The sequence below is a fragment of the Sylvia atricapilla genome, chromosome 4 (assembly GCF_009819655.1).
Source record: "Sylvia atricapilla isolate bSylAtr1 chromosome 4, bSylAtr1.pri, whole genome shotgun sequence".
NCBI classification, from domain to species: domain Eukaryota; kingdom Metazoa; phylum Chordata; class Aves; order Passeriformes; family Sylviidae; genus Sylvia; species Sylvia atricapilla.
Window position 1 is genome coordinate 72,546,670 of NC_089143.1, and position 71,401 is coordinate 72,618,070.

General features: G+C 42.2%; 2 protein-coding genes across 2 annotated transcripts; one reads left to right on the plus strand and one right to left on the minus strand.

Annotated features, from left to right (window-relative positions):
• The first annotated feature begins 18,457 nt into the window (after positions 1-18,457).
• RPL7L1 (ribosomal protein L7 like 1) lies at positions 18,458-22,407 on the plus strand. The gene is made up of 7 exons (XM_066318415.1): positions 18,458-18,519; positions 18,651-18,759; positions 20,296-20,459; positions 20,627-20,764; positions 21,006-21,115; positions 21,304-21,516; positions 21,771-22,407. Exons 1-6 carry the CDS (start codon positions 18,503-18,505, stop codon positions 21,510-21,512), a joined length of 747 nt encoding a protein of 248 aa, XP_066174512.1. The 5' UTR covers positions 18,458-18,502; the 3' UTR covers positions 21,513-21,516; positions 21,771-22,407.
• A 414-nt stretch (positions 22,408-22,821) lies between these two features.
• On the minus strand, positions 22,822-25,200 carry MAD2L1 (mitotic arrest deficient 2 like 1). The gene is made up of 5 exons (XM_066318429.1): positions 25,095-25,200; positions 24,757-24,903; positions 24,554-24,674; positions 24,155-24,258; positions 22,822-23,672 (listed from the first exon to the last, which is right to left on the minus strand). Exons 1-5 carry the CDS (start codon positions 25,174-25,176, stop codon positions 23,500-23,502), a joined length of 627 nt encoding a protein of 208 aa, XP_066174526.1. The 5' UTR covers positions 25,177-25,200; the 3' UTR covers positions 22,822-23,499.
• Positions 25,201-71,401: the final 46,201 nt, after the last annotated feature.

The following is a 71,401-nucleotide window of genomic DNA, read 5'->3' on the forward strand; positions in this document are numbered from 1 at the left end:
CTAAATGCCATGTAAAAACCTGAATGACCACATTAAATTTCCACATATAAGCAGAGTGTGCAAGGATTAATTATTATTTTTGTTAGGAAACCAGAGTAAACTGATATTCACTTTTGTAGATGCCCTTCTAATAATTTCAGTGCACCAGTAACCTAATGCTCGCAAGAAAATACTACCTCAGCAGTACCTCCATAATTAAGATTTCAGCTCCCCGAGTCAGGCTGCCTTCATGGAGTGTGCTGTCATGGTGCTGGACACGGCCTGGTGATACCTGATATTGTTGTTTCAACGCAAAAGGCAACTTCACATTCAGCTGGAGCACTGCAAAAGATAATATTATGGCCTGACAATGTTATTCTTTTAATGGATGGCTTGTACCTCTAACAAGGAAAGTTTTATGAAATTTGTATTGGCTTGATTTACAGAAAGCATACCCATTTAGTGGTTCACTTTGACATAACTTTTCTGGGGTTTTATTACTGCTTGGTACATAGGAACAGAATGGTTTAAAATTTTTTTTTCTTTATTTTTCTTGCTTTTGTCTTTAAAATGCTCCAAAGGATCTCTGTGTACAATGTGGCCTTAAACAGAAAAATATTTTAATTTTGAACAGGCATTTTGTTTTAGTAAGTATCCCTTTCAGGATTCTTGTGTCTTTATTGGTATGAATGGCACAGCTTCAAAGGATAAAAATAAATACTTCATTCTTAGCATTGAAAACAACCTACTGTCAGCAGAAAAGCCTTTTGAACTGGTTGGAGCCTTGATCTGAGAAGTTATTAATTTCTGACATCTCTTTTCAGCTTCCTTTCCAGCCAAAACAAATGGCCCCGTCCTGTCCTGAGCGGGGCTTTGTGCAGGGGTGCCCTGGCAAGTGGATGCAGGTCAGTGCCAGGGCCCAGCCTGGTGCAGTCACCTGGGGCACCCTGAGCTGCAGCCTGCCTCTCCCTGGGGTCACTGCCTCCTGCCAATTCCTGACATCTGCCTTCTCATTTATCAGCCTAGGCACTCAGGGCTGGAAATTTTCACCTGGCCTTTTTCAATGGTAGGAGGGCAGACGAGAGAGAAACAACGGCCTTTTGTTCTGAGCAGTCTTTTTTCTGTGAGAGTGAGAAATCGGGTAGAAATTTGACCAGTAGAGATGCCACCTATTCCATTAAAAATGCTTTTTATGTTGTTGTTTTCTTAAAGCCTTCCCATTTTACTCAGCTTAGGCGAGGATGCCAAAATCAATCTCTGATCTATCTGCCTATCACACTCTCTCCTGAGAAAGAAGATTTTGCCAGGAGTATTGTGGGAAACAGGCAAGAGATTTAAGCTCGGGGCAGTCATTCAGTCCCAACAGGTACACTGTAGGAAGAAAGCAATGGATCTGGGTGAGTGACTGCTGTGCCCCTGTGGGGAAGGGACTCTTCCCAGTGCTTCTCTGATTCTAAGGCAAAGCCCAGACTCCTTTTTCCACTTGGGTCATCTCACTGCAAGTCCAACAAGGGCGTTGTGAGTCCAGCACAACCAGCAGTAAAACCACTTTCTGCAAAGACTTCAGCAACGGGCTTGTGCTCCTGAATTCTCCAGCAGCCCAAAACCACAGATCATCTCTTAGGGATGGTGGCCTGTGCTGTTTGCTGCTGTGACCCTTCCCAGCTGAAGCACTAGGAATGGTGTGTGTTTGGAGGTAAAATTACGAGGTGTTTGTGTGGTGTCAGTTGGCCATGGAGTGGAAGGGAAGAAGCAAGCCTGGCATTTGATTTTCCTGCTGGCTTCCTCCCTCTTTTCCACTGTCTCCATTCTTCTGCATAAGGGCAAGGAGAAAGTGCCCAGCATTGCGTGAGCTCAGCTTGGATGTGACGTGTCAACAAAAGCCATACGGATGGGTGTTTGGAAATAGGCTACAAAAATAATATTTACATATTGAGAAAGCTTTTAAACATTTCCTTTCTGCCCAGCTCAAAATCCAACTCCTTGAGCAGGTTCCATAAAAGACCATTCTTGAAATCAAGTTCCTGCATGACATTTGACATCAAGAAGACACAATGACAGTTTGTCCAAATTAATGGACTCAAAATCTGTTCTCCTCTGGGAAATGTTTAATATTATTCCTTATGTTCAAATGACTTGACAGATCACAGATGTGGGTAATGCTTTCTCTAAAGTTATGTTCACCACTTCTGAGGAAATAGCAAAGACAAAATGTTCACTGTGTTTATCCTTAGAATCCCTACTGGACTCTAAAGACTTCCACAGATGAGGAGATAAGGAAAACAGCCATGGAAATTTAAAGTTCAGGCTCCTCAATAAGAAAAAGCAAGAGTCTTCAGTTTGCTACTTTGCAGATTCTTAATCCTCAGCAATAAGTTTTTTTTTTAATATTTCAAAATTATTTCCATCATAATGTAGCAGCTTTCTATTTGGGAAGCTTACATATCTGAAAGATAATATATTTTTTTTATTTTCCTTGAACTGAAACAGTGATAAAAATACGTAGGTTCATATTGCTGGTTTTAACCAGTGAATGCCCAAACAGACTCCTTGAAAAAAGGTTTTTACCAAGCTAAATTACTTCTATAGGTGAAATGTAAGTGAAAAAAAAATAATTAGCATGAAACGTATTTTTGTACCCCCACTGAACCTCCATTTTCCATATTTTTGGTGTTGGCTGGAACCCCAATACCATCTATTCCTTTCCTATGTGGAATGTTTTCAGCAGCTCAGAAGACATGTTCAGATCTCACCCCAAAAACTGTATTTCCTGCAAAGTTTGTTCTTTCTCTCTCAGCCCAGCTTTTCTCTGAATCTGAAATAATTTTCAGTTTCATTGCTAAGAATTAAAGTAAGCCTTGTGAAACTAAGCTTGGAGCATGTTTCAGGTTTCCTCTCTTTCTTGAATAAAGAAATAAGAGCTTGTGAAGTATCCTTTAATCACGCATCAGCCAAATTATTTTTTAATTAACAATTTAATAAATGACATATTTTTTTGCATTTTTCATTATTGAGGGAGGGTAAGTTAGTTTATTTGTAGGCAAATGCATAGTGGAGACAAAGAGAATTTTCAATTACTTACTGTATGTATCATATCTGAGCAGTTACCTGAGGAAAACATCAGTTAAAACAGCCATAGTCTTTCACAACTAATCACTTAATTGGAAGGATCTAGGACAGAGTCCTTGGTCATTTCCAAACTAAGAGAGTAATAAAAAAATTATCTTCAGCTAGAAAACAGATGTTTCAACACAATTGTGTGACATAGAAATGTTTGAAAGAGTTTGTTTTAATTCCTTGTGGAAACAAAAGCAGATTTTGAAGCCTTGAGTGCAATCACAAGAGGGATTTGTCCTTGGCTGGCTCTGCACTTCAGGCAGGCAATTACTGCTGCCCCCAGCTCAGCTTGCCCTGCCTGACCTGTTGGACTGGGCTGTTACTGGGAACCAGTGCTCCCCACAGCCTGGGGGCGAGAGACAAGCCGGTGCTTCCAGGAGATACTGGGGAGGTGCTCTCCTTTCACCTCTAAAGCTGAGTTTTCCAGGCTGTGAAAGAGGGAGGGAAAGGGGAAAGGGGACAGGGAAGGGGAGAGGAGAGGAGAGGAGAGGAGAGGAGAGGAGAGGAGAGAGGAGAGGAGAGGAGAGGAGAGGAGAGGAGAGGAGGAGGAGAGGAGAGGAGAGGAGAGGAGAGGAGGAGGAGAAGGGAGCAGAGGAGAGGAGAGGAGAGGAGAGGAGAGGAGAGGAGAGGAGAGGAGAGGAGAGGAGAGGACGAGGAAGAGGAGAGGAGAGGAGAGGAGAGGAGAGGAGAGGAGAGGAGAGGAGAGGAGAGGAGAGGGAGGAGAGGAGAGGAGAGGAGAGGAGAGGAGAGGAGAGGAGAGGAGAGGGAGAGGGAGAGGGAGAGGGGAGGGAAAGGGAAAGAATCCACTGAAGAAATGGAGAGATGAGTCCCATGAAAAACAGGAAAGGCAGAGTAGATTGTGAGCAGCAGTGCAAATTAGCAGTTGTGCTATCTGTGAAAGGGTAGGACTTTGCACAGTGGAAATAACCTGTAAAACACAGGTGCAGATGGCTGTGTGTCCCCTCCTGGCTGAGGCCCTGCCCTGGCCCTGACACGTTCTCCCTCATGGAGCTCCTTGTATGGAGACCCTGACATGTGTGGGCAGCAAAACCTAACATAAGGCTTGGGTGGGTGAAAATGACCTCAGGCAGGCCTTTGAGTTGACCAGATAAAGACTTGCTCCTCCAAGCAGCCCTGCAGGGCCCCAGACATGGTCACTTCCAAAGTCTTTGATCCACTCCACTTCCAAAGTCTTTGATCTTTTTCTCCTTTCCTATTCCTTTTTCTTTCCTCCTATTTATTCTCTTTTAATCTGTCCACCTACTCTAACCCCCTTTTCTTGTTTTTACATCCATGTTTTCAAACTCTTTCTCCTCCTGTGTTTTGCATATGCTTTCTTTCCTACTCCATTTTCCCCCCTGCATTCTTCCCTCTAAGCCATGACAGCTTTTAGTTACCATGAGAAATGACATATTGTGAAGGTGCTCTATTTTCCAACCTCTTCCCATACTCACTACGAGCTGGGAGCAAAATGTTCCTGGTGTGCTGCCAGCTGAAGCTCTCTCAGTGCTACAAAGCTGGCTCCCTCCCATGCATGTACTCCAGGGATGCAGTCCCACACGGGCTTTTTGTCAGCTACTTCCTACGTGGCTGGCCCTCTCTTCCTTTCCAGCACAGGACCCAGCACCTCTAAATCAAATGATTTACACAAACTGTCCTTAAAGCCCAGAGGTAGAAATTCTACTTATCAAAACACGCCTCTTTCTGGAGAAAACGGCAAAACTCTTTGTTGCACCAAAACATATGTGTTATTGTCTTCTATTTATCATGGAAGTTGGATGTGTTTGAGACAGCAGCATCATTGCTGTGTTCACTCTTTTGGATGGGCTGGGATGAGGTTTCCTTGTATTTGCATTTTCTTTCAACTTGAGGATTATATGGGGATCTAGTATCATCACCTCATGTTAACCAGCCAAAGCCAGACTGTCTTCCTCACAACATATTAAGAAAATACTTTTTTCCACTGCAACTTTTGGCCTCTTTTTGGTTAGCAGCTGCTCGCATCTTTGAGGATTGTAGGCTTGCTACTTGACATTTATTTGCAAAGAAAAGCAGATACCATCTATTACCTGAACCATCATAAAAATTACTTAAGCCTTTTAGTGTGATTCTCCAATTAACACATTTGAAAAATACATTTTTTTCTCTCTTAAGTGCATTCTGAAATCGTGGAACTACTCCTGCTGCCAGCATTAGTCTACAAACAGAAAAGAAAAAGCATAATACTCTTTGGGGGGGAAGGTGGGATAGAAACAGGAAATAGAACACAATGCAAACTCTTTGATCATATGAATGCTCATTTACAGCTTTAAATCATAAAGTACTGGCCCAGTTTCTGTTCTTAAAATTAGATTCCCTTTAATATAAAGAGGCAGAGAGATGAAACGTTTCCTGGTGTTTATCAGTGCAGGGGAAGGCACAAAGCTCGAGGAGAAGTGTTATATAACATGTCCTATAAACACTTCTGTATTTATAGTACTTTATTAGTATGTCTTCCTTCTTTTGCTGAGACTGCAGGCCTGGAGATTTTTGCCTTTATATAGTGGGTAAGCAGTGCTTTACCTCTGCTGCACAGTCAGGGCTTAGGCTCTCCCAGTGTCCAGTCCTTGCCTATGGGCTCAGAAAAGAGAATTCTGTATGCAGAAGACTTGAGCCCACATCCTCACTGAACTGAACTTGCTGTCACAAAAGCAGCTTTGTCTTTGGTGTTCAGATACTTTGGGAAGAGTTTAACCATTTATCTCTGAGTAAAAGGACATACTAACAGTAAACACCTCACCTCTGGCTTTTTTTAATTGAGTTTAGTTCAAGTGTGTTGTTTCTAGATATATGGTAAGTAAAAAGAACATGCAAGCCAGTGGGAAGGAGCATTAATCTTCTTTTCAAGGCCAGGCTGTGAACAGCTCTGGTGTGTCTGGGCAGGACCTGGAAGAAGAGTCCTTTCCCATGAGGATCTGCCCTAACAAGACCATCTTTTCAGCTCACATGGGATCCTAAAAGCTGAGCTGGCAAGGGCTCCTGGCAGTGCTGCCCTACAGATAAACAGTCCATCACTCCCTGTCACAGCATCAGAGCAAGATACATGTCTTCATTGTCAATGTGCCCGTTAGAAGCCCTTGTTTTAGCACAAAGCCCAAAAAAGTGGAGTGTTGTAGCTTAAAAACTGCACTGCAGGCAGTGGTGGCTGAGGAACAATCCCTGATTCGTCCCCAGCCACTCACAGCTGGATTTGCAGAAATATCTTGCACAGATGCAGCAAAATCCTCTAGGACTCATCTCTCCAGATCCTTCATGGAGTGATGCCCATGTCCTAGATATAGATAGCTGCTCTTTCCTTAAGGATTTATTCTTTTGCTTCCTAGAATTGTTGGCACCTGTGGCCCTTCCTGGCCTGGCTGCATGCTCTGTGCTGCCTGTGGCCACATTTGAATTGTGAGCCTTGTGAACTGAAAGGACTAAACAGGAACTCTCTGTTTAGTCCTTTCAGTTACTCTTTCCCAAGCTTCTGGCTGCCACCTCACAGCCATGTGTCGGCTCTCACATGGCTACTGGCAGTTCCTAAGGAATTCTGTGCAGCTTTAATTGTCCATTTTCTCTCAGGAAATTCAGACCACGGGACACAAATATAGAAAGCGAGAGGATTTAAATTTGCTCACGTTTCCAATGTGCCTGTAATTAATTTGCTCTCAAACAGAGACAACAGTCCACAGGAGTGTGCTCAGACTTGAAATTTGGTTGCTGGGAAGAGATGGAGGAAGAAGCTGGATCTGGGGCTTACTCTTATGGCCTTTAACTCCTGCGTGAAAAACAGAGGAGGTGAAGCAGGTCTCTGCACCAGCCCCAAGGGATTTGGATTCTATCACAGTGGATGAATGATCATGGGTGTCTTGTCTGTCAGGCTCAGTCTTCCCAGCTTTTGCCGTGGGTCACATCACTGTCAGCACCATCCTGCCCTACCAAGAGGCACAGCTTCAAGCTGGAGCAGTAACTTTGAGGCCCTCATCACAAGACACAAAAAACCCTTGGGCAACTGGAAGCAATTCCACTTCTGTTCTGTAAGCTCCTTGGTCCAAAGACCCTGCAGAAATGTCAGTTATTGTTTGGTATTACTCCTGGGAGGATGTGTGGGCAAAATCCTTTCAAACAGGAAGTTCTTCCATAGCTATGTTCAGAGCAACTGTAATCACATCACATTTTCTGTCTCTTCAAAGATCCCAGATGCCTCTCACTTCATGTTTAATGTGTTTGTTACGTTGATGGTAATTCACCTGCAGAGCATAATTATGGGAAATTCCTAGAGCTGGTGATAAAATGCATAGAACTGGTCACCACAGGAGGTTTTTCCTCAGTTGCAAGGGAACCCTTGAGTCATTCAGAGAAGTGGAGACCTTTTCTAGAGAAACAGAGCTCTTCTGACAGTGCTTATTTTGTTTCAAAGGTTTCTTAAGTTGGTGCAGTACCCTTTGGTAAGTGAAGATGCATTTCTAGGGCAGTTTCTTCGACCCTTCCTTGGTCCTTTTTTGAATTTTCAGTCCCACTGTGGAAGCCAAGGATCATTTTCATGCTTGCCAGGCTTCTGTGGTCGTCAATTCCTTCTCTTGTTCTGCCCTCACAAGAACTGAGGGTCGTTTTCATCTATGTCAGTGTGAAAGTGTTTCAAAACCTCAAGTAACAGTCTTGCCGTGCTGCTGCGCAGGCAGAGTGCAGACAATAAAGCAATATTAAGCCATAATCCAGTTTTAATGAGGCTGGGGGAAAAATAATAGAGGAGCAACTATGAGACTTGGTATAACAAATATTTACCTACTGTGTGCAATAAATTTGTTCACTACAGGCTGGGGTTTCACTGCCCACTTGTGGAGATGGGATCTTTGTGTGCAACTGGTGTGTTGATCATGGCATCACCTGTGTTGCCTACACTTAATTTAACACAAACCACAGCACCTATTGCCTTGACAATCCTCTCCCAAGAAACTGCTTAGTTCAGATTTTAGTGAAATCACGAGACTGAGTTTCTCAAAAGTAGCATGTTAAAAAACACCAAAATGAAAAAAAGGAAAGATCACAAAGAATTGTGTCTATCCTGATAGGTAATGGCTTTTTAAGAGTGAGTAATTTCCTAGGCAAGTAATTTTTTTTGTCAGTTCTAATGAAAATGCTACTAATAAGTAAGTGTAACTTTAAAAGTTCGTTTTTACAGAATTAGCATGGACCTCCTGTTATGTTAGAAAGAACACGAGTTCAGCTGAAATTAAGTTTTGGGCTAAAGGGCACGTTTCTATATTTGCTGTGCTTTAATTGCTTCTTATTAAATTAATGTTATATAAACTAAGCTTTAGCATAGTTCTATTTTTTTATCCTGTTTTACAGTCAGCATAATAAAGATCCAGCACTTGATGACAGAAAGTAATGAAATACACACTGTCAGAACATGTGGCCAAAGCTGCTACTTCAGCTGAAAATGCACTTCTGGAAGGAAGGGGAGCTCTAGAGGAGCGCTGGAATTTCTGATCCAGTCTCTCCAGTCAATGCAGTGTGAAATCTCTATCAAGTTCACACCACAAAAATAAAAATATAAGAAGCTCCTGGTATTTTTTAGGTACAAAAGCATGCTGGCTTGCAATAGACTGATATTCTCATGCTTGATGAATACACCTTCTGCTACACACACCATGTTTAATTTCTGCCCAACACTGGCATTAGAACTGGAGACATAAAATGAATTGCTAACAAAGCAAAACTGTTATATTTACAACACTGGTAATTGTTTTTCTTAATATATTCTGGGCATGTGTCTTCCAAAGGGTATGCTAAAGCAAGGAAAGAGATTTAGGAGATGGATGATAAATTTTAGAAACCAAATAAGCATCTAAAACTTATTAAAATAGGTTAAGCTCAGGGGAACAGTAACTTAAGCACTAGATAGATTTTAATAGAATTTGGAAGGGATGAAAGAGAATATTTCACACCTTACAAGCAGCAGCCACAGAACCTACCAAGCATACAAACTACTAAAGAGATATTTTTACTCAAAATCGAGTTCAAAAAGGAACGTGAAGAATGTTTCCTGTTGTATGTATTTATGTGGAATACTTTTAGTGGCCACTTAGGGAATAACATGAAGAAAAGTTTTACTGCCAGACAGTGCAGCTTCCCAAAGGACTGTGAGGTGTGACAGGGGTTACTAATGCCACTGCTGCAGTAAGGCTGTGATCTGTTTGGAGAAGTCTGTTAAAGATGCACATTGTGTAATAATGTATAATAAAACTTGTGTCATTAAAAGAGGGGCTGCAAGAAAGTGCTGAGGAACAACGGTTGAGCTGAAGAGACTATGCCTAAGGTGAAAACAGACAATAGACAAGCATCTCAAAGTTAGAAGTAGAGTGAAATGGAGAAACAAGTTAATAACAGCAACAAGTGAGGCTAAAGCATGGCTGTTGTGACATATGGTACGAAATAATTCGTGTTTAATGTGGTATATATGATATAAAGTCATCATATGGTATAAGTATATGGTATAAAGTCATTCACACTTAAGAATTAGAAGTGTCTAGGGGTTGTGCCACCCCTGCCAGTACCGGGGTGTTGTGGTTTGAAAGTAAAACAAGTGAGGCTCCAAGTCAGAAATACAATTTAATGAGAAAAAAAGGGAAAAAATAAAATAAAATAAATGCAATAATACAAAAAAACCCACTGTCAGAGTCAGAATAAAACCTGATAAGAGTGATGGAAGCAGTCCAGGTGAGGTGCTCTTCCTGAAGCAGTGATCCCACAGAAAGGTCTGGTAGCTCTGGTCCTCTGGGAATCCAGTGGGTGAGGACTGCTTCTACTGTCCCAAATCTCAGCTTATATCCAGGTGAGAATGCTTGGCTCCTCCCCCTTGGGCAGGGCATCTCCCAGTGGGATGCTGAGTCAAATAAGAGGTCCCTGATGGCCCATTAAAGAGAGAGAACTCCCAGAGGAGTTATCTGTGAGTCATGGCAAGGCATTGATGGGCCATTAACTGAAGGCACCCCAGAGGGAGGGGCAGGGGAAACGATGGTGATAGAATACATCCTATACTGCAACCCAGTACCAGGGGAAGAGGCCTATCTGCAATAGAAAGAAGGGTGGCACCGACAGGAGATGAGACTTCTGAAGATAAGCCTGGCATGACCCAGTGATCAGCACCTGATATGGATCTAATCTACATTGTCAAGGGTGTGCATCCCAATACGGGGTCTCATAAATTGAATCAAGCTCTCATCCCTTCCTGGAAAACTTTTCAACAGACCGGCAGGCAGCAAGGAAAAGAGGCTACATGAATATGCAAGAAGAGCAAGAGAAACAAAAAGAATGAGGCAACCCCCGTCCAGCTGAAAAACTGTATAAAACTGGACCCTGCGAAGGCAGAAATTGTGAATGTTGGGAGGTTCGGTGTGATAGAGGCCGGATCTGAGGTTCACCCAGTACCGACCCCGGGCTCGGTGCTGACCTTTGTTTGTGGCTTTCTTGGACTTTTATATTTCAATTTTTCAATAAATTCCTTTATTGATAAAATTGGCTAATCATGCATTACAGCTATCCCTGTAGCATGCTTGCTGTAACCCATCTGGGCTCCTCTCAGGAACAGTCCGTGATCACACGGAGCATATGTGCAGCAGCACCTCGCCTCAGCGAGCTGCTGGTTTGAACTACTCATCTCCTTACAGTCACTGGGGTTAGTTCGAGCCAAAGTGATATTAATTTTAATTAGAGTGAATGAAGAAAAAAATATTTCCATTTGTTCCACTAAATCCCCCAAATTTCCCTTTTAGCTCCATATGGAAAACCTTACATTCATTTTCCAGTGGATTTCTGTTTGTAGACAGAGAAAGCAGTGGAAGTGGCCCATGTGTGCTGGCAGAAGTGACCACAACTCAAAGGTAGATGTGATTATTCAGGAAGAAAGAGTTTGTAGATGTGGTGTCTTGTAAACTGCAGAAGAGGATCAGCAACAAAATACCACATGCCCAAGGCAGCACTTTCACAATGCAAATTCAGAAAAGCAAACCTTTAAAGTGATGTCAGGAATTCATGCGCTATTCATCATCTGAAGTATTTTTATTGAAACCATCTGGTGGTTGATCCATAGTAATAATAATAAAACACCACTAAATCCAGGTGTCTTCAGATCATTACAGACAGATAACAGGGTTGAATTCCAGCAGTGCCTTCCAGGTTTTGAAGTACCCATGAACAAGTGACCTCTTTGAAATAAATCCCTATATGGATCAAAATGCAATCCTGGGGCTACAGCACTTCCTGGGCTATACAGGTCTGTGTTCCAATGTAGTCTGCAGTCCTTGGTCCTCACTAGGATGTGGCAGGAATGTTTCCTGGCTTTTCCCTGCCCTGCTTGTCCACTTTTTTCCACAGAGAAGTCAGGGTACAAGGGGAAGGAGAGGAGGGTGCCAGGGCTTGCCCTGCCATGAGCTGGAAACAGCTCTGGTAAATCCCTGGAGCTGAGCTCCAGCCCCAGCCTAGGAATGGGCACCTCTTCGTTCCTGCCCCACATTCCTCCTGACACCAGAAGTAGGATCCCATTGCAGCAGTGCATTTTGTTAATCCATTATGCTGCACATTGTTATCTGTACGCTGCATCCTGCAGATAACGTGCTTTCATTCAAGCTTATCTCCCAGAAAGGGAGCCAGTCTGGAGCTGAAGAGGACGAGAGATGGAGAAGCCATCATTTTCTAGTCTTTCTTCATATTAAAGTGTTTCAAAATAGAGATTTCAAGATTTGGGAATGTAGTGAGTTTGAAGGTATTCATTTCCATCTCTTGTCTAAAAGGCTGTGAGTAATGATTTCTCTTTGACAGGGAGATACTGAAACCTGAGTTAAAGCAACTGAATGAAGCACTACGAAAATACACAAAGCCTTCCTACATTGGCTTTATGGGGAATTTAGGAAGCCTGTGAAAACACCTGATATGAAAGCACCAGGATATAAACAAAGTAGGTCAGGTTCTTCCCTCTGGCGCAGATTTAAGAGCCTTCTCTTCTTTGATAAAACCTACCTGACTAATCAGCTCTGCCTCATCACATAGCACCAACTCTTACATTAGGCAGTGCCTTGACAAAATTGATTAGAGAAAAAAATAGCATGTGTTGTCCGCATGTTTCAGCTACAACTGCAGTGTGTACAGGTGTGTACATCTGCTACAAGTGCAGATGCCGAGGTGGGACACGCTGTTTTGAGAATTAACATTTTGACAATTATTTGATAATTTTGATAATTAACGTTTGTTTGAAGTACACCTGCACCCGAGTGATTTCTTTCACTATTGGGTTTGTGTACTGACAAGAAGCAGCTTATTTTTACTATTAAAAAATAGGGAAAAAAGATGATGAATCTTTAACTTTTTCTATCCAATATGTCAAAAATAATTTGCACGAGCAAGACAGGCTTGTTAACCTGCTGACTGGTTTAGAAACAGGACCTGTTTTTTCCTTTAGGCACTCTTCCTAAGGAAGTCTCTTGAGTAAGAAACTCTCAGATGTGAGAGCACAGCATCTGATATAGAAAGGCCTTGATCCTGCCAGGAGTTATGGAAAACTCTCAGGGAAGAATCAAGTCTTGCTGAGCACAGCATAGAAGCGCAGCACAGTTGAATTGTGGTTTATTGAATTTCTGTGATTTACTCCTGTTGAGGCATTCCTCTCATCTCACGCCCCTGTTTTCCAGGTGATGTCATCTGACTGATTACTGTTATAACTTGGACAAGGATGCTCCAAGCTGCTGGAACCAAGCACCTGGGCTTTTCTTGTTGTAGGTGCTTTCCACAGCTGTGATCCAGGCAGTGCTACCTGGAGCTACACAGCTCCTTGATTCCCTTCTCACTTCTTCCACCTCTCCTCAGGTTTTTGGCAAATTTGCCTCATCCTTCCAGCTTTTAGACAGTGCTGATAACAGATCACTGCAGGAACAGGATTCATTTATCCAAAGCTCTTTAAAGACTGGAAAGGATGGACTTCAAAGGCAGGAAAATAGGACACAGTGCAGGTGACCAGGGGAGAAAGGCGTGCATTCAGATTAAATGAGCCCTTCCATATGCAGGCAAAGAAACTGGTTTCTGTCTGCCTTTTCTGATGTTGAGCTATAATAGCAAGGACAAATATAAAATGGGATAGATTTCAGTTGAATGGGAAGTTTAGAGCTGTGCTAGCAGAAAGGCCAGATCCACTGGGGAGGGGGGGGAGCTGGGTGGGGATGCACGGCTGGAATGTGTAACTCCTCCAGTGGCAAAGAGGTCTGGGTCTTCAATAAAAGTTCATGTGCTGAAAAAAACCCCACATGTGCTGTGAGCCTGCCTTCTGCTACCATCATCTGAGGTTCCTTTCCTCTTGTACTGAAAAAAAGAGGGAGCAATTATCCCAGCATTTATCATTTTACCGACTAATATGTCTTCCCTCAGACATCCTTCTCCCACCTGGCAGGTCCAGTCTATATAACTGCTCCCCAGATGGAAACTATTCCCTGTGTTTGATCTTCTTTCTCTGAACCTTTTCCAAGTCTGTCTGGGGGGAAGGTGGCTGGAGGTACGGGATGGACAGATGGAAGAAAGATGACTGACCAAAACCAGAGCATCCAAAATGTGGGTGTGAGAGGCTACACTGTGGAATCAGTATCTGCTTTGTTCTTCTCCCCTTCTCTAATAATTTTCAACTCCTGTTCTGTTGCCGTAAGCATTAAGCGGATATTTTTATCTATCTCTAATAATTCCAAAATCCTACTCCCAAGCTTATTATTTCACCTTGAGCCCATCATTTCATGTAAAAATTTGTGAATCTTTGCTGCACTTTTATTCACTGATTTTTATCTGCTCTCTCACTGCCTTAGCACTAAGCCTTATAACATCTCCTGCTGTGCCATGAGGAGAATCCTGCAACTACCCCCTCCATTCCTTTGTTTCTGCTGTGTGAATGCACACAGCCCTTTTCTTGAGTTAAACTACAGGTGACCACTTACATCCCTTGAGCTTTGTGTTTCTGTCCTGGGTTGTCCTGGGTTGAACTGATGAATCCAATTGTTGGAGCAGTGTTTACCCAGACCCCCTTCTTATGGGGTGCCCTCTGTTCATGGCCCATCAATGGCTTGTGCAGGACTCACAGATAACTCCTCCGGGTGTTCTCTCTCTTTAACGGGCCATCAGGGACCCTCTGGATGACTCAGCATCCCACTGGGAGATGCCCTGCCCAAGGGGGGGAAGCCAAGCATTCTCACCTGGATATACGCTGGGATTTGGGACAGTAGAAGCAGCCCTCACCCACTGGATTAGCAGAGGACCAGAGCTACCAGACCTTTCTGTGGGATCACTGCTTCAGGAAGAGCACCTCACCTGGACTGCTTCCATCACCCTGATCAAGTCGTATTCAGACTCTGACAGTGGTCTTTTTTACTATTGCATTCATTTTATTTTATCTTTTCCCATTTTCTTCTCATTGAATTGTATTTCTGACTTGGAGCCTCTCACTTATTTTACTTTCAAACCACAAGAGTTTCCCTGCCTGGTATTTCCTGGCCAAATACCAGTGCTCTGTAGCTTTATCTTGACTGGCCAGTTGTCATTAATAATTGCAGGCAAAATCAAATATTCCAATCAGAACTTTCCCTGCATAAATTAACAGGGAAAAAAAGTGAGAGAACCTTTTGCCCTATTGCATTGTCACAGCACTCAGGGCTCAACCTTGCTACAAACCAGTGAAACTGCTCTGCTGTGATTTTATGTTAACTACTACAGGTCACTTCTCACTTACGATGTTTTTATCCTTTTCTGGTTCCTGTTTCTGCTGAAACAACTGCTGCCTGTTGTCTCCCTGGTTTCCCAAACCGAACCTGCAAAAGGGTTTTATGTAGTTGTGTCAGTAACCAAAGCCATAAAATAAAAATAATTAAATGCTTTATTTTTTAAAAAAAGAAGAGTAAAAGTTATCCACCACCCACCACCACTGTATCAGAATCACTGAGGTTTAAGACAGAGAGCATTATCTGTCTATACAAAGCATCTCCTGTTAAGTTGTCTACTCTGACATGATAAACTTCCTAATGAGGTTATTCCATTCCATCTCTTTTTTATGGCTCCCAGGTCTGTAGTATTTTTATGAATAGTTTATGCTGTGGTGTATATTAATACGCTTCCACAACCTAAATGGCATAATTATCTCGAAGGTTCAATTAAAAAGTAATCTAGTAGGAGGTAGGATTCCCAATTACTGAGTGTGGGAAAGACTCCTATTCTGTTCACACTGTCTTTCATCTCAGACATAATTGAATCAGTCATTCTCCCAAATAAAATGAAGCTTTTCATCCCTGTGGAAGAAGGAGAGAGGTCACGGAGACCTGTGGAGACCACATACAAAGATGTCTATTTTTACCTCCATGTTTTTCTTTAAAGATACAATTAAATTTGTTGTACACTCAAATTGCAGCCAGTATGTGCACTCTCTTAGAGACAAGACAGAAGAATAAATTATTTTCACTGCTGTTCATTGTAATTGAAAAACAGTTTTTCTATTTCAGGTTCATTAGCCAGGCATTTACAAGTGCATTAAGAGGTAAAACAAAATCAATTTACATTTTGATTCTTACAAATGTTTCACTTTGGAAACCTGTAAATAGGTACCACTGCTCTTTTAGAAGATGTCAGAACATTCTGACAGATACAAATCTGTAATTTAATATTCCTAACTTAAAACTCCAGATATAATTTCCAGGGACAATAATTGCGAACAGTGCCAGGGCTTTATTCGTAGTCTGCTTCTTTTCCAGGGAATTACAGTAGTTATTGTAAAATCAAGCTCTCAAAACTGGAATATTTTCCATTAATGCTGGTAAATTAGTGGCACTGAAGAGTGAATTGGTTTGCCCCACTCAGGTTTTTTATTTTTCCAGGGAGACACAAAGACAAGTTTTATGTTTTAGCCTTTTCAATTTAACATATTAGGTGCCACTAACTGAGGGTGCATACCTGTGTTAGTCTCATCTATGTGTCTTCATTACACCCAGATTGCTCCTTTTGCAGGGAATGTGCAGGATTTCTGACCAAAATGTCCATCTTAAGGAAGTTTATTTTGCAAGGAATAAACCCATGCATCTATCCATGGCGTTTTTCAAAAATATTTTAATGAAATATTAGTCTATCTCTGTATGATTGCTATTTTAATGAAAGAAAGTCTTGGATCACCCAGCTTTTCTCTCTAATAAGTACTGGTTTAGGAGTGTTTATGCAGTAGTTCCTGGGCATCTTTCCAAATCATATAAACTTTTTCCTTAAAAGATCGGAAAACAGGCATAATTTAAGATCACAAGATACTTTCCTGATTAAAATACTCCCAAGATTAGATCACTGGTGAAATAAACAAATTTAATTTCTTTGGCTCTTTTTATACGGAATTTATCACACACAGGTTTCAGACTGGGGCACAGTTGGATGATGAGAGTGATGGACTTCAAGCCCTTTTGCTGTTTTGAGACTGCACACAGCGTCAATAAAGATTTGGTGGGATTTGAAATTAATTTAATGGGGCTTTATACCCATGGAATGAGAAAACAAGTCAAGAACTTTCATGGACTTCTGACATCACACCTCATCTCCTGACTTGGCTTTTGATATGGGAGCCCTAAAATTTGGCATGCAGCAGTTCAGAGTGCTGTCTAGGAAAGTGGGAACACTTTTCTTGGGTATCCCTGCAAACATTTCAATATCCATTCGTTAAAACATTATAACTGCTGGTTAAAGTTTAACGAGTCAGCCTAGGAATTTGCTGTGCTGGGAGACATTTCATAGCAACAGCACTTCAAATATTTACTTATTTATTGTTTCCTTCCAGCTATATAATGGAATCCCCCAAAGCCTGTTTGCATTTCCCTCCTGTTAAACAAAGCACGTTTATTTGTAGATTTAAGTGGCCCACGATCTCTATTGAGAGCTACCAGGGATTCCAGTTATTTTTCTAAGTCAGGAAGAAATCTCTGTAGGTATGAAAAAAGTTTCAGCTTATTTATTTCATAAACTTGTTGCTTTGTGTCTCATATCCAAAAAAAAAATAAAAATGGGGAGTTGGGTTTGCTCACCGAGGGCTGCTTTCTTCCTAGAGTTTGGGATCGAGTTCCTCAACACGGATTTTCACGTTTTAGGTTTCGAAACAGCAGCGGGCTCATTTAGAGCGTTGTGAAAGTTTGCAGCGCCACCGAAACGAGCAGCGAACGCCCGGCACCGCTGCCCCTTGCAGCAAGGCTTCCCGCCGGTGAGAGAACACTGCGGCCAGCGTAACGAGCTGATCTCAGCGTGTGCAGACACACACACACACACACACACACACAGAGCCCTCCCCTGCCCCGCACGGCGAAACCACGGGAGCCCTGCGAGAGACACGGGTACCGCCACCCAGCCGGGCGGCAGGCCGTGCCTCCACCTGCGGGCGACCCGCCTGAGGGCGACCCGCCTGAGGGCGACCCTCCTGAGGGCGACCCACCTGAGGGTGACCCTCCACCTGAGGGTGACCCACCTGCGGGCGACCCGCCTGAGGGCGACCCTCCTGAGGGCGACCCTCCACCTGAGGGTGACCCACCTGCGGGCGACCCGCCTGAGGGCGACCCGCCTGAGGGCGACCCTCCACCTGAGGGTGACCCATCACCTGCGGGCGACCCGCCTGAGGGCGACCCTCCTGAGGGGCGACTCTACCACCTGAGGGTGACCCTCCTGAGGGAGACCCACCTGAGGGTGACCCTCCTGAGGGGCGACTCTACCACCTGAGGGCGACCCACCTGCGGGCGAACCACCATCTGCGGGTGACCCACCACCTGAGGGCGACCCTCCACCTGAGGGCGACCCTCCTGAGGGCGACCCTCCACCTGAGGGTGACCCACCTGCGGGCGACCCACCACCTGAGGGGAGACCCACCTGAGGGAAGACCCACCTGCGGGCGACCCACCTGAGGGCGACCCTCCTGAGGGTGACCCGCCATCTGCGGGTGACCCACCTGAGGGCGACCCACCTGAGGGTGACCCTCCTGAGGGGCGACTCTACCACCTGAGGGCGACCCACCGGCGGGCGACCCACCACCTAAGGGCGACCCTCCTGAGGGCGACCCACCACCTGCGGGTGACCCACCACCTGAGGGTGACCCACACCTGAGGGCGACCCACCACCTGCGGGTGACCCACCGCTGTTCCGTGTGTGTCCGTCTCCCGGGCGGCGGGTCCCTGACCCCGGACCGGGCCCCGCCATCGGCGGGCGGGCGGGCGGCCCCTGAGGGGAGCGGCCATGGCCCCGCCCCAGCCCGGCGCTGGCCCCGCCCCAGCCCGGCGCTGGCCCCGCCCCAGCCCGGCGCTGGCCCCGCCCCAGCCCCGCGCCTGCGCAGTGGCGGCGGCGGCGCGGCAAGATGGCGGAGCTGGAGGAGTGAGTGCGGCGGGGCGGCAGCGATGTGGGGAGTGCGGGATCCGCCGCCATCCTCTGCCTGCGGGCTGCTCGGGGGGTTCGGGATGGGAGCGGGGTGTCACCGGGGTGTGACCGGCTTGTCCCGCTCGCAGGCCGAGGCGGCGGATCCCGCTGGTGCCGGAGAATTTGCTGAAGAAGAGGAAGGCGTACCTGGCCATCAAGGCCACCCAGGCCAAGCAGGCGCTGCTCAACAAGCGCAAGGTACGGCAGAGCCCGGCCCTGCGGCCCCAGCTCGCTCTCCGGAGCAGGGAATCGCAATGCCTTGAAATTCGTAGGAAATGATCCGAGGGTCGGGCCCCTCAGTGAGGGGGTGTCCGAGCACGGCGGGTGGGCAGGGATCATCTTAGGCTTCCGAGCGGAGCTTGAATCCCTCAGCATCATCTCCGTGTGTCTCTGAGCCTTGTAAAGAGGACAGAATTTTACAGGTTGTTACACCGAAACAGGAGTACGTGGAAGACTGTGTTGTTCCTGTTGGATGAGTGGCGGTCAGGTGTTTGCGGCCTCGTGGGAAGCTGCAGCGCTGGCCGCGGACTTCACTGCCTGAAAGCACCTTTGTGCTTAGCCCTGCACCGAAACCGTGCTTTTCTGAGGGTGCATTCTGAGTTATTTATCTGTTACAGCAGTCCAGGTCTTGCTGAAGCCTCTTTCTAGGTGTGGGGTGGCACATGACCTAGTGCAGACACGCCTTGTGCACAGTGTGCCATTTCCAGACCGGCGAGAGCACAGCAAACATTTCTGATTTCAAATCTGCTGTACCCCAGCTAATACAGGTGTCTGCCTTAAAGGTTTTCCAGTGATTTTTGTGGGAGTATTGTGCAGAACTCCTGCCATTTTTGTTTGATACCGTGTTTACATTTTTAAGGGCATGAGTGGCTTGCTGTATTTCCAAGGTGGAAGCATAAGCAATGACATTAAATAGCCACTCCTTAAGGTTCTCATTAGAAAAAAGACCTTAGTGATGAGACTTTGATTAGGTCTGCCTGGTTTGAAAATGCAGACCAATTTCATGGGTGATTTGCAAGGTGAAATAGAACAGGAGACACACAACATTAGATTCTTTATTTTAAAATGGGCTGCTAATTTAACCAGTAAATAGGAGTGTGTAAGGCTTTGCATTTTCAAGTCCTATTCGTATAAGAGAACACTATGACTTAGATGGATATACTTATTTCTCAGCAAAGGAGAGGCATTTAAACATCTCTTTAATTTTGAAAAAGAGCTTTACATTTTCTAGTAATAATGAAAAGACTTAATCAGGTGAGCCAGGTGTTCTCTGTTTAAATTAGCAATACTTAATAGTTGAATGTTTGAAATTTTTTTACACGTATCTCTGTATAGAAAAGGACTTCCCAGTGCAGTTATTTTCTGTTGGAGGGTAATTTTGAGTCACACTAGGGTATTGCTGCAGCATCTGTGTGCCCATGTGTTCTTTCTGGCTTTCCCAGCTGTTGCTGAATGGTGTGCCTAGAAGTGTCCTGGGTCTTGCTCCATTTTCCCTAATTTATGTTTTTCCTGCAGGAGACCTCTTTGTTCACTGTTCATAAATAATAGTTGTGTGTAAATTCATGTGTTGCCCCTCAGTTCCGTCTCCCTTGGGCTTAGATAATCAAATTTATTTCCTTACTGCTTCCAAAGCTGAAATGTGAAAGTAGTGAAATGTTCACTACTCCTGCATTTCGGCTGTAAACCTCTGAGGCTTTTGGGCTGGGTGACCCTTGGTTTTCCTTTTGTCTGTAGCAGCAGAAGGGGAAGCAGATCCAGTTCAGGCGCCTGGAGACCTTTGTGCGGGACTCGTGGCGCAAGCGGCGGGATGACAGCCGGCTGAGGCGCATGGAGCAGAGGCCTGGGCAGGCAGCAGCGCCTCAGGAGAGCAAACTGGCCTTTGTTGTGAGGATTGAGGAGTAAGGACCTTCCCCTGCCCCTTCCCTCATTGCTGCCACCCTTTGTCGGGCGACTGCAGTGCCTGGCAATGGGATCGACCCAGACAGGTCTCCTCGCAGGTGATCTGAGGCCTTTTGGTGCTGTATTAGAGAAATGTGGTTACTGATCCGTTTTTTTTCCCCCTCAGTATTAAGGGAGTGACGAAGAGGGTGAAGAGAGTGATGGAGTTGCTGCGGCTGAGGAAGAATTACACTGGGGTATTTGTGAAGCTGAGCCCGCTGTCGCTGAAGATGCTGCGGATCGTGGAGCCGTACGTGGCGTGGGGGTACGTACCCCTCCCGCAACTTGGGGGTCTTTGGACTCTCCAGCTGCTATCACAGATCCATTACTTCTGCTGTCATGGTCAGAACTTAATCAGCTTCCTGTCTGAAACTTGTTACTGTCCCTTTTTTCATTGTTCTTGACGTAACTTGGTGACTTTCCCACCTCCGCACAAGAAAGTGGGATGGGGCTTCCCTCTGCATCCTGTCTCTCTGTTGCTGAATTTGATTTTTGCTTCTGCACAGACAGCCTAACCTGAAATCTGTACGAGAGCTCATCCTGAAACGGGGCCAAGCCAAGATCAAGAAAAAGAGGGTGCCTCTGACAGACAACATGCTGATAGAGGAACATTTAGGTGAGAAAGAGGGTGAGAAAACTGAGGCAAGTGTTAGGCATTGAGAGTTTACGGTCTGACCTGAAAGGGTGAGGAGAGACAAAACGTTGCCAAACTGGCAGTTCTGGAGCACCATAAGATGATACAGTTGGACATTTCTTCCTTTTTTTTTTTTTTTGGTTTTTTTTTTCTTTTTTGTTCTCATGCAGGGGGCTGTGGTATCATTTGCCTGGAAGACCTTATTCATGAGATCTACTCCACTGGGAAGTATTTCAAGAGAGTGACCAGCTTCCTGTGGCCGTTCCATCTGTCGGTGGCTCGGCACGCGTCGCGGAACAGAGTGGGATTTCTCAAGGAGATGGGCAGGCCTGGCTACAGAGGGGATGCAATCAACCAGCTCATCCGCCAGCTCAACTAGCCAGGTGAGCAGTGCCTGCTGCCTTCATTCTGACCTCTCATTCCCCTTCCTAAGGACAGCCACACTGGCGCTGAAGATGAAGGAGGCTGCTCCCTTGGTTTTGATTGTCACGCTACAAAAGTGACCTCAGAGTAGGGGAATCTAATCAGGAGCGTGGGTCCCATTAGGAATCGGCATGTGCTGTTGGATACCTCCAGGAAGACTTGCTTCCTGGGAGATAATATGACTTTCTTGTTTCTTTTCTTCCCTTTTCTGTAGTGTTTTTGTGACAACTTCAGGATCTTTGACCTGCTCCTTTTCACATGTACCTTTCATGGACATTATCTACAGGTAATGATCTACATGCAACTTCTCTTGACTGCTGGTGCCTCTATAAAAGAAGAAATACAAAGATGATGGTGGAGATGGACTTTGGGCTGGCCCTTCTTAAAGAAGAAGATAAATTCTGTTTGCTTCAAGAATGAGCTTCTTGGAGCAATTTGACTTCTGCATCTCTGTAAAATAAGTGGTTTTTTATGCTCACTGCTGCAGACTTCACTCTTTGAAGTGCTCCTGCTTCTAGGGGTGAAGGGGTACTGCAGTCACAGTTGTGCTGACAGGGAAAATAAAACACTGAGGTATTCTTCTGTTACTGCAGCATAAGCCCTGGCAGTGAACAGTGAATAATGTAACTTTTCAAGTACCTGGGTTGTATTTATTTAAAAAAATTATGGGTTTTGTGCTCCTGATTTAAAGAGGGTTGGTTTGTTTGGTTTTTTTTTTACTTCTACCAGATTGGGACTGCTGGGGAGAATTATTTCCTGGAAATAGGAAAGCCCCACAAGGTTGTAATACAGTCATGGGATGGGATATATGTAATTGATGTTTTTTAAATAAATTTTTGAAATTATTATAAGGTCCTACATCACTGGAAGAGTGGAAAAAACCAGAATTTAACACTCTGGAATGAATTTAGTGAAGGAAGTGAACAAAACCATGGAATAGTCTGAAAGTTCTAGGGTTTTAAATTCCCAGTTTCTTCTACAAAGATGGGTAAGAACACGTGAAGAGTCCAGCGCTGTTTAACAAATATGGCAGGCACTGTGTTTAGTCATTAGTTCACTGTGACAATTTGTTATTTGAAGACTTGGGTGGGGGCAAACTGTTAGTGAAAGTATTTAGTATGGACTTCACCCCACTTGGAGACACAAGATGGAAACAAGTAGTAACACAAGGAGGATACCTTTTAGGTGTTACTTGGATAACAGTTATAAACTGGAATGCAGCATTGATAAAACCATCTGAACAGTGAAGGAACGCAGAGACTGAATTAGAGAACACTATAAAACTTGAAGATTTATTCTGTAAAACAAGAATACAAACATAGAAAATGGTGGACACTACAGACACACACAGACTTAAAACAACTCTGTCTCCAGAACTAGAGCCCAGTGGTCATTAAAATGAAAGGCTTCATGTATTTAGTTTTCCTGATAAACTGCTCCTTTCGTTGTAGAGAAGTACAAGAACTGCTTGGTTGATCCATTTTACGGTTATTTCTGGTAGTAAAACAGCCCAGGTTTCTAACATGAGAACTGGCATACTAGCAATGAGGGTTTTTTTTAGTTGCTACAGAGAACTTAAGACTGCTAACAGAATGCAGTTTTAAAATAATCTTAAAATACAAAATTACAGGGTCTGAACACAATTCTAGCAGCTAATCCTAGATTTAGGCAATTTTTCTAGCAGAGGCAGTGGTTTAACACACCATTAGTTTAGCTCATACAGTAAAGTAAGAATTTAACTATGACCATGAATACCTTTTTTAAATCTCTTAAAAAATGACACTGTCTTAGTCTAGTGTCACTTTATCACAGACAGGCGTTTTGTCTTTGTGTTACACTTCATCAAGAGGACAGTAACGATGTGGTCATGGCTTAGCTGCATGATGAACAGAAACTATACAAGGTGACAGGATATTTACACACACAGAACTCGCCCCTGCCTCTTAGGGAACAGAATCCTTCTTGTAAGCCACCATGGTGTTGACTTTGTGGATTGTGGTAGTGAAGGAACGCAGCCGAACTTCTTCCGAATTGGCTATGAACTGCGGTCCTGACTCTTCCCACTTTTCTGGCACTGCCAGATCTTTATCCGTGTATATCAGCAAGTCAAAGGCACCTGGGAGCAAGGGAGAACAAATTCACCATAAGATAGCAGGGTTGAAGTGCATCTTCTAGAACCTGAGACAAGGACCAAGGTTTTCAGAAGTTACACCAATACTAGTTATGTGAAAAAGCCCAATAGTTAAAATAAGTTATATTCATCTGAGGCCATTTTAGTTTTCTCAAGTGTCATATTTTTTTTAAAACGTTGCAATGCTGTGGAGCTGAGCTCTGTATAACACTTCATATGAACAAATTATTCAAGAAAACTTGTGTTCCTTAGGGCATACATACTAATTAATTTCCTCAAGTTTGTTAAGCCACCCCAAGTTCTGTCCTGATATCAGTCTAACAAAGTGCTGTCTTACAAACACGATGGTACACGATGTGTAACAATTTAAAAGGCCTCAGAAAACCAGAAAATATTTTCTAAGGTTGGAAAGTTACTAAGGTTTTTCAGAAGTGTTTGATTTCTTTAGTGCAGTTCGGAATACTCACAGGCAGATTCCAGGAGTGGCAGGAAGGTTACTGTGGCAGTTATCTGTCTGATGACAGAGCGAATTTCATCCTGAATTGCCTTCTGAGATTTCTCTCGTGGTCCACTGCAAAAGTAAGAAAACCCTGGTAAGAGAGTTCGTCTACTGTGCTTTTTCTAAATACAGCTTGTTAAGCTCTGTTAGTTTGTTTGCTACAGTAGTTTTCGAGTAGTAGTAACACTTTCGAGTCCTTAGAAAAGTTACGTGATAGCTGGCCTCCCATTATTGTTGCGTGTTCAGTCATAAAATGACTGGTTTGCAAACAGAGGGCGGGGCGCTGAGAAAGGTTTGAAGGAACAAGTGCGTGGCCTCGATCCTGTGCCTGCACGGCACTGGGGAGCGGAGGGTCCGCGGTACTCACTTGTCATCCTTTGCAGTTTTGTCGCACTCGATGTCGAACTGCCACCGCTCCAGGACCTCGCTGCTCTCGATGCTGGAGATGACCACCACCAGGCGCTGCACGATGCACTTGTACAGCCACTCTGCAAGAAGCCGCGGCGGTCACTTAGAGCGCGAGAGGCGGCGGCAGGAACCCGCCGGGAGGGCCCCGCCGCCGGCCCGCACCTTTCATCTGCTCCGTCACGTTGTTCAGGTAGTTGGCCAGGTCCGGGTCCGTGGTCACCAGCAGCGTCAGCCCGTACTTCTGCACGCGGGTGAAGGTCTCGGGGGGGTAGATGCCCCGCTGGTACAGGATGCTGTTGATTCCATAGGCTGCGCGATTTAGGCGGAGAGGGAAAGGGATGTGTACCACACGCCCCCCGGCACCAGGCCCCGGCCGGCCGCCATGTCGCCCCACAAGGCGCGGCCTCCCCCCCTCTCTCTCACCTTCCCTCCCACCCTCCTTCTCTCCCCCCCTCCCTCTCTCGCAGCGCGGTCCCCGAGGCCCCCCGCGGCCCCCTCACAGAAGAACTCGGCGACGAGCTCGGCGCTGCCGCGCAGGGTGATGCCCTGGTGCTCCCGGCCGAGCTGCAGCTGCGCCGCCATGGCCGCCGCTTCCCCGCCGCCCGGTTCGAATGCGGCCCCGCCCCTTCCCGGGCCCGCCCCTTCCCGGCCCGGCCCCGCCCCTTCCCCGGCCCCGCCCCTTCCCCGGCCGCGCTGAGGGGAGCGCGCCGCCTCAGGCAGCGCCGAGAGAATTCCCGATTGGAATGGGTGTTCCCTGTGTCCTGCAGCCGTGGAAAAGCGCCTGCGGCCGGGTCCCCGGGCTGCCCGCTGTGAAAGGAAGGGCTGTTCCCCCATGGTGAACGCCACGGCCCTCCGTTGAGGCTGTGGGCAGGGCTGAGGGGGGTGGAGCGAGCGGGGAGCTCCGCCACGGCAATGCCGTGCGATGTCGCGGTTCAGCGTTTGCCCTCAGGTGTTCGACCTCATGGACACCAAAGTGGTGCTTTCCAGGTATGAATTGAGCAAATGCTTCATTTGTGATCTTTCTGCTGGCTTTCATGGTGTAAGCGATGCAGCAGCTGTTTCAAATAAAAATACTGTTGTGCAAGTGCTGTGAAGAGGCAGGCGGGGAGAACGTGGGAAAGCAGGATAAACAATTTTTTCCTTCAGTCCGTAATAACTCCAGAGGAAAAAAAAAAATAAATAAAAAAAAGCGCTAAGAGGCATTTTGGGTTTTGTGTCACCTTGGTGAAGGGAATTTGCTACTTTGTAACAATGGCCAGCTAATTAGCTGATAACATCAACTATAGGCAGGAAATGAAAATTATTGGATTTTCTGGGGACAGAAGAGCTGCAAATGAAATTATTCCCTGAGTGTGATTTTTCCAAAGCATTATCTGATATTATCATCTAAGGCACACCTGTGTTAGGTACCCATATTGCCCTTCAAAGAAACAAATTGAACTGTCTTAAAATGAAGTTGCATTCAAACCAGAAGCATTTATACTGAGGGTAAAAACCATGTGGTCATTACACAGTGCAGTGGGCCAGCTGCTAAGAGAGTGAATTGATGCTGTGGTTGCTTACTTTATTGTAATAAAACACTTTTTCTCAAAAGCTTAGGCTTTCTCTTGGTTCCAGTTTTGATCCAAGAGGAAGTATGGTTTGTCTCAAAGTTCAGGCTGCTGTGATTAAAACAAGTGGTATAGTCCTGAAGTCATATAGTGCTGAAGTTCGGAAAGGGTCTAAATAATTTAATTTAACCACGGGATATTTATTCTGGATCTTGTTCACTAGTGATTGTGTTATACATAAATCTTCTGAATAAAAGATTTTCAGAGTAAGAGTGGTAGATTTCCAAGGCTGTGATAATGGAAGCATTTTTCATCCAAAGCCTGACTTTCAGAAGTTGGATTGCTGTGAATATCAGCTGTTCTTCTTGAAACCTTATGTACTGTGGTGCTCTTACTTGTTTGTCCCAAAATGGTCTCAGCCCTCTGGGGTTATTTCTGCACTTGGCTTCTTGTCCATTTTGCTTTTGGAGAGCTGCTCGTTTTTGTGACACTTAAAAGATCTTGAAAGCATGAGACATGGCAAGAACAGCAGAGCTTTTGATTAGTATTTAATGCATTTCTCATCTAGCTGTTTTACAGTTCGCCAGAAGAAAGGAATCCAGGTGTTTCTTGGTTTACCAAGTCCGTTTCACCCCGTTTCAGTTTGGGTGGTTTGCACACACACAGGTGCAAATGCTGATCGGTTACAGATTTAATTGCTTCTTCATTTCTTCTGACGAGCTCTGCCTGGCAGGCGCGGAGAGTGGCTGGTGACCTCTGTTGGAGCTCTAAGCTTCCTGAAGCGGGCATTTCAGGGGTTTGGGTCACTTTTCTCTCCCTGCTTCTGTGCTGTGATTAGCAGCAGTCTCTGCCCTGCTGTGCTCCCCTCTGCCCAAGGCTTTGTGCTTTCTCTGTGCTGTAGCTCAGCTGCAGCTGGCCCCTGGCCCGACCAGGTGTGCTGGGGACACGCTGAGTGCTCCTTCGTGTTCCTGACCACGCTCCAAGGGCAGGGCCTGCGGATTGTGCTCCGGGAGTGTGCAGCAGGGGCAGGGATTCTGCTGGGGGTGAGCAGCTTTGGGACAGGCTGCTCCCTGACCAGCTCCCAGGGACTCTCACAAACCAGCTGAAGTACAGGTTCTGGCACACCAGGAGTTGGCTACCTTTGCTTTAATTGTCTCGTGAGAAAACCTTCATTTCCATAAGGCGTGTTGTGAAATCCCAGTTGGATTTAATTTAGGTCTCTTACACCTCTTCAGTCATTGTTCAGTTTCTCAGTTACAGTTTGATGTTACAACACAATTTTTTTTTTCCTTCTCATTCTGTGAAAGGAAATGTTCTGTATTTAGCTTGGCTTTTCTGCAACAATTAACAATTGTTTCTCCGTGGCAATTGTCAGTGCACCACGGGCAATCCAAATCATTGGTATGCCTTCATTTTTATTTAAGGCAAGCCAGGTCACATTCCCGTAGTCATTCAGCACACAAGAAGACATGATCCCCTTGTAGAGTTCATTCCCATAATTTATTTGTTTTCTGTCCTTCAGGAGGGTGTGGACACGTCTCTTGTATCCAGCATAGTGAAATGGCCAATGAAATGGAAGTTTCAACAGTCTTTGTAGCCCTGAAGTTTGCAGGGTAAGTACAGGTGCCTCCTGTCGGCTGTCAAAATAAAATTTCTTTTCAGGTTGGCTAATCGGATTGTGAAACGTGGAATATTGTTACAAATAACAATGCTGTGCCCTTCACCAAGGCAGTGAGAGTACTGCAACAGTGAAAGATTGTCTTGAACTTTAAGTATTCATGAAAAGAAATGGATATGAAAATGAGTCAGTATGGGCCGATAGTCTGTGCTGTAACTTTTGATAACATGAGCAGGTTTCCCAAAGGGACTTCGTTTGGTTTGCAATGCCACGTGGAAATTTTTACAGTTAATTTTCTGAATGTATTTGAAATTAGAATAGCTTGGATGAGAACTTATTTTTTGTATAAAATGAAAGAGGTTTGATATTTCATTACTTACACTAATGTTAGAACTCCATTTGACTTGAAAGTAGCTGTATCCAGCTAGTGGCTGCCCTGTACAGTGAGACAAATTCTTGTAGATTTTGAGAGTTTTGAAAGCTCCTTGTGTAGAACATAAAATTATATCTTTTTCTTGTTTGGTTTTTGGGGCAGGTCTTCCTTCGAGGACCTGACGTTTTTCTAAAGGAAAAGTTGTTAATATTTGTGAGGGGTTTACCTCTGAAGCACCAGGAGATGGCAGCAGGCACACGTGTTATCTGCACCCCTTCAGTTTTGGCTGGAAGTACAGCGGGTAGGTTTCGCTGTTACATTCTTTACTGGCTTTACATCTTTTTTCTAGTTTTAAAATCATTGTTCCAGAATGAAGGGGATACTTAACGCCCAGATTTCGTGTTTACCTTTGGTTGCTGTTGCATTAAAAAGAGTGTAAGAGAGGAATAATTATCTTTACACATTTCGTGTGAGGACAGGAATCCTGTTTCAGAATTGGGAAGAACAGGGGGCTTTATTCAGCTTTTTTGTGCCTTGAGAACTCCTTAGTGCTGGACGATGTCATGTTATACCGGTAACAGGTATGTGGAATCCACTGAATCCTGCTCTTTACAACTTAATCCCCTTCATTACTTAATCCCCAGGCTGCAGGCTGATAGTTTGAAAGGTGAATGTTAATCCAGTCAGCTCTGAAGTTTTCATACTAATAAATCAGTGGAAAACTAGAGAGTTCTCAGGTAGCTTAAATTTAGTAAGGCAGCATGACTGGCAGTTTAGCTTTAAATTCAAAATGAGCCACCTTAAGTACTCAGGAACATTGATTTACCATTTATAGATTTATCAGCGGAGGCTTTTGGTGGGTCATCAGAAACTGAGGAAAAATGGATCTTGAAGATTGGTTGCACAGTGAAGATACCTTGGCAGTAGCACAGGGAATTTCGATAGGATCCTGTTGTGTGGTGCCCACGTGGGTTAGGTGGGAATTGTTGCTCTGTGGTTGCTTTCTAACTGCCTGATGTAGAACCATGATGGGCTCGTTCCTTTGATTGTGTAGCAAAGAATGCAGTGCAGCCTGACATTGGGATGCCTGGAGAAGGAAATACATCGTGAAAAGCATGTTTTTGGCGTTAGAAATATTCGAGGCAACAATATGAGTAATTCCTTTATTTCCCCTTGAAAATTAGCGTCTTTGTGCTTTTTTTTTTTGCTTTTTTTTTCCCTACAGTTAGATCTCCAGGCCAGTTAGGTGTTCTGTTGGCAGAATGGTAATCATTGCTGAGAACAGGCATTAAAATACTCAAATTATTTCTCCAAAGTATTGGACGGTTTAGGAAAACGGCAAAGAATGACTTTCTAAAGCTATTTACTCCTGTATGGTAGGAGGGATTCTTCTATTAATGTAATTTATTTCAAGAAAAACATCCTTTCCCATATGTTTTGAGAAATTGATGCATACCTTTCTTTTTTAAAAAAAAGAAAAAATTGTCACCAATGAGTCAAAATAGTGAGCTGAGCTAAAATATTTTCTGAGGCATGCAGGCCACGGGGGCTGGGAGTGTACCCTGAGCAGTTCCTCTCCACCCCACACCTGCATCTCCCAGTGCACACTGCTTCCCTGGGAAGTCCCATCCCATAGCATGGAGAAATGCCTGACTCCTGTACTTGCTGTGTGCCTTAATCAGAACTCATCCACCCTGCTGGCTCACAGATAAACGTGAGCAGTCTGGAAGTAACATGAACTGTTAAAAATGCCTTTATCTGGAAATCAGAGCAAGATCTGGTTACTAGCACTGGTGGCTTAACACTGATTAAAGAAGCTGTCTTTGCACAAGAGCAGCGTTGAGGTAGGTGTGGGAAGGATCAGCTACAGCCCAAAGCTTATACAGTTCTGCATCACATGTGACAAGTGAAGAAAGGATTTGCTAGGATAATTTAAACAAATTTTCTAAGTCGTTCATGAGTCCAGAAGGACATCCCATTCACTGCTTGCTGTTAGTCAACACTGACAAAATTTTTAGGAGAAAAACTAGAGAAGGGCGTAACAATGTTTGAAAGTCCAATTCCAAAATTCAATTTCAAAGCAGTTACCTGTGCCTTCTTCACAGTGGATGGTCTCATCCAAACCTCTTGATGTGACATTGCTAGGAGTGTAAAAATGAAAACCAGATTGTCACCCTGAGTTTTTCAGCCTTCTGATGTTTTGCATTTTCTACTGGAGCTTTCTCACGCTTGAAATATAAGCAAAGAGCGATGTTTTATAAATAATACATTCCTTTCAAGGGGGAAGGAAAAAGTAATGGGCTTCTGGTTTGACCACTGGGGTCAGAGAGGTGTCAGCCTCGTCCCCTCAATTGCTGGTCAAAGTAGAACCCTGTTTGAACCCTAAACCCAAATAAACTGCCTTTTTTTTTTTTTTTTTTCTTCTCATTTCTCGACCTGACTGGTGAGTGTGGCTTTTTCTTGTCTGTCTAGTGACACCAGGTGGCTTGGCAGTGTGAGTAGCACTTTGATGCTAGTTGTTCCTTACAGTCTTCCTTCCTTGAAATCTGATTGGAGTGAAAACATGGCATCATTGCTCAAGGTAAGACACTCCTTGGTTGTAATCTGGCAGGCAGTGGAAGGCAGACCACGGGTAGATTCTTACCTGAAGGATCAGTCACTCTGGCTACTGAAGAAAATTCCCTTGTGGTAGCTGGGAGTCAGCCATCTCCTTTTCCATCCTTGCTTGCCTGGCACATTGTATGAACTTGGGCTAATCAGTTTAGATGTAGATCTCAAATTTCCACAAAAGGATTTCATAGTCCTGCCAAGCTCATGTACGTTGAGTTTCTGCAGCTTCTACCGTGGAGATACTTTGTGCACTGACATCCTTTTATTTTCAAGAACGGAGTATCTGCTGTTTTGTTTTGCTTTGGGTTTAGGGTTTTCTTTTGTTTTTTAGGCAGTGATGACAGAGCCCACAGTCAATTAATGCTCTGATATGAGACCAGTGATCTAACACTGAGAAAACTGAGGTTCAGTGACATTTATATACAGAGGAAATCCAAACCCTCATCTCCCATGCCCAGAGAAGTGTTGTCATCACCCAGCTTTAAGCTACTTTGGTTGGGCAGCATTCCTTATCCCATCTGTTGAAACAGTGCCACAGAACAGAAGGGACTTGAAAAATCCATTTGGAGACAGCAGGGAAGAGGAAGAGATTGAGCTTTAATGGTCAAACCTGGCAAAGAGAGTGCAGAACCACAGTCCAGCTGTCAAATTACTTTGTGTTTCTTTTACTTTACTTTCCATATATTTTCACTTTGCATAAGATTTTCAGTACCCATAAAATTTAAACAGTGGGGTCTCCTGCTCTGAATTAAGCTTGTGACAGAGAACCTTTTCTAATGTTTCTTTTTATTGATAGTCCCATTTCTTTATATTACATTTTCATTGTAAGCTATGTTAAGACCCCACAAACAGTATTACTGGGAAACGGTACAACAAAGATTCGTTGCCCTGGGTGGTTTTAAGAAAGGAGGGGCATTTGTCTCCTGTCATTATTACCCCATTATTGCTGCAGGATGACATGCCTTGTGTGCTGTTGCCTAGTTGGTTGGCACACACATGATCACTTCCATCTCCAGTTCCACCTGCAGTTACATAGAAAATATGAAAAAATACTTCTAAAAACACTGATAACAGCAAAACTGAGCCTAGACTGTAACAGAAACCTGTAGCAAAGGAGCAGTGTCTATGTTACAAAGATATTCTCCAGCATTGAAGAGGATGCTGTAAAGCCAAAGAGCATGATCTAATGGTGGGTCTTGTAAACAAAAGTTTTGTACACCTCAAAACACGCAGTAACAAATTCAGTTCTTCAGTTTTGTGTGCTTCAGGGTGGGGTGGCAGTAGTCATGGTACCACAAATGACATAGGTGTATAAAAGATGGTGGTGTTTGGGCAACATTCATCAGCCACCCCTCCTTGAGAGAGCTGTTCAGAGATGTGTAGTCAGTATAAACTGAATTTTACATTTTCTTCTGCTGAGCGGAACTGGAAAATGAGTGACTTGAGAGTAACATGGGGAAATCTCAAATAGGAAACTACTGGCTATGTGGAATTTTGAGAACCTCAGAAGATTCTAGCAAATAATTAAGTTACCTAAGAAAAGGCATCTCTTTGGATGGTGAATTGTAGGGATGATTTAGCCAACTTTTAATATGTTAAAGGCTCAAAAGCCCAGCTGTACCTTCTTTGCTAGATACAGAGCAATTGGTGTCTGAGCTGCTGCAACAAGGCAGTAACTTGTGTTTTTGTGCACACCTTTCACCTTCACGATCCAAGTCTTGATGTGGCTTCAGAAGCATTTTGGAAAACTTGACTTAGTTCTGATTTGCAGAGGGCTCCTGAAGCATTTTTCAGTCACTACTCAGTATTAAGTAATGGGGACTGCAAGTTAGTATGGCCAGATTTGGATAAAAGCTAGTCTGAAACAAAATACTGACCTGTGTGGTGCTACATTAGTTTTTCTTTATGCAGAGTATTTCTGCTGTGTTAAATCACTCTTGGTGTTTCTAGAATAGGCAGTCTCAGTCCCTGCTCAGCCCTGTCATGGCCCTTTTCCATCTTTCTTGTCTCAGTCTTTGAGTGGAGGAGAAGGACATGGTCTGGGAGCGTGACATTAGAACTGCTTGTCTCCCTTATTTCCCCTTGAGATTTGTATCATGAAATTATCAGTACCTTTAACAGCACTAAGGTGAAATTTTGTGGGGTCAGTCTTTTTGTTTGTTTTTAATTTGGTAAAGGTGCTGTTACTCACTGACATGCCTGAGAATGAATTCTCTTATATTTGGCTTAATTATTAACTGGAACACTAAAAGCCATGCTTATGTTGGAATAGGACTGCCCTTTATAACAGGGCTCGTTTTTGTGAAGCAAAGTAATTGTTCCCAGAAAAACGCATTCCTTCTCCATCAGACCTCCATTCTATTTGACACACTGGCTATTCATTCTCTGAGAATCTGAAAAATCATTTTTAATGATTTATGGACTGCTGTTGCTAATATTTCTATGATCCTGTTAAAAGTGAGTGCTTTTTCCTCAGTGGCCAGTTTTTGTGTTTTAAATAAGCAAAACGTCAATTAAACTAAAACCAGATCTAAATCATGTAAATACTAAAATTGGCATCGGCTTGCTGGCAGATTTTATATATTATTTGAATCTGTCAATATCTGAGGAAAATGAAAAGCAAGCCCCTGGATAACATAAGTAAGTAGGAAATGTGTAAATTTGTATGCTGTGTGGAAGTGGAATAGTCACAAGCAAGTCAAGTTTTAAATACTCCTCATTTGTACTTACTGTGTTACATTCTCTTCCATTATTTTATCTCACACAAGGTTTTATATTTAGATATCTATATATATGTATGTATCTACACAGACTCACACACACTTGCTCTGGTGGTTTCCTTTTTCCCTGATGCCTTTTCCAGGTAATAGGAGGGAGAAGGTTGCACTTATATTCAACATGTGCTTGTTTAGAACACACCTTATTCCCCTCACTCTGAAGGAGGTACAGAAACAAAGAATGGTTGAGGTTTGAAGGCACCTCCGGAGGTTTTCTTGTCCAACCCTCCTGCTCAAGCAGGATCATCTGGAGCACATTTCCCAGGACTGGGTCCACATGGCGTTTGGACATCTTCAGGGATGGAGATCTTATCCAGGTTAAACTGTGCCAGCTCTCTCAGCCTTTCTTCATAGGAGATTGAGTGTCACCTCACATCCATCCCGTGTCCAAATCCTTTTCTGGAAGGCTTCTTTCTGGCCAGCTGGCCTCCAGCATGTCCTGATTCGTGGAGGCTTTTTTTATATTCTGCCACAAGTGCAGGATTTTGCACATTCCCTTGCGGAAGCTGATGAAGTTCCTGCCAGCCCGTTTCTCCAGGTGGCAGAGCTCCTTCTGTATGGCAGCATGGCTCTCTGATGTATCAGCTGCTCCTCCTTGTTTTCTGTCATCAAACTTTCTGAGGGTACACCCTGCCCCATCATCCTGACCACATTTAATAAAAATAGGACAGGAAAGCTTTGGATAAAGAACTTCACTGAACACTTTTTTTTCTCTGAGGAGGAAGGCTCAAAATCCTAGCAAATCAATTTGGTGGCTTTAATTTCGAAGCTTCACTTTTCTTTAAGCACTGCACTTTTTTTCCTTTGGGCCTTCTGCACCATAGGCACCTTACAGGCTTTGGCTTTGGGCATGAAGGCTCTGGGCTAAGCAATCTCCTTTGTCTTGGCAGTATTAAAGCATTCACAGCTGCAGCTGTCTCCTACACACCACAGAATGCTTCCAAGTCCCTTCATTTTCTCATGAAATTTGGCAGAATGGGAAACCTCAGGGGTCTGTAGAGGAGTAAAGCCTATCAGATGCATATGCTTTAATTGTTTTCTTTAGAGATAGGCTCTGTGCCCTTTTCTCTGTCAATGGCAGCACAGTGGTTCTGCTGCTTTCAGCACCTGGTGACAACAAGGTTGGCAGCAAAGTCTGGCATCTTGCTAAAGTGAAGACACCTTCGGTTGCTTCTGTCTAAGAAAGCAAAACCCTGAACAGAACTCCCCACCTTTCTTGGCATCTCAGCAGTGGCAAGAATCCTCACTGGTTTATAATGGTGTGTGAAACTGGGTGTCACTGGAGTTTGGGGCTTGACCATCGTCTGCCTGAGTCTCTCTTCTGTACACTTGGGTAAGTTAGCCCAGCCAACACAGTATTGCATGTGCTTATGGAGCAGTGGAAGCCTTCAGCCTACTTTATCTGCAAAACCCACATCAGAATATCTTCAGGGATGGTGCTTCCCCTATGGGAATGTTCAGCAAGGCAAGTTCATTTTGTTAAACAGTGAAATCAAGGTACAGTCATAAAAATGGGAACAAGCTTTGGCACAGTAACTGTGCAGCCAGATGTCTGTCAGTAACTCACCAGAAGCAACAAAAATAGAGGGTATTTGTAACATGAGACTTCTCTTTTTATAACATCCCCAAACTGGATGTTTTAATGAATGTATGTATTCTACACTAAGTTATTCAGGTGCTCTTGTACATATGATGGCAACAGCCCCTCTCTAGCTGCCCACAAAATGCAGTCTCTTTTCCTTGCACGCCAGTAGCTGGTTTACAAACAAAAGCAGGTACGTGTTCCAAAACAGCCTTGGGGATCTGTACCGGATCGTTGGAGCTGGAGTCCAGAGCCAGCAGCACTGCATGACCCTTTGAAGCATGGCAATGTGTTAGACTTGTTTCAGGGATCTCTTCGCTCTTCTCTGCTCTGCAGGGATGTGAAAATCTCCTTACGGCATTGGTTTGGTGCCTGCTCCATCGTTTCTGCCCACTCCAGGTCAGTGAATCTCCTGAGTGCATATTTGCCTTCAAAGGGAAGCTGTGCTGTTCCCTGGCTGTTGATGTGCCTTGGGAGGGCACTGGAACAAGGCTCTTTTCCACATGTGCTCCACAAAGGAGGTCTCCTTTCCCTGTGTGAACGATTTTTTAGCAAGTTCTGCAGCTATGTTACGTCCATATGTTCAATACATCTTTCTTATGCTGTTTAATTAATCCCCAGTGCCTTCACAACTCTTACACAGGGGTTGAGTTTGCTGGAAGAAAATTGAATTCCAGCAAGTTGGGATTCTTTCACTGTTCACTCTCTTTTAATGTCCATTTTGCTGTTTTGCTATGAAAAACTGAATTACAGTAGTAACCATATCAAGGAAGTCTCAGTGACAGTCACTCTCATTCCCATTAACTTTAACTGGCTTTTTAAAAACTCAGTATAAAAAACCGGATTGTCTCTAAATAACTTCCAAAATACCCATTTTTACACGAAGGCTGTCCCAGGGGACACTTGAGCTTTTTTTTGCAGGCTTCTCTGTGTAGAAACGTCGTGGGTGATTAGTGTAAAGCCACAGCATTCATTGCTGTTACATTTCCCTTAAATGCATGTATATTGCTGTACCTTCTGATTATTTAAAGTCACTGTGAAAGAAGTGATGCTGAAGTAGTAAGAACTGCATTCTTGGAAGTGTTGCCAAGTAATTTGGACAGAGAAAAGGGCTGAGAAATGAGGCAGTTGGAAATGGATTCTAAAAGATCCACAGGACAATTAAAATGGTTTAGAAATGGGTTAAGTGAGTTCTGATAAGCTGCAAAACTCCTTCAACCTTTCCTCTGTTTAGGACATTAATAATAACCCCTGTGTAAATTATCTGATGTCCACTGAGGATTGGGAGACACCATTCCTTTTCCACAGGGTCATGAGTAAGATTTCTCCCTGTTCATTAAAACTCTAGAAATTTAACATCTTTCTGACCTCTGCTGTTTTGATAAAAATGTTTGAAGGGGGCTGGCAGAGCTTTAAAGTTCTTGTAAGGGATGGCTCAGTAATGGATATATACATGATACATGAGTGTGTAATTCCTGCTTCCTAAGAGAGTAGCTTTTCTGAATGCTGATTTTGGTCTTCTGACTATTTATGTTGTGATCACAGCCCTGAACTCTGCTAAGAGCTGTTTCTGCAGCTGATTGATAGAATCAGGGACGATGATAGTCTGGAATAAAAGGATAAGAAAGTGCAGCTGTTTGACTTAAGAAATGTTGATGTTTTCCAAGGGCTTGCTGTCCTTGGAAACACTTGTTGGTGAAATATACCGTCTGACAAAAGGAGAATTGCCAAATCCAGGTATTCTCTGTTTATCTCTTTGAGGTGTTTTTTTTTTTTCCCACTTCCCTGCAGTGGTTTCTTTCTTTAGAGGAAAAAGTAGAAAAGCTGAGCTATTTTCAAAGTAGGGGAAAAGGGAAATCCTTTTTTTTTTTTCAGGATATTCAGAGGCGAGTAAATAAAAATATGAGTTGGAATTGGAAGATTAGTGTCAACAAAGTTCTATCATGTGCTTTTAATTTAATTGTGTGCCCATACACACTTGTCAGGAGACAAGGTCTCCTTTTAGCCACACGTCCTTGTCTGTGGTTGCATTTTGGTGCAGCTCTGACATCAGTGAGGTTGGCATAAAAGCTTTATTTTTTCTTGGTGTGCTTTTTTCAGTGGTGCCCAACCAGTAGACCCAGGAAGACCTGGGGTTTTTTTCTCCTCAGGTGATGAGAAATAATTCTGTTAAATGGGTCTGAGCCTTGAGGGCTGACCAGCCTGTGCATCTCAGCAGCTGACACAGGAAGGAAATACAAACTTGGGTGTGAACTGGACATAATTTGCCAGGGGTAGCACCAGTCACATCAGTGTTTCTGTACAGTTCACAAGACACAGCACACAGTTAAGAACACCTTTCCAACCCCAAGTATCCAAGATATTGTTTTACCGATAATTACCATTTCCCAGTCGTGCAGCTATTACCAGTGAAGTCTTTTGCATGTTGTTTGTGTTCTTTTATTTAGTGTGCATGACAAAGCAGAAATGTGCAGGTGATACTGCTCAATGCTTCTCTACAAACAGATTATTTGCATAATTTTTTCAGTTTAAGTGAGATACATCACTTCTACTAAATTGCGTCTTAATACCTCTCTTGAATCTGCATATGTTCACTTTTGGGGAGTTGAATGTCTTGTTTCCCACAGAGAAAATTATAAATAAACACGTGGATTTGTTTACATGGGGGGTTCACTCTTTGGTTTCTACTGCTCTTTATATCTTTCCTAAGGAGAAAAAAATAGTCTGGTTTTGTGTATTTTTTTTATGCACGTTTTTCTTCGGATGTCATAGTTTTGTCTTGCGGGAAGCTGTGCTTCAGGAGAAAGCCATGTTAAAAATACAGCTAGAAGAAAACTGATCCTAAAGTAATCCTTTGAGTCAATTAAATAATACTGATCTCAGTAGAACATCTATTAGTACATATGATGTTACTGCTAATACAGCATGAATTTATTATGGCCTGGGGTAGCCCAATGAATTCCAGATGAATTCACAATAGCTGGATTCTTAAAATGCTACCAGGTCTACTTCAGGTTTTCTGTTTCCATGTGTAATTAATACCAGAACCCAGCACTGCTACCTGCTCCTATTTAAAAACAAAACACATATTTGAAATCAAACTGAAAGCTTGAAAAGCTGTACCTGAGTCTTGGCATTAATAAAGTACTAGTTTAAAGTCTACCTAAATACACTGGTTTTACATAATTAAAAAATAATGTTGGTTTATCTCCTTCAGCCAAAATACTCCATATTGCTTTAATATACCTAGCTAGATTATTAGCTTGAAAAACAGCTCGTATCATATTTAGAGATACTTAAGTGTGAAATTGCTACAAAGCTATACTTCAGGGATAGCCATGGAAATAAAACGTGTCTGCAGAGATTTGTTAATCAGACATGTTAATCCCAATCCTAACCCAGCAGCTTCATCTCCTAAGAGTGGGAAAAGCTGTTTAAATGGGGACGTTTTTTAAAAAAAACAGATGTGAAAACTTAAGCAGTTTCACCGTGTCATGGATCGTATTGGTAAATTATTTTCTTAGAAATGTCCCATGATTGTCAGAAGCTTCACCTGTTGAAGCTCATCATTTCTTGTGGCACATTAAATTTCACACTGCTGCGTCTGGAGCCAGGGACAATGAACTAACCAGGAAGGATAATAATGGTTGTCTTGAACACGGAGAGAAATCAATATTTGTAGTTACAGGCTACCTAACATATTCCTTCACACTACTGCTGGAAATGTTTTAATGTGAGAGCCTTTCAGAATTAACTCCTGAATATTTCACTTGAAAGGACTGTGAGCTAATGATACTCTGGTTTGGGATTTTGCAGTCAAAACCACACACACATTAAATTTTCATGCGGACCTTGGGCCAAACTGGCCGTCGCAGACATGAGGACGGGGGGAAGGCAAGGCTTTCATTTTATACCTGCTGTAAAATCAATTCCCAACAATACCTACCCTATTATTGACACTCGAGGCCCTGGGGAATGGCCCAGTCTGACTGTTATAAGCAAGCGCTGATTTTGCCCAGGACCTCCTGTTGTGACTGAGGCAAATGTTGCTAATAAACGCCTCCTTCAAAGTGACTTTTCCAGCTGAAGCGGGGGGATTCCAGTCACCCATTTGATGGAACTTTAACCAGAAACCTGTTGGACAAATTAAATGTGGGTTAGCCTCTTGCTCTGGACTATATCAGGAGCCTATAAATACAAAATGTTTGAGGCACAGAAGACCATGCTCTGCAATTAACTATCGTAGCTCTCCTCGCAAATCAAAAGCAGCCTAACCTGGGGAGTTCAGCGTGTCAAGACATGGACACTGAAAAGGTTTGGAGAAGGGAGAAGAGGAAAGAATAGGAGGGAAAAGTAAACAAAGTGTTGTGTACACATATATTACTGTTAGCTAATAGCAAAAGCCTTGAACTTCTCACCTTGTAATGGAATAGTCACGAGCTTAAGTATTTTAATGTGTGGACTCAGATTTGGGTCTGTATGTAATTTATCCTGTTGGGGGGAAAAAAGATCTTTACACTCATCCACCTGGAAAATAGTGATGAGCTGGAAAGGTTTTACAAACTAGATATAATGGTTTGAGCTACGTTTGGGCTGCTCCTAGAATAGTTCAAATTTACCTTAAAACAGCTAGTCAGTGGGCTGTTTGACAAGCTGAACATTGCACAGCTGATGTTGTGCAAGTATGACAGAATATCTGGTGGTTGACTCTGTTTTCAGGTCTCAGTATGGAAGGAAAGATTTCTTTCAGCAGGCATCAGCTAGCTTTTTTGTGTTCCCTGTCAGGAGGTTGGTGTTCCAAAACAGGGGCTCTCAAGTAATTTAAAGAGAGAGAAAGGATTTGAAAGCAGGAACTGAGCCTTATATTTTAATATAGACCAAAAGATCATTTTAATTCAAGTACAGTGAAATATTTGTAAACATTTATGGAAGAACTTCTGTCTTAAATTCTGTCTCAACATCAGTAGTAAATGTACTGTAATTCTTCTTAACCAGCCATCCTCTGGCCAGCATTTGATGATGTTGATCTTAAGTTAATCATAAGTCATTAGTTATGACCATGTTTTATGGAGAACCTGTGGAAGTGCAGTTTCCAGTGGTGTTTATGCTTATGGATTAAATACATAAATTTGAAAGAAGTGAGACTTACATTTATTCTGCTGTGCTGCATGCTGTTTGTGCAGGAGAAGATGTTTATCAAAGCTGATAACTCTTTGCTTATCTGTCCTAATTTTTAAGTAAAAGTAGCTGACAATAATGAGGAGAGAGTGACAGAATAATTTGTTTTTTGCATAACAGCTATGATACTCATTTCATCTTGTCCCTCCCATTTAAAATGTATGGAGATAGGGTGAGTGGAAGGCTCAGTGGGGAGGTGAAGCTGAATTGCTTTCCCCCCTTCTCAGTCTACAACTGTACTTAGGATGCTTCTAAGACCAGGACATTGGTAAAGGACTTCCATATCTTGGCCAGAAAGTCAAGGGCAGTAAATGTGTGTGTGTCTGTGACATGGACAAGTGAATCTGTGTGTAAGCACAGGAGCTAGGAGGGAAAAGCAAATGCTCTTATTACATTAGGGGAAAAAAAAAAGTTTCAAATACTGCAGTTTTTCATTTGGGAATATGTCTAGAAATGATAAATGTAAAGCCAAGATGGTTTTTTCTCAGTTCTGTGGATAGGAAGGCAGGACTTCTGGTGAAAACACTCTAGTGCAGCTCCCTTCCATTGTGGCTCTAAGACATTGTTTGTTACCACTGAAAACGTTGTGAAGAGAGCTGGGAGAAAAAGCAGCTGAGGAAAGACAATTGCTATGGAGAATTCCTGAATCTTTGTCAGTCTTCCTGGAAAGAGACTGGGACCTTGACACAGAGCAGGCGTTGGACTGGTAGGGTTTGCAGGGCTGGGAGCAATGAAGTGCTGTGTTCTTCCATCTGCCCTCTTCACATCATAGGCTCACAGCTAATTAATCACTGGTAATTTCCAGATGGCTTTCCAGATTAGCCTAAGGCACTGCAAACTTCAGCGAGGAAGCATGACAGGGCTCTGTTATCAAAGTTTCTGCTAAAAAAACCACAATCTAGTTCTCATTTACTTATGAAAAAGGCTGGAAAACCAGGAGCTGTAACGTTGTTCAAACATGAATACAAATGTTCTAACAGTGATACTTGGCATGGGACTGTTTTCTGCCACGTGCCTGCTTTCATAAAGAAGCTCTTCTAAAGCACTTGTTATTTCAGTTTCATAATAGTGCTCGAAAGCTTTCAATCCTAGAACTTGTTCACAGGAACAAAGTATTTTTGAATATTTCTGAACATTGTGTTGTATTTTTCCCTAACTGTTCCATTTCATATTACACATAGAAGGCAGTATTGCCAACAGTCAAGTTTTTTTTCTCTTCCAGAAGAATGGGTTTATATGCTGTAATCACTTAAACTTATCTTTAAGTTGTGTTAGAGAATATCTCATTTTCTATGGTCATGCAAAGAATCATAAGACACCTAATTCTGTGCCTCTCAATGCAGATGGGAAAAAAAAAAAAGGATTCTTTACAAGAAACTGTTTAACAATTCTTGTCTAAATAATGGTGCTAAATCCAGCTTTTATTAAACTCAACACCATGGAAAATTTAGGTGAGATGTAGCTGGGGATGTTTATTATGAGAATAAGGCTTTGTGAGAGTTTGTTTTTGAAAATTGGACGTGGGGGATGCAAACTCCCACAGATATGAAATTGAGGAGAATGTTTGCACATGCTCTTGCAAAGGAAAACATCAACTCTGAACAACTATGTTGCATAGTCTGAATATTTATGTGATTTTCCTGTGTTTGTTTTTTTTTTTTCTCTCTTCATGCCATGGCTGTTAGGGGCCTTCATGTGCTGCATAACACAGTTATGAGGAGACAGGAAGCTGGAGGGGCTCTGGAAAGTAGTGAGTGATAATAAGCATTTTAACTTGAGTTTTATCTGGTTGGAACCCCACAGGTCTTTTAAAAAGTCTGGATTTTGTGCTGTATTTTTTTGATAATGTTTTCTAAAATATCTGTCCATTTTGGACTGAAAGAACGTTTCATTTGAGGAATAAAAGTTGGTTCCTTATGGTCTTGCAGCTGTCCGAGGAACTGTTGCAGATTATGAACTGTTTATGCGTTTTGTGACAGCTGGCAAGATTGCTCCTCAAAACCAACAATAATAACCAAATACTACTTTTTATAAATTGATGTGTTCACATATTTTACTGCTATGCTGGCCTGTCTCTGTTATTACTTGCTGTCCACCACAGTTGTTAGTAAGAACATAAGAATGAGTTCATGGAAATCAAATATTTCTTTTGCATGCTAAAGAATAATAAAAAAGTGGTTTCTTGGCAGATAATACTTATCTGACATGAGTTTCTTGCTTAAGCATGTAATATTAATTCAGGCTACACCTGAAATGATAAAGACCAAAATGCTGAAATGAATTAGCAAGAAATTAATTCTGTGATCAAAATATTTTGCATTCTTCTGCAATTCTTGATGAACCCCTAGCAGTCTTTACTTCCTTTCTCGAAATGACTTCTGAACTTACTTATGTTATTGAAAATGGAGTGTCAGAATGTGGGTAAGTCAATGAAAACATATTTCTGTTAATTCTGGGATTATTCACGATGTTATCTGGAGAGGGCCTCCCACAGCAGATCTGACTGTGGGCAAGTTGATTATTTGTTCTGGGCAGCCATGTATGTGTGAAATTGCAATTTCCCTTGAGTCAAAACCGAGTCTCAGATTTGCGAAGTGTCAGATGCAAAGTTGGGTCTATTACATAGCTTATATCTCTTCAAATCTTTTCTACATCTTCAGAGCTAATGAAGAGTTACCAAGTGATGTGTTAGCTGGTGTAATTATCAGCACAGGGGTGGGTTTTTTGTGTTGCACTGCTGGTGTAAGGGGTATTCTGTCCAAAACCCTAAGTTGTGTTAGAAAAAAAAAATTGCCATCATAGAAAGGGTACCTTTTTCATAAATGTTCAGGAGTGTGCAGCCACTGCTGCTGGAATGACAGAACTGCCATTGGACTGAGCGGGGGTGAACGTGGAAGTAGAGTTATGAATTGTTTCTTCTCTGAGTAAAACAACAAAGAATTTGAATCTCTTTATCTCCCTATTCTTTGTAACTCTTGGGTCAACTAAGGTAGGAAGATTGTAGCTGTAGAAGAGCGGAACATCCTAGACAGTGATATTTTAATTGTGCTTGTCCTGAAGAATCAAAACAAGAAAATAATGTGATGAATATATAATCATTCAGGATGGTGAGTATGCATGATGAGAGAACATTACTAATTAGTTTTTGGAAGCCAGAGTCTTGCTGTCCACATGTAATTTCCTTTGCTGTGTTCTCTCACAGATGGGCCATGAAACTGTTCAGTACTCTGTCCTTATACCTAGGAATAACAAGAAAGAGATGATTTTGCTGCCCTGTGCCATTCTGTTCCACTGAGTTCCAGTACTTAAATCTGGTGCTTATTTGAGCCAAGTATTTGTTGGTGGCTGTTGCAGCTGCCTCATACCTCAGCATGACTGAAGCTCCATCCAGCATTCCTGGCCTCTCTGGTCAGTGTCCCTGCTCATTCCCTTTGACCTATCCACTGCACTTGTTTGCATGAGATCATGTCTGGTCTGGCTGCCCTGCCTCTGTATTATCCCAATTTGTCTTCTACTTTCCTATTTGATCCTTCAGCACATCCTCTCCAGTTCCCTTCTCCTTTTCTGCAGGGTTTTGTGTCCCTGGTTTCCGTGTCTTTTGCTTCTATGACTTAGCCTTGGGTAATCTCTCAGCAAGGGCATTCAATGTCTCCTTTCAGTCCGGACTGAAATCTTTGTTGTTCTCCTTCATGTTCTGTTCTTGAATGAACTCTCAGCTCGGTTCAGCAGCTCAGCTCCTCTCCTCTGCTGCAGTTGGTCATATGAGCTGCTCTGCTGCTTCCACTGAACTGATTCCCCCGGAGACTCCCAAAGAAACATCGTGTACTTTTTTCTAAGATGTTCTGCATGTTGAGAAGGTGCTCCCCATGAGTAAGCAGAGGCACTTGAGAGCCTTCACCCTCTGATGTTTCTGCTTTGTCATGAGGTCTACAGAAGTATTTATTGAAAGTAAGTATGTACATGGTGTGCTGAAATAATTGATTGTGCTGTTGACTGGTTTTTTTGTACTATTATGTATTTGTCCATATTTTAGCAGCTGTGTTCTTCGTATTTGTTTGTGAACTGAAGTCTCCTCCGTAATACAAATAATTATTAATAAGAAAGAGGCTTTAAAATAATGTTGCTGATTTAACACGGTATAGGGTATCACATATACTATAGAAATTACAATGATAGAATTATAGAAAGTGGAGACATTTCTTTTCATCCATGCAAAAATTTATTAAAATCTGAATGCTTTTTATATGCCACATGACTTGATGCTTTTATTTGTTAGCTCTCATTGGATACTCTCTGGTTTTCCTCCACCCTTGTACTGATATTCTCTGAGGGTCACAATGAATTGCTTTCAGGTTCTTTCCTAATGGCTTTCACTTGGCTTCATAGTGTTTTAATACGTTGGCTTGAATCTACCTCTTGTTTTTTTCCTTAAACTTCTTAAAGAAATGGCTGCCCTAGTATTCTTGTTAAATTTCTAAGACAGTTGGACGATGAACTTTGCCAGATCTTCCTAGCTGATTTATTGAACTGAAATCTCCCTATCCTCCAGGGCATGCACTCTGATTTTTATGTATAATAACCTTATTTACATTGTTCTTTCTTATTTCTGGCTGAGCAATCCTCCTGTTCTCCCAGATGGAGTACTCTGAGTGCTGGAGCAGAGTGTATGGTTTTTTTGTTGGCTGGCCTTTTGGAGATCTAGGAGTTCCTAATCACAAGGGTTTCCTGAAGGATTAACAAACAACACATCTGTCCTTTGGACTCTTTTGATTCTGACCAAGACCTGCTCTACTAAGCACATTTGGGTTTCCTCCATCTGCACAAGACTATTCCCCTTGAAGTTTCTCTATTTTTCTCATCTACTTCATTTCAGCACAAATGGAATGTGAAAGGAAGTGAAATTTGGACTACATTTATATTAGCCTAACAGTGCAGTTGTTACAAGTGACAATACAAAGAACAGCGTTCTTCAAGGAAGAGCAGTAAATTTTGATCCAGAAACATGGGCTGTTCGAGGCAGGCACTGCAGTGCTGTTTAAAGGAGAGGCTGAAACTCAAAGTGAATGAGGAAAGCATTTTATGAGTAAATCCAGTGTGGTGGACTGCGTGTATGTAACCCTTAGCACGAGGGTTATAGCTCAGCTTCTTTAAATCCACTTTGTCCCATCCCTTTTCGTGCATCCCAGAGAAATGAACTGCACTTTGGATATGCTTGTTCCAGTAAGAGAGGAGAGGCACCTGGAGTAGATGCCAGCGGGCAGTTCTCGAGTGACTGAGAGGGCATCTCCAGGGAAGGGTAAATCCCTGAATACCTTGTTTGCCTAAGCATCTGCTACTCAGCTTGCTGTGGACCTGTGGTCTGACCAGAGATGATTTTCTCATGTGTTGAACACCAGTAGGGATGAAACAATTAATCAAGCTTCCTGTCCTAAATTTTTGGCATTCCTTTTTATGGATAATGAGAGCACTGTGAGACATAAATGATGGAGACATCATGCACGTGAGCACTTACAGGACTGGCTGTTAGCAACTGAAATGTTGTTACTATAATCCTGTAATGTTAAATGTCAGAAATGGTACAAAAGTTGAGGCCTCACAGCACTGTCACGGAATGCTGTTCGTCTCTGCACACCTTTCTCATCCTTTGGTCTTCTAACTTGGCTTTGAAAAATCATAGTTAAATCTTCTAATTCTTTTCAGTCTGCTTATTTCCAGCTTTTCAGCAAATGGCAAGTGCTTCTATTTATTTCCTTTGCAAAGCAGATCCAAAATTTCCAACTTTTATGTGCTTTCAAAGCTGTTTGCCTCGTAGATACACTACTAAAGTCTCTCACAGGGAATAAAAAGTCATCTTTTTTTCTTACTAGATTAACCAGCTAAAGCCATCTAGGAGAACCAGGCATATGGTGTCCTCACAAACTTACTAAAGGCAAGGTGTGCTTAATCTGTATATTATCCATGATCCCTGAATATTTGTTGGCAAAAGTTCTCTAATGTGGCTAATGAGCAGTAGCAGAGAAGGCTGAGTTTTATGTAGAGTGTAATGAAGAGGTCCTAAGCCACAGCACTGAAAAAGACAGAAAACTTTGCAGGCAAATATAGAAGAAAATTCAAAGTTTGGACCACAAAAACATTCACCAACCTATTCTGGTCTTTCAGTGTTTGCAGAGACCACTCACCTTTTTACAAATCATTGCTGTTTTATCATGAGGTTGCAAATCATTGCTGTTTTATCATGAGGATCAGCATTATCATGCACCGAGCCCTAAAATTTATGAATAATAGCAGAAAGCTTATTTGCAGCTGAAAACAGGCGTTTTCAGCTAAGACTGAGGCTTTCTGGACTTGCTCAGCAAACAGCAAGGGAAATCTTACATTTCAGCGTTACAGTTCTGGATGCTTTTGGCTGTAGGGTATGAAGAGTGCACAGTGATCAATCATATTTATACATAATATATAATGTAGCAATGTCTGTGTGAAAATGAAATGTAACACAGCAATGTCTCTCTCAAAATCAGCTTTTAGGGTGAAGCCAAGGATTTTGTGGTGTAACCTGGGGTTACAGGTACAGTAATTCAGTGTCACTCTTTGTGCAGAAATCCAGAAAATAGCTTATTGCTGGAGTGTACATCAAAGTCCACGTGGCAATATGTCTGATCAAATAAAAGGGCATCATGAGTCTGTGTTTCATGTTTTCGGGGTTTCCTCTTGTTACATGAACTTCTCATAACCTTTCAGGAGCAGTGTCAGTCCTGTCCAGGTTTTGAGACTTGCTCTGTTTCTCCCCTTGTAAAGAAGAAGAGTAAAAAAAATGTAGTTTTGGTCTTCATATTGCATTTCTCATATTAACATAGTCAATAACTTTATGGCAAGAGTTTTAAGGAGCCACTTGAGATACCATATACTGTTTGCTCTTTAGACAAATACTCTGACTTTACCAGTAAAAGGATACTCTGATGTTGTTTTATTGATCTTCTTCCTTGCATTTGGTTTGGTGGTGAACCTATGTACTTTGTGTTTGAACATCTGGGGCAGCATTTACGATGAGAAAGCCATAAATTTTACTTTTTATTAGCTGCCCCTGGTTGCAAACAGATTCTCATCTGAAGATCTAACCTGCCTAGGTCAGGGACATAAATATTTTGGCAAGATTTGCTATCTCACATTACTCCCAGTTTTCAGTTCCCCTTCTCACCCCTCAAAATATTTGAGCCATTCCTAACTTCCATCCACTGGGCCCCACTGCAATTTGCTTGTGGGTCATGGACTTCCCCTTTCCAGTTTTTCCCTCTTAGTATCTGCTGTGCTTATCTGGAACAGAGCTTCCTACATAAGGTGCTTCGTTAACACAATTCCAAAATTTGACACCAAAGAATGTGATTTGGATAATGAACCATACAAATCTGGCATCCCAAATGCTTCACTTCAATCCAATCAGGCCCAGCTCACTGGCAGCCTTGAAGAATATGGCATAGCACTTCATCCAAGCAATTCTCCTACTCAGTTAGGAAATACTGCAGACTTTCTTATGAAAACATCAATGTTTATCATGTTTCAGACCAACATGGGCAAGAACTGTAAATTCCTAAGCCATAACAAAGGGAATCACTTTGTAATGCCTTAGACTGAGGACTTCACTGGCAGCCCACACTGCTTGCTTGCTTTCAAGATTGAGTAACTTTTCTTCAGCTCACAATTCCCTTGTTTCTCATAGCCATTCTGATATGCCATTAATCTGCTCTAATAAGAGCAACCCCAAATCTCTTTGCTCCCTAAGAGCTGTTGGGCTGATATGTCATCCCATCTGGCTGCCTTCTTAGCACAGAATTCCCAAGGCAGTACGTGCTAAAACTGACTGAAGGATGAAAGCATAATTCTTTCTAAGTACGCATCAGTACCAAAATGTGCCTTCCCCCTTTCACTGCCTTAGTTTATATGTTGTCATAACATTGTTTTCAAATTTTAAATGTCCATATCATGTTTTTTTTTTTAAACATGCTTTTTATCTAGTCCTAAATAGTAGAAAATGTCCTGAAGATTTATTGGAGGCCCATAATTTACTTCATACCTGGCTGAGATTGCCAGATGATTCAAAGTGAAACTTAAAACTATGGATAGAGAATTCCAGTGTTTCCTTTGGTGTTCCTAGTGAAGCCATGTAACATGAAGTGCACCATCTAAAAAGATTGCTGATATCAAAAGTAGCCCCACGTGCATTGATTCAGAGAAGAGGAATGTCTGAAATGCATTGTATCCCTGCAGTCCAGCCCGAGAATCGTTTCATTAGTGCAGAAGAAATCAGAGTTTTCTCAGCTGTAACCCACTGAGGGTAATATGGGAAGTGTAAGGTGCGTGCTGTAGCAAGGCCGTTTTGTTGTCACAGCCAGGTGGAAGCCAGAGGTTGAAAAGTGATATGAAAACCTAGAGTCCAGGTTCTGATCTGTTGTGGCTGTGTGTGGAGACATCACCACGATTCCAGAACTTACTGGTTTGCATTCGCTGAGGAGCTGAGTTGGAATGGTTGTGGTTGGGTTGGAGTGGATAGTTCTGCACCTCTGAGCTCTGCTATTACCTAGGGCCTACAGAGAAAATGCAGGTTCAGAGGTCAGAATTTCAGCTGAAGCTGAAGCTTGAAATATTTCACTACCTTTGTTGTAATGTTCAATATTAGGAATGTTGTAGCAAGTGTCCCCAGGTGTGGCAGTCTAAGTGTTTGATATTTTCTTCTTCTCCAAACCCAGCATCTATTCAGTGCCTTCTCAAGAGGAAAAATGTCTAGTGTGGTAACAGTTGTTGCTTTGAAGGTGATACTTTCTAAGTACATAGTCTTGAGTATTTGAGTAGGTTCGGTGTTAGTAGATTTGAGGATATTTCAGCTCACTTTGTGTGGTTTTGAAAGACACTGTGAATTAGGATTAATTTATTATTCTAATCATTTTAGGCAGAGTTTCTGATCGCCGCGTTGTTTCCAAATGCTGCTTTTAATTTCTTTTTTTATATCAATTTTTTTTTTTTTGCATAAATTAAGTGACATATGTTTGGTGTACCAGTCTAACCTGCAGCTTTGTGCACTTATAAATCCATCCCTATGGGATACAGTCATTCCTGGAGCCCCTTCGACCTGGTTTAAGTAGGACAAACCAGAAAAGGACACTTTGATTTTCCTCTGGTCTGACAGGATCTTCATTCTGGGTATCTGCACTGTGGAGCACAAGGATTTCATCCTCCATCAGTGCAGTGGCTCCTAACAATACAGTGCTGCTTCCTTGGCTCATTGTCTGAGCCTTTTAGAAGATTTGGGCTATAAACCCTGGACACACCACCAGTAGTATGAATTTTCTTTCCTTTTCCCCATTTTCCCATTGATTTCAAGAGCCTAAGCAGTACACGTAGAACTTATTCTCCCATAAGACTAACAACTAGATTCTGAGTCAGGCTAATTTGAGTTTCAATTTTATTTTAGTCCATATGAAGTGAAAATTGTATTCAGTGATCCAGTGAAGTTACTATGATATAAAAAGATGGGAGATCAGGAATCAGTGTTCATATAGCCAGTCATGCTGGGTATATAAAGGCACTATTTAAAAATAATTTATTTATTCTTTCCTGTAAAACACTGTAATAACAAACTTCTATGAAGTCACATTCATGCATGATGATTTATGTCCAGTGATTTCCACAGGTAGACGTGTAGCTGTTTCTTTTCTGCTCTTTGGAGATTTGAAGTGTATTAACTTTATGAACTTCATGGGAAAATTACTGCTTTTTAGAGGGATTATTCAATTACCCACTTAAGGCAAAATACAATAAATCTTATGTTACTCTAAAGCCAAGCATTAATCAGCAGGCCCTGCAAGCATGACAGCTCTCTTCTTCTGAATGTCCAGCAGGCTTAAGACAGTATTCATTGTCTTCATTTCATTCCCCAGAGCTGCAGGTGATCAATTCTTATTATTCTGCAGCAGTTTTTACTTACCAGCCTCTGTCTTCATCTTTGGAATTTGCCGTAACCCCTACTTGTTCTCCTGCATTTTCACTGAAGTGTAGATTCTGTTTCCCTGTTCAGTGAGGTGAGTACATTCATACAGGCAAAGGCAAAATATTTTGCACATAGCTGCGAAAATTATACAACATTTAGGAGTAATTTTCAGTATTAAATATATATATATATATATATATTTAGTAATAATGTTCTCTGTTTGAATAGTTGATTTTCAGTAGTGGCAAAAATTTATGAAACTCAGCTTTGGTGCTTTTCAGTGACCTTAAAATCCAATAAAAAGTTGCCATTTTTTTCTTACGAAGATATTTTCAGCCTAAATATTAATCCAAAAGTACATTCCCGTATCATTCGTGGTTTCCTTGTTAAGGCATGGAGAATATTTTCCATCTAGGAAGGGAACATGAAATACTTAGGAAGGCAAGAATAGGAAAAGTGTTTTGTAAACTAAACCTTTGTTTGTGTGCGGTTTTATCTCTGCATTCGCATTTTGATGTACTTTGCACAGCTAAGTGGATTCCTGGCAGTTACAGTAAACAGCTCCTTCCTCCTCAGTGTCTGTGCCGTGAGGAATTGCTTCCAAAGTCAGTGCAAGCAGCTTTTTGTTTATTTGTACTGGTTATCTTACAGACTGGAAAGATCCCATTACATTGTATCATCGCCCTCGGACGAATGTCAACAGTAATAAGAAGCTAAGAAAATATTTTTCGAGGATGTAAGTTCAAGCTGTCTTGCTGATGAAAAAGTAGAAATATTCGCAGTGCGAGAAGAAATCGGGGTGTATTTCCTGGATTCATGTGGCCTTTCTTGCTGTCGTAGTCCAGGCGCTTTTATTCCCGGGTCAGTAGGTGGTGCCAGAGTCAAAGTAACCTCTCTGAAAGGCATTGGTGTTAAAATGTCATTTCGAAAGACTCTGAAAATGCTGTTAGTGTGCGTGGATATGCAAGAAAGAGGTCTTGTGTTGGAAAGCTCTGTTTTTGAATTTCAAGATGCTTGGTTTCATCTTTCAATGGTTATAGAAGCCGAGCTTAGAAAGCCAAGAGCTGGGATGTCACAATCTAGGAATAAGCTGGTCCTGGATCTGCCTTATGTGATACATTTCACATGGGAGAGCAGTTGCTGCAGGAAACAGAGGTTAATACAGTTTTAAAAAATTCAAACTGATGGAACAAATGCTCACACATCCCAGCTCACTCTGTTAATGTGTGAAGATCCCAACTGGAATACACGTTTGGATGCAGTAAGAGCAAGTTTCATATTAGTTCTGTTTGCTAGCTAAATTAAGGCAAAAGGCTTTTTTTCCTAAACTATGAAACTATTGAAGGTGAGATCGAATAACTACCTAGGATTTTTCTACATGGGAGGATCATCGCTAGTTCTGTGGAGGACTGTAAATGTTTTTGGCATTCATTTGCTTGCAGGTATTTCTCAGAGGGAGACAGTCAGTGTCCTGCCTTGGTCAACTGTGTGTGATTGTTTATTCGTGTAACCTTGGCTTTTGTGTAAGGCTGCAGACTTCTGCTTTCCAGTATTTGGGCTGGGTTAATGTGATGCAGGACAAACAGACAAATACCTTCAAGCTTGCAGCACCTTCAGTCCTGCCCACGCATCCCGGCACAGTATTCTGTCAGTGTTGGAGCCACGTGGCCAGTAGTGTTTGCCCAGCAGGACCTCATCTGTCATCTCGGTGGTAAAGATCATTTCAGAGACTCCAAAATGTTGCTGCATACTGCCTTGAGGATAGGACAAAGGGATTTATGGATTGCTGGCTACGGTCCAGTTTTATCTGGGACAGATGACACCCTTTAGTTGTCCACTTTGAAATGCAATGAAGTGACTGGCCCTGCAGCCTGGGAGCTGACTAACGAGATGTATGACCCCAGTGCCATCCTGGCAGCAGGCAGCTGGGGCCACCATCTCCAGCATCACCTGGCTTGTCTGGAAGATCTTACCCCTGCCAACCTGAACGTGGTGCAGACTCAGCCACGACGGTGCATGCTGTGTGTCTGACTCCCACCAGAAGGATTATTCAAATAACCAGGCAGGGGCTTCCTCCTGACTTCACAGCTCTTTGATCCAGGGAATTGGAGCTGTGTGCATTATTCCTTATAGTCCCTGGTCGTTCAAGAAAGGACTTGGAGAGTTTTATGCAACTACAAAGCGTTTGGTATCTTTCTAGCCAGACTCAGTGACAATTCGTGCATCCCTCCAGGTCTGTATGTAGCTGCATGGATAAAAAATAATGCCATTTGGCCACAGTTTGATAGTGTGGCTCAGCTGGTGACAGGTAGGACCAGCCCAGTGCAAATAAATTGTGTTTTTGACTGATTACAGCAGCACAGTTTTTAAACACTCCTGCAGTTTAGTGGAGTTTGAAAAGCAAAGTATCCTTTAGTAATAATGGAATTTTTTTTGTACAGCTTCCTGCACTTAAATAACTCTGTACTTTTCAATTGAAAATAGTAACCAGGGGTGAAAAGTGATTAATCCAAGACTATTTATGAACTAAGCAGAGGATCCTGGACTAGAATTCCCTTACACAAATTGCTGTGAGTTATCCGCAGAGCAATTCAGAGTCACTGCTATAGCTACAGCCAGGTGGGTTAAAAAGAATTTATAAACAGAATACCCATGTGCTAATGGATGTGGACCCATCAGACCATTTGGATGCAGCACTCTGTGTAATTTCTTCACATCTCTGCATTCAGGCTGCTCTTCCATCCTCTTCCATCCAGAGGGAAGTAAAGTTCTTCCTGCATACAGGTAAAACATTGCACAAAGTAGCACAAAGATAATTTTAAAAACCAGACAAATATTTATTTAGTGGCAGGATCTAGTCTCAATGCCAGTCCAGTTCGTCCAGAAAGGAAAGCCCTCCACACTGTAGTTACAGTGAAGCAGTGTGCCTTCTCAGGCCACTGAGTTCAGTGATGGATTAGAACAATCACTTCCTGAGAGCCCAGAAAGCCCTGAACTACAGAGGACCACCCAGCTCACTGGCTGCAGTGTCTGCAATCACAGGGAATAGTTCTGACATCCTCAAACAAAATCTAAACTGTAGTGAAAGGTCAACAGCTAAACCTGGGACATCTTGGAGGTCTAGCAGGGAACAGAGCAGCCCAGATGACTCTGGACATTTCATCTTGTGCTGTGCCTTGTGACTGGGTGTTTTCTCCAAGGTTTTGTGGGTAAAATGGGTTGGTCTAGATAAAAGCGACTGGAGAGTTATAACCACCTAAAGCCCCTTTGGTCTCCAAGGCTTGGAACGTTGTGGCTGCAATACTCTAATGGAAAATATTTGTGGGCTGCTTAAGTCTGTGGCTATTGTAAGCGAAGATAAAAGAAATATTTAATAATATGTTCCTGCTGTTGTCCAGCACACTGCTGGCCGCATGAAAGCGTGTGGAGTCCTCTCTGTTGCCAGTGGAGGTAACTCAGTGCAATGGGGTGGGAAAGAGGGTGTCACTGCTTATAATTCAATTGTCACAGAGTGCCTGGGGTCATTCCAGCAGACAGTGCGTACAGCTTCGAGATCTGAAAAGGGCTTTTGGTGATGTGAAACATGCAGTTGCTAAATGCTGGATTTGATTTGTTTGTTGGAAGCTCAGAATAAAGAGGATAACTTTAAAAGGGGTGTTAATTCCTTGGCCAGGGACAGTTGCCATCTCACCAGAGACACATGTGCATAGGATTAGCTCCTCTCCTAGGCACTTAAAGCTGATCTGTAATATGAAAGAAACATTTTGAAGTTAGCAGAATCTGTGCTGACTTTCCCATATGAAGGGTAGGACTGGGCAGTGACCATGAGAGTGACAGAGTGGAGGTTTCCATGAAGTATGGATGAGAACTTCTCTAATAATTTCCATTTCTAGTGGTTCCAGTGCAGAAGGTTAGATCACTGGCAAGGGCAGTGCCCCATCCCTGATCCCTGTCTTGTTCCATCTTGTTGGTTTACAGGCAAGATGCAAGCTGCAGATGCTCCATGTGGGCTTGATTTTCCCCACATGATGATAAAGTTAGAGATGAAGTATTTCCATTTGTTTTTATCCATGGTGAAAACTTAAAAAAAAAAAAATCATTAAGGCGTAAATAACCTCATATAAGATTTTTGGTTTTTTAAAAAAAGGTTGTTTTCCTTCATCTGATCCAGGCTTTCATCTCCTTAAGGGTACATATGGACATGGTCAAACTTCCTCTGACTAACTTGGAAGCTATTTGGATATTGCAAGTGTGAAATCATGACCACACGTGTTCTATTAACACTTTGCATAGGAGAATTGTGTGTATGTGAGAGGAAAATCAGATGCATATAGGAGGTGAAAATGGAAGCAGTTGGAAAAGGTTGGAAAGAAATAAGAGAGACAAAAATAAAATAGTATTTTGTGTGTATGTAGTGAATATCTATATTATAAATTTAGTTATCTAGATTATCTTCTAGTCCATCATTTCTCAATACATCAGAAAATGTCTCATAATCTGCTTGAAAAATAACTGATTTACTCTTAGTAGAAACACTGCAATGAAGGCTTTTAATGTGCAGGTAGCAAAATGATGGTGAGGGACTGAAACTAAAATATCAGTTCTCAAAACTATCAAAACTGTGCAAAAGTCAAAAGAGTTTTCCATTCTTGTTGCAATAGAAATGAAAAAAATCAGTGTAAACCAAGAGAAAGTTAACTGACTTCCCCTAAATTTTGAAGTATAGATGCTATTTCTGTTTCCTTTTGTCCACCTCTTTAAACATACACACGCTCCATGCAGCAGTGATAGGAGTAGGAAGAAATATTTCAAATATCAGATGACTTCTTTATATTGTGACACACTTCCATGCTTTTATATTTTGAAGGTCATGTCTGGTGATTTTTTAAAATTAGTCAACTCAACACCTCTGAGGGTCCTTCGTACTTTTACAACTCCACATTTCCCACAGTTTTGGCATGGATGGCTTTTGAATGGATTTTGCTGATTCTAGTACTCATTTTGGCATGCAAGTCAAGATATCCTTCTGCAGACCCTACTGCAATCAAAAGCAAAAAAAACCAAACAAAAGCCAACAAAAAATTTAGGTTTTTTGTATAGCTATTACATTTTCAAGTAAGTTGTTTTTTTTGTTGTTGTTGTTGTTGCTTTTTGTGTTGTTTTTTTTTTTAAGGTTTCCAAATAAGGAATTTCAGGGGAAAAAGAGAACATGCAGAGGAAAGGGCTTCCAGGCAAAAGATGAGGATATGAGTAAAAATGTCTTTCATTTTTTCTTTCTCTCTGAAATGGAGCATGAAGTGAGGGCAGTGACTGTGATAGTAGAGTCAAATGAGAAAGGAAAGAAAGGACACTTCAGCATAATCTAGATAACAGGAAAATTTTAAATGGGCAATTTAACATGAGAGTCTGCATGGAACTATTTTTCATTGTACAATCAAAGCTTGTGATAATGCAAATTAAATCCATTTTTAGCAGCAGAAAAATTTGAGAATTCCAGAGGTATAAAAAATATGAGAATAATAATATCATGATGGTAATTCACAGTAATTATAGAAGAGCATAATTGCACAACACAAGCACTAATCAAAGCTTAGGAGAGTACTTTGGCATTCATTAGGATTTCAGAGCTATTAGCATTTACCTTTGTCATTGGGCACCACACAACAAGCATTATTAATTTCATGTCAATCCAGAGCATAATTTCCCAGATCAGATATCAGTTCATAATAACAAACCACCAGGACTGACTTCTCTGACATGGATTTCTGTCAAGTATTTTATAAAGAGAGCTTAACTGGGGGCTGCTTTGGGGGTAGAAATGTTGCCGTTGAACTTAGGTGATCTCTGGAAGTTTGTGAGCTATCCTCTGTGTATACAAATTCCATCCATTTATTTGCATCTGCTGGCCTGAAAAAGCTTCAGAATATTGCCCATGCTGTCCTTCTACCTATCTTACAGGGAATTTTGTAATCTTCATCCATCTGTGTGTGCGTCTGTTAATAATCAAATGATTATTGAGCTCTGCAGGTACCTTGTGCTGCTGTGGTACGTGTGCAACTCATCAGTTGTGCTCCCCAGAACTGCTAACCTGATGTACAGCTCATCCTGCATGATTCTCAGTCAAGGATTGTGTCATTTGTTTGTTGGGGTTTTATTTCTGCCCCTGCCCACCAGCTACACTTTTCTTCTGCAGCTGCCCCCAGTGCTTCATGTGAGCAAATGAACATTTTGCAGCTCACGTCAAATGGTGGTGGAGGTTCAGGGAACATTGGAGCAAATCAAAGAGAAAGGAAGAAGAAGAATATGGAATATTCTCCTAGGTTCACTAGAAGAAGAGCTGTGTTTTGTGCAATAAAAGAAACAAGCAAAACTAGGTCTGTGGACATGAAATGAGATCCTTTGGCTTATAACCCTTTGTATGCATTACTGAAAAGTCGAAGCTGTTCTTTTAGTATGATGTCCAGACTTTAAAAAGTCCTGTGCCATATGTACAGCTCTTAAAGGGAAGGGTTGTCTATAGGAGAAGACAGTGGCTGGTAAATAAAAGAATACTTCAGTTTATCATTCCATTTATCAAGGTACAACTTAGCAGTGTGCAGGTGGGTCACGTCCCATTGTTGGAAATAGTGAGTTTTTCCTTTCCTCAGCTCACTCACTGTCACCGTGCTTTTCTCTGCCTGGTGGCAGGATTGTTTCTCTGTTAGCAGCTTATTTTTTAGCACACCATTCTGACACCTTGACAGTTCATGCACTAAATCAGACTTTACAGTTCCTGGCAGGCAGTTATTAGATGTATTGCACTTAATTAACTTTACACCTAATTACAAGCAGTGCTGGCCGATTACAAAGGGCATAAATATATTAGTGCCCTGGCTGTCACATCATGAAAATGGCTGTTTGAACAAGTCAAGCAAAAGCAATTACCACTTTGTGTGCACAGTGAAGGGTGAAGCAGAGTGCAGGAAAAGGGATGAATTGGGGTTCTCTTTGTAGGAATTTCGTTTTGCACAGAGCATTTCAGGGTGACCCAGATGTGCAAAAAGTATGAGGAAAGATTTCCTTTCATTTGTGTAAACACTTGACACGTGTGAAGTCACACAAAAGTTGCATAGTGAGAACTGATGTAAGTTTTGTTGGGTACCCACCCTGTGTGTCTGTAAATAAAGTGTGAAGATTCCAGTGTCAAGGAAGAAAAGCTGTCTAACGTGAGATAAATGCTAAAAATTATAAGCAAAACTTGTGATCTACAGTGACACAGTGCAACTAATTACTTATACAGTAGTTGCCAAAATGAGATGGAAAGCAGAATTTGGTCTCAGCTGTAGAGGGATACGTTGCAAAGAGCAAATATTAGCACTCAGCTGGCATTCCATGGAAATCTGTCTTGTGTTAGCACAGGGAAAAAAAACAACATTTCTGCCGGAAAAGTAACCAAGGCATTTGGAGCAATATTTAAAATTTTGTCAGTGGCTTTGTAAACAGGAGTCTGTATGAGAGATGTTTCCTCCTGTGTCAAGTTTCTGTTCCAAGCACCACACGCTCTCTTTTGCAGAGGAAAATAGACCGTGTTATACAGGTGGCTTAACTTACTGTTGTTATGCATACGGCTGTGGAGGAACGTTGCCTTCACTCCACAGGAATCCTGGCCAAGGAGAAGACCTGAGAACTGTTAAATATGGTTAATATTTTTCGTTCCTTTTTCTGCTTCGCAGCAGAATAGTCTCTGAATTAGTAGTGTGTTGCAACAAAACAAAACGTTTGTTTTCCCTTTCAACAAAACTTAATTAGTCATCAGTGTCTGGACAAACCACCATAAGCCCAGTGACAGGAATTTGGTGGCCAACAGACTGTACTATCTGCTTTGTACAAGGTATGTAATGCTTTCTACTGAGGTCACACGTGCCAGTTTTCTACACAGTGGCCAGAGAAGGTCACTAGAACTTGACTTTGCTTGAGGCAAGCGGAGAGAAGCAGAGGGAGTCACAACGTGGTGCTGAATGAGTTGCTGTAGGGTTTGTATGCTGTTGTTATTTACCAGCTCCGAATAAAGGGAGCTGTGAGGATGTGTGTAAACCTTTCCCCGCCCTGAGCAGCCGTTCATTGTTATTCACTTCTCAACAGGCTGGCTGTGTTGTTTCTGATAACTCGTGGAAAAGCGCTGGTAGGTGGCCTTAAACAGAAATTTTGGATGCCTTTGCAATTTTGCTTGCATGAAAAAGTGAGTGGAGTCCTTTGTGTGCCACAGCATAAAATAGAAAATGGGGAGATAATGTGTTTTCATACACGGCATTACATCACTGCTGAAAACATGGCTCCGTTAATTAAGATCTTGGGTGGCCAGCAATTTTTACCCTGTATAAAATTAGAGACATTGCTGTAGGGAAATTGTGCAGGAAAGTGTCCTGATGGAAAGGTCTGGGGGAGGCAAGCACCGTCATTCAAGTAGCTTGTGCCGGAGCCAGTCCTTACTGATCCTGAGGAACTTGGCCCAGGAGAGAAGTTAAGTCAGTCAGGGGCTCACATAGAGCTCTAGGATCTCAGTTTCCAAGGGAAAAATATAAGTTTTTTCACTGTAGGGTACAAGGAATTGATGTAAAATATTGGAGACTCGAGTCTTCCAGCACACAAAGTGAGTTATTTCCGGCACAAAGTGTGTTAAAATGTACTTTCTAATTGAATGCGCTACAACTGCCAAATAATGCATGAATAATGTCTAAAAAATAAAAGACATCTAAAACCCCATGCTTTTGAGGAAAATGAAGAAAAAGAGCAGTGAAAACTCATTCCAGCAGAATAGGTCAGTCTTACGTGCTTGAAGTTTTCTGATATGGATGGTCATTAAATCATTTAGGTTGGAAAAGACCCCTAACATCATTGAGTCCACCTGTAAACCTAACTCTGCCACCTGTAGAATATTTCACTAGCCCTCATGGAGTTCTTGGCTTCTCCACATGTATCATTTTTGTACTAAGACAGAAAACAGAGCTGATTATCTGCTCTTTTATTCTGTAGGTGAGACGTTTCTCAGTCAGGACTTCCGAAGACTTACAGCTTTCCTGAGCTCCAAGGACGCCCTCTTACCTTGTCTTTTATCCTTTCTTGGAGATATCTAAAGGACAACTGGAAACTGCAGTGATACATGAACAATTCACAGGTATGTAAAATTCCTCTGTTAGACTTTCTATTCGAGCCTGCTTTGTTCCTGAAGCTGCACACTTTATTGTTTGACTTTTACACCCTGTTGTAATGACTCTTTCCATCTGAGTGCATCGTACTGCAGGAAGCTAATTGACTCTGACTCCTCTGCTTCTGTTCTCAGTGGGAGATGCCAGTTGTAATTCTCTTATTGATTGTTTAGAGCAATTAGCGGAAAACAAATTTTTCCAAAGAACAGATAACTTGGTTTTGTTGCTTTCCATCATCAAAGCTACAATTTGTTATCTAAGAAACAATTTGTTATCTGTGAAGAAGATTAATAGGAAACGTACTCCATCTGTTTATTAGCTGAAGAGAGACGGGTTACCTCATCATTAATGTCATCAGTAATTAACATTCTGGAGCTGCCACCGGGGGCTGGCAATCCGTCAGCAGCTTCAGATGCCAGGGCTCACTGTGCTTGTCTGTGCCAAACAATGGGCAGGCCCTGTGTGATTGCCCACACTTGTAAACTGTAGTTGGCCAATGTAATTGAACTGGACAGGTTTGTTACATCTGTGACTGCCGCCCTGGGAAGGACACGAGACTTTAAACCTCCGGGGCAATTCCCAGTCATTGGGTCACCAGCGGCAGGCTCAGAATGCCACTCTCAATTCATCAGGTTTCTGGTGTCACAGCTGGTTTTTGTTTCCATTTGGGACAAGTTTTGGAAAGGCAGTGTGGTCAAAGTGGCAGGACCTGGGCTCACATTGCGTCAGCATCGCAGCCCTCCATGATAACCAGGGGATAAACCCTGACACTGGAGAGGCTTCGTAGCTGTTGCTGTTGAGTAGGTAATGGCTTGTTCTGCTCTAGACTGAAAAGAATGAATTCTACTTTACACCAGGTGAAATCTCTTCAAATAATTAAAAAACCTCAAAACCAGCCAGGGAAAATGGAAATAATTCCGTAATATTTAGACTCTAGTCTTAGTGTTTACCCGACTTTTGCTTCTGTTATTTGGTTTGATTTTGTAGTTTTATTTTGAGAAGTTCTGAAAATTCTCACTGCTTGATAAAATTTCCAGTGAGAGTCAGTAAATCTTCAGACCCACATGCAGGGATTTGAAGGCTTATGTAAGAATGGCTGTGCTTCAGTTTGCATAAAGGTATTATAAAGTAAATGATTATACATGTAGGTGGTTAGAGAGTTATTTGTTTAGTAGTTTTTCCTTGATGCTTTTCTGTTCCATGCATTCAGTCATGTGGATGGTTCATACACAAGTGCACGTGAAGTTCAATGCTTTCTGTGGCACATCCTTTTAAGCCTACACTAAGGTGCATTACTTCAGGTATTATGGAAATTATAATTAGGGACTACATATTAATTTTGCTTATTGCTAAAACCTGGACATTTGCTTCTCCAGGGCCGGTGGAGCACAGAGCTGTTAAAAATACAATTCTGTTCTCATGTTGTAGAAAAATCCATTTCACATGTGTAAGGTGGAGTACAGTTTCCAAGGCGCTGCCAGATGTTTGCTTTGGATGCACAAAGCCCGAGTACATCCGAGGAGCAGTCTCTTTTTGTGATGTGAGAACGGGGACTTGCCACTGGAAACCTCGGATCTCTGTTAAAGGTGAGAGGAGTCAGGAATTTCAGAGTCACTATAATGCATTCCTAAAGATCTAGCGTTAGCAAGAGGTGCTGCTGGATTAGCTGGTCTCTCAAAAATGGACAGAAATAGGTCATTGAAGGCAATTGCTAAACAGGGAAGAGAATGAAGGATACTACAAAAGCTGTACTGTCTCAATAGGAGGTCCCTCTTGCAGAAAAGGTTCTGGATGTATGTGTATGTCTATACAGATACATAATTTGGCAGGTGAATAAAGAAGGAAATGTGTCACGGGATATTCTTATTTTCTTTTTCATTACATTTTTTTTTTCTAAAATGTTTATTTACAAAAGGTGATTTGCGCTCATGTACTGATCCAAAGAATCCTGACTCTAAATATCCCTTTGTGTTTCAATACATTTTAGGCCCAGGCATCTTTTCCAGAGCTTTTTGACTAAATTCATGGCATGCAAATTTTTACAGAACCTGCTGCATAAGAAATCCCCTGTCCTAAGGACCACACACTAAATCTGCTTTTTATGAATCTTTTGTTCTCCCATTTACTTTTGTGTCATTTCAGTAGGTTTTTTTAATGTGGTGTGCCAATTCGCATATTATGGAATATAATTTTAAATACACGTTTATCCTAAAGTGTTGGTGGATCAATACAGAAGACAAAATCATTTTAGCTCTGGGATTAGAGGAGGAAAAAGATGTTTTAGGCATGTTCTAGAGTACAGTTGTAACCTCTCAGTCACTTTTCATACCTAATGTGGAAAAACATCACAGATACTAAAGTTAAATGTGATGCCAATACTGTAAATCCAGTGTAAGGATTTATTGTATCACCGAGCTCTTGAAAATGGTAACATTCCTTGGCTTCACTTGGAAGCATTAATTAATTCCAGGTGAGTCACTTCAGACAACAAAACCCACTGTTGGTGGACTTCTGTCAGGCAGGGAATGAGGTAACAATTCTCAGGGGCCACGTGTGGAAGTGAGAATATTTTGTTACTGTGTGGTTACCAGCATTCCTTTATTTCTCATTGGTTTATATTGCGCTCTGTTATATGAAAATTAATTTCTGTTAACGTCTACAGTCAGGTAATGTACACATATCTCTTAATGAACATAATATACCTTCAAATATTAGATTTCAGCCTTTCTGCCCCCCCAAGCAGACTGTCAGACCTGGTGGTGTAAATTAATACATAATGCTGCACAACTGACAAATTCTTTTGAGCAAAGAGAACTGAAAGCAGCTCCCACAGGCAGGTCTGGAGTCTTCTACTGGAAGCTACTGAAATCAGCAGAAAGACTTACAATGACTTCATTAATTGCTAAAATAAAGCTGGGAATGGAAGACAAAGGTCTGTGGAGAAAACAAATTAGGGAGGCAGGTTATACTCCTCCTTTAGAAGTGGAGCTCTTCTAGGAGATCAGTAAGTGTTCCATCATAGGTCACCTTAATAACTGTTCTCATGTATTTGTAAGTAGCACTTTGTGTATATTTAGCTATATATCTGTATATATTCAGCTGTTTTCGCACATCCATGTTTCTATTTGAGCTAAAGAGGAAAGCTTAGTGTTGTCATTCTCATCACAAGCCATGGTCTGCAGTACAGGGGGCTAAAGCCATCTCAGGTCTCCAAAGTTTCCCACCTGGCCCATGGATTGTGCTTCCTGGCAGGAGTGAAGGTGATGAGAAGTGAGCAGGCCCTTTAGACTAAACAACTAAGAAACTAAACAGCCCATTAGATAATTTTCATTTAAAAAAAAAGGGGATGTAATTATAGAAGATTATTATAAATTGTTCCTTGATTGTAAATAATATACAGACAATGGATAATTAATTGCGAAGTTCAGTTAAGAAAGGTCAGCCTCAATGTGCCTTGTTTTATTTGTGTCTGTGATTATCACTGGTCAGATGTAATTACATACTTGTCAAATTGCAGCTCTGCAAAATTGGTTAAGTGTCACTATAAATTGCAGGTTTTAAAAAAGTACTTATTATATATTTCCTGACTATTTTTAGGTTAAGGGGGTGTTTTTGTCTGATGATACAAAGCAAAGCTTAAAATAATCAGAGGTGACTCAAAACGTGCTCAAAATATCCATTTAATTTTAATAAGACTTTGGACCTGACTGTAGGAGCAGAATTGTTTTAGCACATATACAAAACCTGGCAGCTGGCAGTGTCTTACATGGATGCCATAGCAAATTAAAATTTAGTAACAATAATACTGCTCCCTCTGACAAATGAGCAAAGTGACCTCAAATAACATCACTGAATACTCCTAGAAACTACATGAGTGCCATTATAGGGCAGATAAAATCTGGGATCTAAGTGTTAATACCTGTATTAACAAAGGCTAAAGAGACTCAGAATTGCTCCTTTCCTAAGCGACCATCAAAGCAGGAATCTAGGCCTTGTTTTTATCATCTCTTTGTGACAATCTGCTTGGATTGTTGAACGATGGGTATGTAACCAGCTGCACTTATTTCTGATGACACACTGGTGCTGGGCCCTGAAGCAGTGACGTGCTGCTGAGTGTGACTTACAAAGTCCAGTAGGTATTTGTATGGATGCATCATCAGCATCCCCCAGATGTTAAAAGGACTATCTGTAGGCAGCAGGATTACTTGCCAGCTTGGAGGTGTCAGGGCATTTGGGAATTGTTTTAGCTGACAGACTCTCTGGAGCATCCTGCATGACCTATGAATGCAGAGATCTTGGCAAACAATTAGGTGATATTTCTAATACTGAACACCAACTCCAAACTTTTTTGCCTGTCTGGATCTTTTATCTCAGCTTCCACCCTGCTCTTGACAGTTTTTGTTTTTTTTTTTTTTCTGTGCTGTTGTTGGATATATCTTCAGATTTACTGTGTCAACAGTCAACTTCTGAGACTCTTTTGAGGTGTTCTGGCACTGGCATTTTCAGTCTTAAAGCTGTCCAGGAGACTTCAGCATAACCCTCTTCTGGCAGTGCTGGGTACCAGATCTGAGCAAAGGCAGCTCAGATTTCATAGTGCCTGCTGATATTTGTGGGGATCCAGACAAGAAACCATAATTGCCCAGCACGTTGTAGCATATCCCAAAAGCCGGAAAGGGGGTTGTGTGTCTGAATCCTTCATCCATCCCAGGTGCTGGACGTAGAGTGTAGCTGGGACAAAGCCAACCCCATGCAGCAGAGCTAAGCTATGAGCTGAGGAGAAGAGAGGTGTAGTAAGAACCCACTGAAGTGAACAGAAGTGTAATTGCAGCAGGATTGCATCCGTAGGAAAACTTCCTTTTCACCTCCTTTGACCACAGGCTGTGAGGCTTCACTCTCTTTCTCCCCTTCATGTCATGAAGCATCTCATGTTGAAGAGTTACCTCCCAGCAAAGTAAAAAAATAGCTAGAAAAAACGTACTGGATCTTCTTTCAGCCTCTTTTCTACTGGGAAAGCTTGGCTGACAGGGATGTAGGGACACCACTAGTATTGACCAGTGAGCTGAGAAAATCAGCAGGGTGCTGTTTCATTTTATTATTATTATTATTATTATTATTTTGTTTTATTATGGTTGGATCATGACAAACTGTTTGATTTTGGGCACAGACCCCTCTTTTGTAAATGTAGCCCAACCTAGAATGTGCTTTTTTGATATGAGTCAGAGCTGTGCCCTTGAGCCAGAAGAAACTTGCCTCGGGTCCTAGTGGACCTTAATTAGCTATCAGACCCTCCCTTTGCTGACATCTTGGCAAGATAGAGAACTGCTTTCTCTTTTTGCCAACTTTATTAGCTCAAATAATTAAAGTTCAGAACTTTACAATCTCTCCTCAGTGATAAAGAGATGCTTTGTTTTGGCTTTGTATGGTCTTTGAGATGGGTGGTTTTTGAACATCAGCTTGAGGTGGACGGTTTCACAAGTGCAGCTCTTGGAAAATTTCACCCAATTCTTGATGCAAACAGGTATGCTGATTTTTGAATGTTATACTTATAACTCAGTATTATTTTCAGTTCTCTGAGAATGTTTTTTGAGTTTTTTTAATGGAGTTGATCTGATACAGGGAAGGACGAAAGCGTTTCCATTCTAGATTGCACGTGCAAACAGGAAGGGAAGTTGCCTACAGAGCCTTCATGCTTCAAGTGCGTTGTGTGATTCTTTTGATATTCAGCCATGAGCACGTTCTGTGTAATAGTCCAGTCCTTTTGTTGCATGGTATCAAATGAAGACTGAGACATTAAAAGCAGGGCTTAAGAGAAATGAAAAATGCCAGTAAAAGCAGCTGATGAAAACCTTATTAAACAGCTCTGTGTGTCAGGCTGTGTTCCTTCTGTAATGTATATGTCTCTGTAATGTATAATAACAGCCCAGAATTCTGCAGGGACCTGTAAGTAATGAACAAAATTGGTCAAGCAAAAAAGAGAAGTTATTGGAAACTTGAGTGCCGTTGAGTCCCATAATATGCAAACTGTACATCTGCATAAAATAAACGTGTGCCCTGCTGGTAGCTTTTATAACGTCCCCCTGGCATGCATCAATTTGTTTGTGGGGCTGAGTTTATTCCGGTACATGTTTTATGGTGAGAATTATGTCTCCAGTTTCCACAAGTAGCCAACATCCATTGTCACTGTCAATATCAGGGCAAAATGTAAAACTGAACATGACAGGCAGTGTCTCCAAGGAGAGAGCTGCCCCTTTACCTAGAGTGCACATTTTCTGGTGTTAATATATTTTTTCCACTGGAAGAACAAATTGAGGAGAGCAGAGAATGATCAAAGCATTGGAAATGTTGTGTGAAGGGAGCTACAGTGTGGAGTCAAGTCAAGGGACACCACTTGAAGAGTTAGGCTGTACAAAAGACACAAAAGGAGGAAAACAAAACCACTGACAAACTCCAGTGAAGGGGATCTATTAATTTGCCTAGAAAGACAAAAGCCAAAGAGATGTAAAGAGAGCCTAAAATCGGTAAAGAAACAGAACCTGTTGCACAAAAGGTGCTATATACCAGAGTATGGAAAATTACTTGCTTAAAACTCTTAGGGTAATGTGAATAATAAATAAAAGCAGAAACCTGTGCTCAGCAAGGTTTTGAGATAGGACAAGCGTTTTTTTGCTAGAGCCTCAGGCTCGCTCTTTGTTCTGCTCTGTCAGAAAACGGTTGGTCTGAGGGACCTGCCTTGAGTAAACCTGATGATGGGAAACGTGGGGAAATCATGAAGCTAGAGAAGTTACAGTGGGAAGTGGAGTATTTTGTTGCCTCTAGCAATACAAAACAGGAGAAGGGTGGGCAGATGGAGGGCTGTGGGGGAGGAGGTCACTAGATTGCAAAGATCTTGCTCTTCTGGAGCCCGTGCTCACTCCTCTGGATGGATTGCTTGGCATGGGAATGCAGTGCCTGTCAGATGCCTGTGCATGTGGTCTTGAGCTGCACTCCTGGACTTCAGCCACAGGCTTTTGGTAAATACCTTTTGAAAACATGGTGCTACAGGATCTGCCTTCACAGAACTGGCTTAGCAATAAATAGACTTTATGGGGTGTACTCTGGGGGCAGATGATGATTTATGTGCTCAATAATCTTTTTTCTGCCCTGTGGAGAAATCTTTAGACTGGCCAGCAGGCCCAGAACCAGGGAGGGTGCTAGGCTGCTGCTGGAGTGATGATTTTAGACTTAAGTACTTGAGGTTCTTTCTGGTCCTGCCATCATCAATATCAGCTTTTTTGTTTGCTTCTTAACCCATGCAAGATAGGACTCATCTCACCTGCTCTTGGCCATTATTTCACATCTTCCTATGGGCACTGGAGAGAGCCTGCACAGCTCCATTCCAGTTATCTTACAGTGTCAAAATCCTCTTTGCTCCTTACACCATGAGCTGGAGCTCAAGTCTTTTTTACAGCCCGAGGGGTTTGTGAAAGACACTTTCACTGTGAATTTCCAGGAGAGAACAGAGCTAACAGTATGAGAGCTTTTCCTCAGGTTTGTTCAAGTATTAAGGAAAAAACTACAATCTGTTTGGCTTCAAGGTAAAAAGCAATATTTATACAACTAAGCCCAAGGACATGAAACAGAATAGTATTTATTTTGTGCTCTGCAGAAAGAAAAATTTCAAATGAGCTCATCTACTCCATTGTAACAGGCAAATTCTCAGAGTAAGGCTATTTAAAAATTCAACTGTCCTCTGGTTTTGAGTACCAATTTGACAGACAGCAAATAAGTCTTAAATACTAAAGGGGTGAAAATTTATTTTTCCTGCTTGTCTCATGGTTAACCATCTGTAGCACCTAAAAAGCTCCTTTCACTCCTGCACAAAAGCTTATAATATGTCACAGAATTAGCATCACAGTTGGCTTGTCGGTGAGACAAGCAGCTCACCTTGAAGAATGACATAAGTCTATTTTGTATTTCTCCAGAAAGATGCAAATAGTTGAATTCTAATGGCTCTTAACATTCTTCTTGAGTACTGATACAGTAAGGAAATAATGCCGTAAGAGTTTACAATAAAAAGGTACGTGGCATTCTCTGGGTACTAAAGCTTTAGTTTGTTAGCCCCAAAGGCATTGGGATGAGAGACTGGAAAGCAGTAAATGGATACTGGTCCAGGCTCAGCCCAAGGAAAAGTACACACTCAAATAATGATCTTTGATTTTTGGGGGGGGCCAAACAGACTGTGCTTAACCCGAACCACATTCTTACAACCCATGATATACAACCCACGTCATATCTGGGATCTGCCAAGGCAATCTGGGAAATTAGTGACGTCCGGGTGAAATGTGCAGCAGCACAAATCCAACCGCTTTGATGCTCGTTTCACCTGGTCTCCTGTGTGCTGCTCTGACTTAAAATATTTTTGGAAGTTCAATCTTCAGTGTTCAGGTCCAAAAATCTTAACGACTGGCAGCAGATATCTAAAAGTGGCCTCAAAGGAGTAAATGTGCTTTGACGTATTTCTTTGTTCTTTTAAAGCAAATGAAACAATTAGTTCAAATGAAGCACTTCATCACTGAAACCCAGAGGAATTTCTTGGCTGCTGCCAAATCGTGAATAATAATAATAGTGCAGAAAAGGAGAAGTAATCATGAGAGGAGATAATCTAAGGGTGATGAATAAAAGCCGATTTCAAGGACTCTTGAGCTGGGTTAACTTCTGCTGGAATGCTCAGTTTCAGTTTCAAAGTGTTCAGTAAGCCAAGAGTGTTACAGTAGATTGTACGAGCTCCTGCACTTCATGTGCTCATTCCTATCATAAAAAAAACTGATTATTCTCCCATTTCATGTAAAATGTGGTCAGTGGAGATCTTTATTAGTTGAAAGCATGTTCACTGGCAAATGAAGCTTGAACTGTGTAAGGGCAAGCTAAGCTTTCTGCTTTTCTGCTTCCTGGTAAAACCTGCTTATTTTATTTTGCAATCATCTTGCCCACCTGCACCACATTTTTCTGTTTTCTTGCCTTGCTGTCCTGGCTGACTGCACTTGCTCAGGGCACAGGCTGTGTCCTTGTGGCTGTTGGTGACACGGACTTTATCTGCAGCCTTTCACCAGACAGGCTTCAGTCCTTCACTCCTGGTCAGCTTCAGAGGTGAAGAGTATTTTAAGTCAGTCAAACCTTTACCTTGTAAGAGAGCTTGCTGAAACGTAGGGAAGTGGCTTTGCATCCAGAACATTGCAGGAAGAATGAAACAAACAGTAATGGGCTCCTTCAGCTCTTCCTGATCCCTGTTTCAGAAATCAGTAGATTTTAAGGAAGTTGTCAAATCAGCTGTGGTTTGATGAGATGCAGTTACCACGGATGAAATAACAATTTATCTGCCTACAAACAAGCAGCTCTCCCATTTGCTGCTATGCATCTCATCTAAAGGACACTAAACATAATTCTTGACTCTTAAAGTGTGTGCTTCATCCTTAAGACTTCAAGGGATGCTCAAGAATAGGAAAGGTGGAAGGAGAGTGTACAGCTGTACTTTTGTCCATCTGTTTGAGCTGGTGTTGGTTTGTCTCAGGGTAGTGTCTGCACTTGTGCCCTGTGTCTGTATTCTTTGTAGGGGCAGTTGTGCCCTTGGGTCACACCGTGGAGTGATCTGTGGGCTCAGTTCCTCTGCCGCTGTGTGTGTCCAGATGGCAGCAGCCAGCAAACCCCAGAGTTTCAAAGGCACAAGGTGTCATTTTAGTGCTAAAGGCTGTTAGTAAATTATACCCTGCTGCATTAGGTGTCCCCAGGATCTGCTCCCCAGTTCCCCAGCAGATGCTGCAGGAGAAACCCACAGCTTTTGTGAACTGCAGGAGGGAAGAATTTGCTCTGTTTAACTACCTATAGCAGAGTGCTCTTTGCAACTTCCCAAATGCATAATCCTCACAGCCTTCTTTCATGGGGTAAAGGAGATAAATTTTAGAAAACCACGGATTTTACAGATCCCAGGATATTTACCCTAATGATTATTTTGCTTTGAGTAAGTGGGCTCTCTGGCTGACTTTAGGGGAATTAGATCACAGACATATTAACAGCTACGCCCCAGCTAAAGTGTGTTCCACTAGGGATTGTCTTCAAGCCCAATAAGCTTGCTATTATTTCCTATCTTAAAATCTGTGCTAAGTAATAAAAATTTTTAAAAGGAAAGAAAAAGAAAAGGGTTTTGTTTTTGAGCTCACACTGCTGTTGCAGTCTCATTGAGAATCCAGACGGAAAACACAAGCTAATCTATACAAAAATAACTCCTAAAAATGATACATGAATAATCTTGGGCATGAAAGAATATTGAAAAAACCCCACAGACTCCACAGTTTGATATCTTAGAGTTGTAACCACCTTTCCTGGTGATGGGCAAACAGAAGGATGCTTTTTTGGCAACTGGTCCTTTTCTGGGAAATCTATGAATTCCCTTTTAATTCTGTGCATGCATTTAAGTCTCATTCTTGTCATGGCCAGTTGAGGCGTGCTTTTATCTCCTTTTGAAGAGTGAATGAAGACCTTGCGTCTCAATCCCTACAAAGAAGCATGATGTGTAATGCTGTCAGGGCAGAAGGGGACTGTGCAATCCTGCCTTTGGCTTTCAGTGGCCACATCATCCTGAGGAGGTGTGCAGCTGGAGCCTTGTTTCTGTTCAGCTTCCCTGGGTGCCCTCACGGGGTAGCTACACAACAGCTCTGGCAACTCTGAAGTCCTTCTTGCTTTAAATACAGCTTACCCCAGGAGGACTTGGCAAATCCTTGATGTTGCAAGTAACCAAGTGGTGCCATGGTTAATGATAATTGATTGGTATTTTAGAGAAAAATTTGATTAACTGACAATAGGATTTCTCCTGGAAGCAGGTTCCCTATGAAAGAAATTGATCTTCAGATGAAGATAGTTCTGCAATTCTTAAAGTTAAAAAAAATTACTTTTTAAATTATTGCATGTTTTAATATATTTATATTATATGATTACATATTTTATATATAATCATATTTATTATTATGTGTTTATTATATATTTTTTCATATGTTTTCACGCTTCTCCTCTATGACCATATAGCCAGTTGTGAAAATTGACTTCCCCCAAGGGGAAGTGGGAGGGAAGCAATTGCTGGGTTGCAAAAAATAGGGGGAAAGAAAGGGACATCTGTAAATAAAAGATTTCTTAAAGTGCTAAAACAAGAAGGTGAAAGACTCTGCAATGGGGAAAGAAGACTTGAAACAAAGTGAATTGCAAGTGGGAGGAACAGTGTGGAAATGATTTAGTTGCTTTCGAGCTGTTCTGCCATTTTCTCTCAGCAAACCACAATACCAAATTGTCAGCATAGTTCTAATGTCTCTCTCGCGTTTCACAGCTATGGAAGAGAGATTCCAGTTCATATTTACTTCTTAAAGCTTAGAGATGTGCCTTTCACTGGGTAAACAGAGGCTCAGTGATGCACTTTATTGTCTTTTTCAGCTTTCCCAGCAGGAAGATTGGCCTCTTTACATTGGAAGAACTCTGGCTGTGGTGTTTGCATTTCAGAGCCTTTCCACCTGTTTTTGATAAACTGGGTGAAATAGATCAATAAGGAACATGACTTTGATAAAAGTAAGATTGTATGTAGTCAGGAGTTGTTGAATAAGTGAATTTTCAGTTCAATTTGAACAAATCTATGGAAAATACTACCCAAGAATTAACAGACTATTAACTCAACACTCATTAGCATTTATATGCTGGCAGATAAAAATGTTTCACATGTGAACTAGGTGCTGTTCTGTTCAGAAATAGATGTTTAATATTTTTGCAGTAGAATAAAGGGTAGCTTCATGTTGAGCCAGGGCACTGACTGGGAGAACTTGTGCTGTGTTAACATGATCTTACTCAAAAGTTGCTGTTCCCCCTGGGAACACATTTTTGTGTACAAGGCCATCCATCCTACCACCTCCTCAGTTATCAGCAGAGGAAATAGGGTAAAAT

Excerpts from the sequence above, each read along its gene's own strand:
- RPL7L1 (XM_066318415.1), top strand. Across the intron at positions 20,460-20,626 it reads TTTGTTGTGAGGATTGAGGA|TATTAAGGGAGTGACGAAGA; the intron begins GTAAGGACCTTC and ends TTTCCCCCTCAG. Across the intron at positions 20,765-21,005 it reads GAGCCGTACGTGGCGTGGGG|ACAGCCTAACCTGAAATCTG; the intron begins GTACGTACCCCT and ends GCTTCTGCACAG.
- MAD2L1 (XM_066318429.1), bottom strand. The coding sequence starts at position 25,176 with ATGGCGGCGCAGCTGCAGCTCGGCCGGGAGCACCAGGGCATCACCCTG. Across the intron at positions 24,675-24,756 it reads CGTGACGGAGCAGATGAAAG|AGTGGCTGTACAAGTGCATC; the intron begins GTGCGGGCCGGC and ends GGCTTCTTGCAG. Across the intron at positions 24,259-24,553 it reads AAAACTGCAAAGGATGACAA|TGGACCACGAGAGAAATCTC; the intron begins GTGAGTACCGCG and ends TTACTTTTGCAG.